This window comes from Drosophila hydei, unplaced genomic scaffold, assembly GCF_003285905.1.
Source record: "Drosophila hydei strain 15085-1641.00,03,60 unplaced genomic scaffold, DhydRS2 tig00008145-arrow-arrow-pilon, whole genome shotgun sequence".
NCBI lineage: Eukaryota > Metazoa > Arthropoda > Insecta > Diptera > Drosophilidae > Drosophila > Drosophila hydei.
Window position 1 is genome coordinate 30,497 of NW_022045850.1, and position 62,076 is coordinate 92,572.

The window sequence follows — 62,076 nt, forward strand, 5'->3', positions numbered from 1 at the left end:
GCGTCGTCTTCCAAGGCATGAATATTATGCCGCGATAGCGCATCAGCAACGTAGTTTTCCTTCCCTGGCTTGTAATAGATATTTGCATTATACTCGTCTATAAAAGCTTTCCAACGCCTGATTTTTGCGTTTGGATTACGGTCAGATACTGCAAACGTCAGGGGTTGGTGGTCCGTAAAGATATTTAAATTTTTTACTCCGTACAGATAGTTTCGGAGGCTTTTCAAGGCCCAGACTATAGCAAGTAATTCTCTTTCATTTGTTGCAAAGCTAAGTTCCCTATCTTTCAATGTCCTTGATATCATGGTGATTGGTTTTCCACCTTGGGATAAGACTGCCCCTAGACCAAAGGACGAAGCATCAGTTGTTAAATCAAACGCTTTCTTGTAGTCGGGGTAGAGTAACATTACATTTTCGGATGCGAGAACCTCTTTTAGTTTCTCAAATGCCGTGAGTTGACTCTCGTCGAATTTTACTGGTATTTTCTTTGATTGTCCTGCGCTAACTTTGCCGTTTTCGCCTTTTAAGATGTCGCTTATAGGTTTTGCCAAAGATGCGAAGTCCTTGATAAAACACCTATAGTAGCTTGCCAGGCCGAGGAATGATCTGACGTTAAACAGAGTTGTTGGTAATTCGTAGTTACGAATCGCTTCAACTTTACTTGGACATGTCTTTATACCTTTACTTGAGACCACGAAACCTAGATATTCAACGCTTTCTTTGAAAAAGTGTGATTTTTCTGGCGAAACTCTCATGTTGGCCTCGTATAGCTTATCTAAGACCCAGGCGATATGTTTGACGTGGTTTTCCATGTTTTCAGAAAAAATTATTACGTCGTCGACGTAAACATAACAAGATTTTCCGATTTGCTCTCTGAGCACATCGTCAATGGCTCTTTGAAAAATACTGGGTGCATTTTTCAAGCCAAAAGGGAGCCTGCAAAACTCATACTTTCCACTTCCTATAGAAAAGGCTGTCTTTTCTCTGTCCTTTTCAGCAAGTAAGATCTGGTGAAATCCGGATTTCAGATCTAGGGTTGTAAAATACCTTGCTGTTCCTAAGTTGGATAAGATAGAGGCAATATTGGGGATTGGATATTTGTCGTCTATTGTTTTTTGGTTAAGTTTTCTGAAGTCTATGACTAAACGCTTCTTTTTCCTTCCCTGTTCATCAGTACCTTTTTTATCTACAACCCAAACGGGGTTATTGTACGGTGAACGAGATGGACGTATTATACCGTTTTTTAACAGGTCTTGAGTTTCTGCGTTTACGAATTCCGATACGCCCATTGGGTATGGGTATAGTTTGGAATATATGGGATCCTCATTTTCTGTTCTAATGGTGGCAATGATGTTGGTATTATACGGGAGTGCCTCATTTGGTTCCGCAAAGACTCCTGTTCGTTTCTTGAGCATTGTTTGAAAGTTTGTCGTTATGGCTTGAGGGGTTTCTATTTCTTTGACATCCGTAAAATTTACGGCTGGGCATTTTAGAAATTTAATAGTCTCGGAAGTGCAGTTTGTTATTAACTTCTTGTTTTTGAAATCTAATATAACGTTGTTTTGGTTTAGTAAATCAAGTCCAATTATACCGTCAAATTTCGTAAGGTTTGGTAGTAAGAAAAATGTTGTATTTGTGTTAAAAAGATGCATTGTACACTTCCTGTCAATATCGTTATAGCCATGAATTGATTTTACTCGAAAGGGTTTTTCTACTGGCTTAATATGTTTTAATTCTTTTAATGGTTTAACATAGTTTTTAGAGGCCCCTGTATCTATAAGTAATCTTATTGTCCTTCCTGCCACTGATCTTTCTATGAACGGTAGCAGGGAGCCAGGTCTAAAAAATGGACCTGGTCATATTCGTCGGATTCGTCTTCAATGTCTTCTGCCTCATTTTCTGCGATGGTCCGATATTTATTACCGTCCTGTTCATATTCTGAATCTCTTGCTTCTAAATAGTTAACTCTTTGCTGCTTCGGTCCTGTGAGTCGTGCACTACTATTATTTGGTCTCTTGTTTGCTTGTCCCTGATTATTGTAACTTTCATATTTTGTGTTTTGTTGTTGAGTCGACCACTGAGTTTGCTTTGAGGGAGCCGTGTTTTGCTGGTATTGGGTCGTCTGTCCGAAGCGAGCGGATGTATCAACGTCCATTGGTTCAACTTGTTCTCGTCGTGGTGAGAATTCTTGTTTCTTATAATATGGGCTTTTCCCTGGCTGGTTGTATTTTGGGTCTTGAGTTAGGTTCCTATCTCTGCCTTGTTGTTTTTGTACTGTTCTCTGAGCCTTTTCTTCTAAACTACGTGCAAAATTCGTGGCAAACATATACCGGTCATGATTAGACTCGACTTCTTGGGCTAATGCCAGTGCAGACGGAAGGTCAGTTGGTCTAGCTGAGAATAGGACATCACTTAAAGTTTTCCTGGTACCTGAGATGAATACTCGTAGAGCGTCTGCCCTGTATTTCTCATTTAACGAAGAGGCAACGTTGGCGTCATAGGTCATGATTGTCTTATTTATGAGTAAAGTCAGTTTCTTCTCCACTTCGTCATAGTACTGTAGTAGTGTCAGATTTCCTTGACGGAGTGTTGACAGCTCTTGTTCAATTAGGTATATCGGTCTTTTGTCTGCGTACGTGAAATCTAACCGATTTATAATGGCCCTAAAATTCAGAGGAGTGTCAAACGAAGAGAGTACCATATCGGCGGCGTTTTTAATTTTGTTTCTTAATATTCCTAAAGCTTGATAATGTTTCGAGCTACCATCATATTTTTCATATACTTTGTATGCGGTATGCGCAGCTTTCCTCCATGATACATAAGTCTCATTTTTTCCTTCAAATTCTGGAAGGGATTTCATTATGTCAAGGGTTTCATTGCAAATGACGCTTGCCCTGATCTCGGCCTCTCTAAATGTTTCTACTTCAGGAGTGCTAACTTGTACAGAACCAATACGTTGTTCTATGTCGCGTAATTTCTGATCAAAGTTTTCTTTTTGGGTTCTTAATGCGCTTGTAACTGCGCCTTCTACAATCGCTCTTAACTGTTCGTTAGATAAAGACATTTTTATTTTTTCACCTGTATCTATACTTTGAAATTTTTTTACTAAATCTTGTATCTCACTATCACTCATAACATGCAAATAAGATATGTGTAGTGTTTTTTATACAATTAAAATTTAGTTGAACAGTTGGAATTGTATTTTTACAATTTTTATTTATTATTATTCTTTTTTTTTTTTTGAACACCCTACTTACATGTTCTTATATTATTTTCGTAGAGCTGATGGTTTGATGAATCCCTCGGTGAACTTTTTTTGTTGCGTATTAGTTGTAATTTATAATGTTTTTTTTCACAAATTATTTGTTGAATATTTGTTTAACTGAGTTCGGGTTTTTTTTTTTCACAAATTTTTTTTAATAATTGTTTGATTGAGTTCGGGTTTTTTTCAAATTATTTGTTGGAAATTTTCTTAATAGAGTTCGGGTTTTTTTTTTTTCACAAATTATTTCTTGAATATTTGTTTAACTGAGTTCGGGTTTTTTTCACAAATTATTTTTTGAATATTTGTTTAATTGAGTTCGGGTTTTTTTTTCCGATTTCGTTGGGCGCCAGTTATTTATTTTAAGATTTCGAAATTATGTTAAGCGCGTACGGAGTATCGGCGTTAACACTTATTCGAAAAATGAGAAGACTTTGTGAATTCCGTGGCGATGACCGACGTTCTTTATTTCCAAAAATCAACTAACTCTATTTGACAATCGTTCTTATAATAGAAGCTAGCCCTAAGCCCTGAAAACGCTGGCATTGCATACAGTACTAGGTCGCTGGTCAGCAACATTGTTGCGCGTGGACGCTTCCGCTGTTGTGCAATGTCCGCTTGAGACAGCTGGTGTCGTAAGCATTTATGCTGAGAATGCATGGTCAGCTTCAATATTTACGTTCTGCTGATCAATTGTGTTAACTTATATATAAAATGCTTGCGCATGGCACTGCTTGACATGGAAACATAGCGTCATCTATTGAACGTTGACAACGTTGGATTAGAAAAGAATACACGCGTTGAATGAATAGGTACACCTAAATAATGTTTGCGCTTGGCACTGCTTGGCATTGAACACGTAGCGTCATCTATTGAATGTTGACATCGTTGGATTAGAAAATACACGCATTCAATGAATTTGTGCACATTTATTAAAAACGCTTGCGCTTGGCACTGCTTGACATGGAAACGTGGCGTCATCTATTGAGCGGTACATTAGAAAAGAAGATACGCATTGTGTGCACTTATATAAAAAATACTTGAACTTGACCCTGCTTGACATGGAACACGTGGCATCATTTATTGAACGTTGACAACGTTGGATTAGAAAAGAATAAATAAAATGCTTGCGCATGGCACTGCTTGACATGGAAATGTGGCGTCATCTATTGAACGGTAGATTAGAAAAGAACATTGGATTAGAAAAGAATACACGCGTTGAAGGACAAGGTGCACATAAAAAATTCGTTCGCGTGGCACTGCTTGACATGGAACACGTAGCGTCATCTATTGCACGTTAACAACATTAGTTTAGAATGCAATACACGCATTGAATGAATGTGTGCACATATATAAAAAATACTTGAACTTGGCAATGCTTGAAATGGAACACGTAGCGTCATCTATTGAACGGTAGATTAGAAAAGAATAAATGTATTGAATGAATTTGTGCACATATATAAAAAATACTTGAGCTGGGTACTGCTTGACATGGAAGACGTAGCGTCAACTATTGAACGTTTGATTAAAAAAGAATACACGCATTGAATGAATGTGTGCACATATATATAAAATGCTTGCGCATGGCACTGCTTGACATGGAAATGTGGCGTCATCTATTGAACGGTAGATTAGAAAAGAATAAACGCATTGAATGAATGTGTGCACATATATAAAAAATACTTGAACTTGGCAATGCTTGACATAGAAATGTGGCGTCATCTAATGAACGTTGACAACGTTGGATTAGAAAAGAATACACGCGTTGAATGAATTTGTGCACATATATAAAAAATACTTGAGCTGGGCACTGCTTGACATGGAACACGTAGCGTCATCTATTGCACGTTGACAACATTAGTTTAGAATACAATACACGCATTGAATGAATGTGTGCACATATATAAAAAATACTTGAGCTGGGTACTGCTTGACATGGAACACGTAGCGTCAACTATTGAACGTTTGATTAAAAAAGAATACACGCATTGAATGAATGTGTGCACATATACATAAAATGCTTGCGCATGGCACTGCTTGACAAAGAAACGTGGCGTCATCTATTGAACGGTAGATTAGAAAAGAATAAATGCATTGAATGAATGTGTGCACATATATAAAAAATACTTGAACTTGGCAATGCTTGACATGGAAACGTGGCGTCATCTAATGAACGTTGACAACGTTGGATTAGAAAAGAATACACGCGTTGAATGAATTTGTGCACATATATAAAATATACTTGAACTTGACACTGCTTGACATGGAACACGTAGCAACATCTATTGAACGTTGACAACGTTGGATCAGAAAAAAATACACGCGTTGAATGAATAAGTGCACATAAAAAATTCTTGCGCTTCGCGCTGCTTGACATGGAACACGTAGCGTCAACTATTGAACGTTGGATTAGAAAAGAATACACGCTTGAATGAACGTGTGCACATATACATAAAATGCTTGCGCATGGCACTGCTTGACATGGAACACGTAACGTCAACTATTGAACGTTGGATTAGAAAAGAATAAACGCATTGAATGAATGTGTGCACATATACATAAAATGCTTGCGCAAGGCACTGCTTGACATGGAAACGTGGCGTCATCTATTGAACGGTAGATGAGTAAAGAATAAACGCATTGAATGAATGTGTGCAAGTCAATAATTTCTTCCTGAAAATTCTTCGAAAAAGATTATATTGGGAGTTAATTCCAATCACTGGCTCAGTGATATATTAATATATTAAATAAAAGTGACGGCGGAGCCGGAGTAAAGTTTGTATTTCAATCCATATTGAAAGCTAGAGTACAAAAACGATACTGAAACCTAAAAGTACAAAATGTTCCTAAATTAACCCAGCGAGGAATGCTGCAAACATCATAGGCCATACTGACAGTCTCTTTTCGATGTTACCAATATATTGGATATTCTCAAAATGCTCCCTCTCTGAAGATACGGTATCCTCAAAATCCCATGGTGGTTAGTTATATTTATTTTCTATTAAACGTTGACAACGTTGGATTAGAAAAGAATACACTCATTGAATGAATGTGTGCACATATCGATATCGATTGTAAGTAATTGTTTGGCAACACTAAGAGTAATATGACAGTGTATATTTTAATACATTTAAAAAAGTGAAGAATGAGTTTGAATAAGAAAACTATCATCGGAATAAAATTATTTATCGTTTGTGAGTAATTGCTTGGCAACACTAAGAGTAATATGACAATGTGTATTTTAATACATTTTAAAAAAATACTGAATGAGTTTGAATAAAAATACTAGCAGTGGAATAAGTATTATTTATCGACTGTGAGTAATTGTTTGTAGCTCACACCAAAATTAAAATGATGAAGTGGTACCACTTTTTGTAATCGGGCCGCGAGTGCTTTATCGGCATTTTAAAACTATTTCTATTTTATATATCTATCGCCCAACAAACTGGACTTTTACGGCCGGAAATTTAATTTAATTTAATTAACCGGTTTTAATGCTGCTGCATAAATAAAAATGTCCGAAAACGGTATACAAAAGTATTTTTTATTATTTTCTAACTTACTGCGTGGTCACATTGTTTTATCTATTTGTACAACAAAGACAGAATATAAAATGCGTTGAGGAGTTTCTTCCCCACCTGTTGACCCGATTTCATACTCAAATTTGGTAAATACCAAAATATACATACATATTAAAAATGATTATACGGTAAATTTTTTCATATAAACGTACAAGTTAACACATAACATTTAATATAGGGTATTTCATAAGTTTATAATCAACCCTCGCTATCGCGTGTTTCGTAAGTTAAGAAACAGCCCTCGCAATTGCGACACTGCATACTTTGTATCAGCGCGCTATAACTGCAATGGTCAGCGGCGGTAACCAGATACTTTTGTTTACTGCAAGAGTTTCCGTTATTGCCTAAGATTGCTGAGTCGGCTTGCCGACCATGACATTGTGGTGTGATGCGAGTTTTGGCTTAGCTTAAGTGAAATATTCTATGTAGCTAAAAATCAGTTTTGTATTGAAGTTTGAAGAATAAACTCGCACTACTCCGGCACACCGCCGTAATCAAATTGTTATATTTCTGATCATTGCTGAGCCACAAGGCCAGTTAATAGAAAAGGGGGTGAAGTCAAACCCTCCAACATAATCATCATAAGAAGATTATAATTACCCGATCAACGCTGGACCTGCCACCGACGCCTAGCTCATCGCTGGACCAGCAACTTATTGATTAAGACTATAAATACCCGATCAACGCTGGACCTGCCACCGACGCCTAGTTCATCGCTGGACCAGCAACATATTAATTGGCGCCCAACGTAAAAAAAAAAAAAAAAAAAAAAAAATTTTTTTTTTGGAATTTAAATCATGTAAGTGGATACTCCAGCCAACATTTTTTTTCAAACACAAAATTTCTTAAATTTACTTTATAAAAAATTTGTTAGTACTAGTGAGTATTTCGTATTGCAACAGATTAGATTATAATAATCAGAACCAAGTTTCTGAAATACGTGAGAGTGGCTGCTCTGAGAATTTAGGCTGATAAAAATACTTAGTGTTACTTTCTATGTGTCTAATTCGACCCATCTTTTGACGGCCCGTTTAATTTTTCGCGGCCACTGGCCTGCGCATGCCACGGTTCAGCCAATATAGAAGCCCTCGCGAGCAATCTAGCGACTCAGATTCCGACTGTGACACTCGTATCAGAGTTCCGTCTACAAGACTTATACCGGCAGTTCCTCCACCATCAGATAGAATGGATCCAGATCAGCTTAGGGAAGTAGTAAGAACGGCCATCAGCAATGCCTTAGCCGAACAGGCCGCTGCAAACCAGCAGAGGGAGCAAGCATTGACTCAAAGAATTAATGAGTTAGCTAAACAAATAGCAGCAACAAGCTTTACCACCCCACAAGTAGTAGCATATTCTGCTATAGAAATTAGAAACGATATTCACTGTGACGAGCCGCTAGATGCCGTCAAGTGCTTACCTGAGTTCGCAGGAGCACAGGAATCTTATGTATCTTGGAGGCAGGCAGCATTAGCCGCTTACGAGATCTTCAGACCACATAATGGCAGTTCTCGTCATTATCAGGCTGTCATCATTATAAGAAGCAAGATTAGGGGCCCCGCAGACGCGGTGCTGGCCTCATTTGGTACTGTACTGAATTTTGATGCGATAATAAATCGCCTAGATTTCACATACAGTGACAAGAGACCAATTCATGTCATTGAACAGGAATTAGGTACCTTGAGGCAAGGTGGCCTGTCCCTGCTTCAATATTACGATGAGGTGGAGAAGAAACTCGCTCTTCTCACTAACAAAGTTAACATGTCATATGAGCCGGCTTTAGCAAAGGGCCTATGTGAAAAATTCCGCGACGATGCGTTGCGTGTGTTCATATCGGGTCTCAAGCGCAGTCTTACAGACGTGCTCTTTGCAGCAAAGCCCAGAGATTTGCCTTCAGCACTAGCTCTCGCACAAGAAGTCGAGTCAAACCATGAAAGGTACGCATTCGCGGCTAACTTCGCAAAAAGTCTAGAAGACAAAGAGCGCAAGCCGCATGCAAAAGCACAGGGTCACCAACAGGAGAGGCATTCGCAACAAGCCGAAACACAAGCTAGCGGTACAAAGAATCCGCACTTTAGCAAGCAAAGCAGGGCCCCAGTGCAGTCTGACCAACGAAGCAGCAGGCAGCACAATAATAATGGCGCACCGGTGCCCATGGAGGTCGATCCTTCCTTCTCAAGGGTCTTGCAGCCCACTCAGGCCCCTGCTTACGCGAATAGGAAGCACCCCGCATCTGACCGCACAAGCGGTCAGAGGAATCAGCAGAGGCTGAATCACGTCACACAAGACGTGGGACAGGGGGCAGAGGCGTATGCTGATGCCGCCTCTAGCGCAGCGGCACAAATCAATGACGATAGTTATGACTCTGAAGCCCTCAATTTTTTAGGAGCAAATCCCTGCTACCCGTCATCAGACGAAGAGTAGCAGGGACTGACATGCGATTCCTCATAGACACGGGCGCGGCCAAGAATTTCATTCGGCCACACGAGGGGTTGAAAGGCGTCCGCTCGGTAGAGTCCCCCTTTAAAATTCATTCCATTCACGGCGAGACACAAATCACACACAAATGCTTTGTTTCAATGTTTGGGTTAAAGGCAACCTTTTTTATTCTGCCGGACTTATCAACTTTTGATGGGATTGTAGGCCTTGACCTGCTAAAGCAGGCAGCTGCTTCGCTTTGTCTAGCTTCAGGACAACTTAAGTGGGGTACGGAGGTCGAACAAATCACCTTCCACACGTGCAAAAATGTAAATTTCACGAATGTAGACTGTGCAGAGGCATCCCCTTTAGCTAGAAGTTCTTTTTTGAAAATGCTAAAAGCTAGACAAAAGGCCTTTGCGGACCCAGACGAGGCGTTGCCGTATAACACATCAGTCGTGGCTACCATTAGGACCACAGATGAGCAACCGATCTATGCCAAGCTTTACCCATATCCAATGGGAGCAGCTGATTTCGTTAACAAAGAAATCAAAGATCTGCTAAAAAATGATATAATTCAAAAGTCCGTCTCTCCCTACAATAACCCAATATGGGTAGTAGACAAGAAGGGTACTGATGAAGCAGGCAATAGGAAAATGAGGTTGGTAATGGACTTTCGTAAACTTAACGAAAGAACCGTGCCTGACAAATACCCTATACCAAATATATCAATGATATTGGGGAATTTGGGAAGAGCCAAATTCTTTTCAACATTAGACCTCAAGTCTGGATATCACCAGATCATACTCGCTGAACGCGACCGTGAAAAAACCGCTTTCTCTGTGAACGGGGGGAAATACGAGTTCAAAAGACTCCCCTTTGGATTAAAGAATGCAGCAAGCATCTTCCAAAGAACCATCGACGACATACTGCGAGAGCAGATTGGCAAATTCTGCTATGTTTATGTCGATGACGTAATCATCTTTTCAGAAGATGAGGAATCCCACATTAAACACGTGGATTGGGTCCTAAAAAGCTTATTTGAAGCAAACATGAGGGTCTCCGTCGAAAAATCACGTTTTTTTAAGAAAAGCGTGAACTTTCTTGGTTTCATAGTCACCAGCACTGGCGCCACGACGGATCCCGAAAAGGTTAGGGCAATACAAGAGTATCCAGAACCTAAAACACTGTTCGAGGTCAGATCATTTCTAGGCCTCGCAAGTTATTACAGATGTTTCATTAGGGACTTCGCCGCTATAGCAAGACCCATCTCGAATATCTTGAAGGGTGAAAATGGAACAGTCAGTAAACATAGGTCCAGAAATATAAAAGTTCAATTCTCTGAAGTGCAGCAAAGGGCGTTTCAGAAATTGCGCGATATTTTGTCATCCGAGAATGTAATGCTTAGGTACCCCGATTTTAAGAAGCCATTCGATCTAACGACCGATGCTTCGGCTCACGGCATAGGTGCAGTTTTGTCACAAGAGGGTCGTCCTATAACAATGATTTCAAGAACATTGAAGGACAGCGAGGTTAACTATGCAACAAATGAGAGAGAGTTATTGGCCATCGTATGGTCACTTGCCAAGTTAAGGCACTATTTGTATGGGGTGAAAGACATTAATGTCTTCACTGACCATCAACCCTTGACCTTCGCAGTTTCGGAATCCAATCCAAATGCGAAGATCAAAAGGTGGAAAGCGCGCATTGACGAGTCTAATGCACGTATCTTCTATAAACCTGGCAAGGACAATCTGGTTGCGGATGCCTTGTCAAGACAACAGCTCAACGCTGTAAATGAACAAGAGATTGAGTCCTGCGCAGCAACGATCCACAGTGAGGTATCACTTACCAACACCATCGAGACAACAGATAAGCCCTTGAACTGTTTTCAAAACCAAATAGTTATAGAAGAGGCGCGTTTCCCCTTAAAACGAAGTTTTATTCTTTTTGGAAATAAGAAACGCCACTTGGTCAACTATACTTGCGTCGAATCGCTGCTAGACGAGCTCGAAGATGTAGTTTCACCCAAATGCGTGAATGCTCTCCACTGTAATTTACACACGCTTGCAATGATACAAGATACATTGGTTCGAAGATACCCGGCCACAAAGTTCTGGCACTGCAAAAATCGCGTAGTGGACGTATTGGCAGTTGGAGAAAGAAGGGAAATTCTCACGGCCGAACATAATAGGGCCCATAGGGCTGCACAAGAGAATATTAAGCAGGTACTCTCGGAGTACTACTTTCCAAAGATGGCAAAAATAGCCAATGAGATAGTACTAAATTGCAAAACATGTGCTAGGGCTAAATACGATAGACACCCCAAAAAACAAGAGATTGGGGAAACTCCGATACCCTCACATGTAGGAGAGATGTTACACATAGACATTTTCTCCACTGACAGGAAATACTTTCTCACTTGCATCGACAAGTTCTCTAAGTTTGCTATTGTCCAACCGGTCCCTTCAAGAACCATCGTGGATCTGAAGCCAGCGTTAATGCAGCTGATGAATTTTTATCCAAAAGCCAGATCCATCTACTGTGACAATGAACCGTCATTGAACTCAGAGACCATCGTGACTATGCTCGCAAACAACTATGGGGTCAGCATTTCAAATGCACCACCATTGCATAGCATCTCGAATGGACAGGTTGAGCGCTTTCACAGCACTCTCTTGGAGCTAGCCAGATGCCTAAAGATCGATAAGGGCATAAGTGACACGGTAGAAGTCATTTTACTGGCTACAACTGAGTACAATAAGTCGATCCATTCGGTCATCGACCAGAGACCAGTTGATGTGGTTCAGGCTCAACCAGATGAGCCACAAGAGAAAATACAAGAAAAGATCAGAAACGCTCAGATGACGCTTAGAGCTAGGGAGAACGCAAATCGGCAGAATAGGGTCTTTGACGTTGGTGACAAAGTTTTGGTCAAGTCCAACCGACGACTCGGAAACAAACTCACACCTTTATGTGATGAGAAGGCCGTGGATGCAGACCTGGGGACCGAGGTCCTCATTAGAGGGAGGGTGGTCCACAAGGACAACCTAAGATGACTCTTGTTTTTTTTTATTTTTAAGCCACTAGGCAAACTTGTATAAGTTAGATATAGTTTTTCAATTTACTTTTAGCCACTTGGCATAGTTTTTATTAAACATTTTTGGTGGTGGGCAAACCTTTTAAAAAAAAAAGAGTTGCTAAAAAGAAAGGAAACAACCTTATTTCACAGGTTGGGATCCATAGTACTCCTTTTCTTATCAGTGGCTTCGGCACATGTCACCGACTACTCGCGTGCCAAGTACATTCCCATCATCGACGGCGAAATCTTGATATGGGAAGAATACGCCTACGTTAGGCACTCGGCAAACCTCTCAGAATACGTGCGAATTGTGGAAGAAACGGTCAAATTAATTGACATGTTCCCGCTATCCCACATGAAAAAACTTCTGAGTGTGGACACGGTACATCTACAAGACCTATTGGAGGCGTTAGGCACGCATCATAGAGTCGCCAGAAGTTTAGATTTCCTAGGGTCCATACTGAAGGTTGTGGCGGGTACACCTGATGCCAGGGATTTAGAGCAGACTAGATTTACTGAAAGGCAGCTAGTAAATGCCAACAATAGACAGATAGAAATAAACACTAGAGTTCAAGACCAGCTTAACCAGTTGACATTCACTGTCAATAAGATTCTCAAGATAGCCAAAAACTCACAAGTTGACACTAGCCATTTATTCGAGACACTATTGTCTAGAAATAGAATGCTGGTAATGGAGTTGCAAAATTTAATGCTTGCTATTACTCTTGCAAAGGCTAACATTGTTAGCCCAAACATTTTGGACCACTCAGATTTGAAATCAATTTGGCTAGAGGAACCCACCAACACTCCCATAGGAGATCTTATGTCCGTTGCGTCCGTAAAAGTCCTTCAATCCATTAACACTATACATTTTATAATTAAATTCCCAAAGATTAAACAAGCTTGCAGAAAAATTACGATTTATCCTGTCATTCACAAGAATTTCATATTGCGATTGCCTGACAACGTCATAGCCGAATGCGATGGAAAAACCCACACACTGCAGAGTTGCACCGCTTCACCTGGAGCCACCTTTTGTCGTCTGGCATTAGAGAGTTCATGTGCCAAAGAGCTCCATGCAGGTGGCACGGCACACTGTGAAATCCAGCCGAGCAACCTGGAAATAATCACCCACGTAGATGATGGAATCATCATTCTTAACGACGGGTTCGCAAGGATCCAGGTGGATAACGGCACTGAAATCCAAGTACACGGCACGCATCTCATTACGTTCGGGGACCGAGTCGCGATCAACGGGACTCTGTTTTACAACCACAACAACGTACGCAATAGAGTCCCGGGCATTGCCAACTCTCCCTTGCTGAACATCACTGCCAGCCAAGATGTCCTCAGCCTCCCTTATCTTCATCGTTTAAATGAACGTAATTTGGAGGAGATACAGCAATTCAAGAAAGACGCCGGAACTGATCAAGCTTATCGTGTGGCATTCATCATTGGAGCTATATGCTGTGCTTTAATCTACATTGGCCTCACCCTTTGGCGGTTCATCGACGCAAGGAAGTCTGCGAAGCAATTACGAGAAGTCGTCGCCGGAATTGGGTCGGCCGAGGGCGGCCTTACACTTGAAGGGGGAGTAGTTAACACATAACATTTAATATAGGGTATTTCATAAGTTTATAATCAACCCTCGCTATCGCGTGTTTCGTAAGTTAAGAAACAGCCCTCGCAATTGCGACACTGCATACTTTGTATCAGCGCGCTATAACTGCAATGGTCAGCGGCGGTAACCAGATACTTTTGTTTACTGCAAGAGTTTCCGTTATTGCCTAAGATTGCTGAGTCGGCTTGCCGACCATGACATTGTGGTGTGATGCGAGTTTTGGCTTAGCTTAAGTGAAATATTCTATGTAGCTAAAAATCAGTTTTGTATTGAAGTTTGAAGAATAAACTCGCACTACTCCGGCACACCGCCGTAATCAAATTGTTATATTTCTGATCATTGCTGAGCCACAAGGCCAGTTAATAGAAAAGGGGGTGAAGTCAAACCCTCCAACATAATCATCATAAGAAGATTATAATTACCCGATCAACGCTGGACCTGCCACCGACGCCTAGCTCATCGCTGGACCAGCAACTTATTGATTAAGACTATAAATACCCGATCAACGCTGGACCTGCCACCGACGCCTAGTTCATCGCTGGACCAGCAACATATTAATTTACATATAGCGTGCATGCGTTTGTATGAAACTTTAACAATCTCACTGCCATAGTAAGTAGGTCCTATAATCAAGTTTAAATTGTTATTGTTGTTGGTAAGGTATGGGCTTAGTTTGATATTCATTGTAGGTCGGATTCATTTTTAAATTCAATTTTATTGTTGAGACTGGAGTGCTAGATCTGCCAGAAGTTTTTGCCAAAGCAGGATGGCGCCAAAGTTTAATTGTGATAATACTATAGCTATAGCACAGTTATATTTGTTATCAAAAATATGGCTGGCGCAAATGCGATAAAGTACTAGAAAAGTGTTCAGGTCTTACGGTACGGGCGCAATTCAAATGAATACAAGAATGAATTATTTTCGAATACAGAAAGCGCAACGGTTCCCCTGACAGTTTAACATGTGGAATTTTATTATCAATTAACGCAAAAGTTTGAATTAGGTGAAATGGCCACAATGTTTTGAATGATTGCGGCCGTACATTATTTTACCTATGCTTTATAATATACTTGCATAGAGACTTGAGCATATATTCTGCAGCGGTGGCTAAAAACTTGTGTGGCGTATTGTGGTAAGCATTTGTAAAACATTTAAATAATCTGTACTGCATGGCAGACTATAAGCAACACACTTGTAAATTGTGGTGTGGTGGGTTATTCCTTCGCTATTAAAAGAAAAAGCATATGACGCAATACTGCTGAGAAGCACAACTCGGGTAATCAAAATCGGTTGTCAAATTTATCTATATTAGGCTATTATCATAAGCTATAATAAGCAAGATGAATATTTAACACCATGAATGTATTCTTTTACGGCGAACACGATCATTCAAACATAAATAATAAAGTTCAATGCGTGTGCTTGGTGATTTTAAGAGTAATGAGAACCATGAGTGCTGGAAGCAACATAATTTATAACGACTAATCATGTACAGGATAATCTTGATTGGATTTACAATCAGTTTTGGATCACTCGTTATATTTAGCATTCTGAGCACAAAGTATTTGCATGTGCTAACTAGCGTTTTACGATGGTTGGGTAAGATGTAAATAAAACACATCATCTTTTATAATTTAATATTATTTATTTTTTTTCATATTGCATTCTCTTCAACGATATGCATTGCCTTCAAGATGCATTGTACTTATGGGGCAAGAGGACACCCAGTTGCCGTAAACTTTTACGGCATTCCATCATTGTTTGGCGCATGTGCATACTCGCTCATGTGTCACCATTCGTTGCCCAGTTTAGTGGCTCCAATTAAAACCAAGTCAATGATTGCCAAAATTCTTTCATACGATTACATTTTAATTTGCACGCTTTACATAGTGCTCGCGATTTCAGGTGTTTTGCGTTTGAGCACAGTGAAGATCTTTACACATGGAATTGTATGCCTTAGATGTTACAACTGATTTTTTATCGTCATTTTTCATTGGTATCAATTATTTTCTTTCCTTTTTCCTGTATTTACGTTATCTACTAGTTATCCACTTATTGCTAATACCCTTAAAAAGGATCTTTAAACTTTGAGTCGAGGCAGACCCCACAAAGTATATATATTCTTGATCAGGACAACAAGCCGAGTCGATTGAGCCCTGTCCGTCTGTCTGAATTTGCATTTCTACCAAGCCAATAGAATATGTAGATCATTTGCTGAAAATTTCATTAAATAACCATATTATCCATAAATAAATGACCATATAAATGTAAATAACCATATAACCATTAAATTTCATTCGTTGATAGCCAACAATTATGAAGTCAGTCATTGATGTACTTGCATTTTGCACTTTGACTTAGAATAACTAGAACAGCTGACGTGATAAGACGGTTAAAGTTTCAGATTGCAATCTCCCAAGTTTAGTTGCCTTCTATTATTAATTTATGATCACTAAATAAATATTTTAATAAATAAATATTTAATATATAATATATAACGAGCGACTGTGAGCCTGAATTTAAACACATGATGGGAATTATCTTTCCTGAATCTGTCAGGTCATTTGTGTTACATCTAAGCTATAGCAAGCAATGATAACTGCCTCCTGTATTTTTGCACTCCTTGTGCATATTCCTCCTGCAAGAATTGGTCACATTGTGATCACACTCAGAAAAAACAATCAGGTAAGAGTATTCTAGTCGATACTACCCGAATAGGAGACATCATTGTGTCTGCCTAGACAGGTTATTTGAAATAATCTTGATGCATTTTCATAAAACATTCCCATTTCCAATGTGTTTAGGGTATGCAAAAGTAAGTTTTGATGACCCATTCCTTGAAAGGTAACACATAAATTATTTAGGAACGCAAATTTTCGTCAGAGCAGGGACCGATTGCGAATACGACAGTGTAAAAGGTTATCTAAGTACGCGAATCGAATACGAGTAACCACGATAGAACAAAACGTTTCTAAGTGCGTGTAATCATTAATCGACACGATAAGGCAAAACGAATCTTACGTGGTCAATTCGAGCTTGTAGTGAATCAGACTCCCGCTATCGTCACTCGTAGTCAAAACCAAATCGCAGCTACAGTTGGCGCAACGCTTTGTATGATCCGTTCGCAGAACACATCTTAAAATAACGTATGAATCGCTGAACCGCGTTTTGGGGATACCAAAAGTGATTAATTCGGCATCAAAATGAGTAATTAAGTAAAAATAAATTGAAAACAAGTAAGAAAACTCTGATCCCAGTCCTCTGAGTTTTTTAATGTTTTCCGTAGTTTGTATCGAGTATTCAAAAAAAAAGAAAACAAATAGAAAACGACATTATTTGCACAACGTGCACCAACTCTACCAAAACCGCCACTTCATAATTAAAAAAAAAATAAAACAATAAAAAATCTTTCATCTCCACCGGTATCGAACCCAGGACCTAGCTGCATACTATCGCTGCCTCTACCAACGCGTCCATTGTACTGCTTGCGCAAAAAGTTGCAAATTTGATTATAAGTAGCAGCTAATAATTCAGAACAATTCAATCGCAATTTCAATTCTGGGAATAGAAAAGAATACACGCATTTGAATGTATGTGTGCACACGCATAGGAAAAAGGCGTGCGCGTGGCGTTGCGATATGTGCTTTTGCAAATTGGCCAAACGTTTTTGTTTAATAACTTCTGTTTTACCTAATGGATTTTGATGAAATGTTCAGCATATGATCTACATATTCTTTTGGTTTGGTAGAGATGCAAACTTCTTCACATAATGCCCCTATTTCCAACTAAACTTAAATATTAACAATTTGGGGAAATTTGTAGCTGGTACCCAAAATCCAACAAACATCAAAATTGCATAAAACATACATCAAACTAAATACAAAATTTGGAATCTCTAGCTCTTAAGACGTCCGAGACTTAATTTATTAACTGAATTTCAATCATGTTTTTATTCGGTAACAATTAAACGTGAATAGTTATCGAATATCTTATAGATGCTGAGATCGACGCGTTCACACAAACGACTCGGCTTGTCGTCCTGATCAAGAATAGGGGATCAGGGTATAATAATGATTGTAAGACATATGATATATATGGGCTTATAATCTATGAAAGAACACCTTGAGAAGCTTGGCAGTAATTTGAATACGATATTGAAGTCAAATTGTAATCTTTATTACAAGAAGCCCCTTCCAATGCAGCCAGGCGACCTACGCCAAATGTTGAGGAGCACAATCCAAGCCAAAGATTTGATATATTTGCCACAGCCGACTCCATTTTATCGCAGTCTGAAATTTGTTCTCCAAAATGACATAAAACGAAATTGCAGTGAATTAATATCCATTTAATATCATGTATTCTCGACTCTTGCTTTCTCTTAAACTCTTTTCTCGTCTATTATAATTTTTAAAAATGTTTTTCTTTTGTATTGAGTTCTGGTTACCTTTTTAAAAAAATTTTTAATGGGTCCTTCAGTTCTTCTCTCTTAAAATATAGTGTGGCAGATTTTCAGTCGGTGCCCGACTAGGAGATACCCTGATCCCAGTCCTATCTGCGTTCTTTAATTTTTACCGTAGTTTTTATCGAGTATTCAAAAAAAACCAAGTATGAAAGCTCTAGTCAGGGCTCCCGACTAGGAGATATCCTGATCCCAGTCATATCTGCATTTTTTAATATTTTCCTTAGTTTGTATCGAGTACTAAAAAATAAAAAAAAAAAATAAAATAAAAATCGACATTACGACACCTAGATTCGAACCCACAATTTTTACGCAACACGCACCAAACACCACCAACACCGCCACTTCATAATTAGGAAATAAAACAATAAAAAATTCCCCATCAACACCAGGCTACGAACAAGGGATTAACCTCTTACGAGCGCCGTCTCTACCAACGCAGCCACTGCACTGCTCGTTAAAGCAGTTTCAAATTTGAACTTAAGCACAATTCAAATACAATTTCATTTCTTCGAATAAAGAAGAAGGAATACCTTTTATTGTTTATTATATTTTAATTATAAAGTGGCGGTTTTGGTAGCGTTGGCGTACGTCGCGTAAACAATTTGGATTCGAACTACTGTATTGACTATTCAATACAAACTACAGATAATATTAAGAAACGCGGATATGACTGGGATAAGTGTTTCTCTTAGTCGGGCACCCCGACTAGAGCTTTCTTACTTGTTTGTTTTTTTAAATATTCGATACAAACTATGGAAAACCTATTAAAACTCGCAGATAGGACTGGGATCAGGGTATCTCCTAGTCGGTCACCCCGACTAGAGTTTCCTTACTTGTCTTCTTATCTTTATCATTATTATTTAAATTTATTTATTTTTGTCTTCAGTACACATTCATTTCTAGCGTTATCTACTCCATCTTCCGTTTTCATTTATTTTGTTTTCTCTTCTGTTGTCTCCGGAATGTTTCTTCTCCTCGTCTTTTTACTTATTTTACTTTTCTGCATTGGTATAAGCCTGTTGGTAAATGATATAAACACACAAGTTGAGATTGAAATCCGCATTTCTTACATTTAATCTTATACTAATTTAATATTAAATGTCTATATCATAATATATTACATTTACATGAAAAAGGCTGAATGTAAATTCATTTTCTCACTATATTTAAATGAAAAGATTAATTCGTAATAATTTTATTTTCGAATTGGTTGCAAAATAATCTACTGAACCGGAAATATATGATTATTTATCTATGTAGTTAATTCTTTTTGATTTTGTAATTTTTTCATAAGAACAATATGGAAGCTCGTATATATTCAAGGGTTAAAAAGCAACACCTTCTGCACCAGTCATGTGGGGTATCGTGATTTTATTAGTACATTTAGTTTGTACGTTAGCCACCTACCTAATGAGACATACGGTATATATACTGTACATATAGTTATGCTGCGGTAGCTCACAGGCAAAGAATATTTTTATATAAAATGGAAAATCAGGGTATAATGGTTTTGTGCAAATGTATGCAACAGACAGAAGGAGACGTGGCAGACCCCATAAAGTATATATATTCTTGATCAGGACGACAAGCCGAGTCGATTGAGCCTTGTCCATCTGTCTGTCCGTATGTGTGAACGCGTCGATCTCAGCATCCATAAGAGCTAGAGACTTTTTAGGTCCGTATATAGCAGGAGGAGGCGTGACGTATTCAGTTTTTATTTTATGCAATTTTGATTTTTGTTGGATTTTGGATACCGACTCCAAATTTACCCAAATTCTTTAAATTTAAGCTCAGTTGGAAATAGGGCCATTATGTGAAGGCGTTTGCATCTCAACCAAGCCAATAGAATATGTAGATAATATGCTGAAAATTTAATTAAAATCCATTAAGTAAACAGAGGTTATTAAACAAAACGATTGGCCAATTTGCAAAAGCAAATGTCAGCAGCGCCACGCGCACGAATTCATTAGAATTATTATTCATTGAAATGCTTGTATTCTTTTCTATTCGAAGAATCGAAATTGCGATTAAATACTGCTTGAATTATCAGCTGTTACTTAAGTTCAAATTTACCATTTTTTGCAAGCATTGCAGTGGCTGTGTTGGTAGAGGCGACGATCGTAAGTAATAATATATGGGTTCGAGCTCGGCGGGGAGAATACGCTTTTTATTGTTTCTTCATTTTTATACCCTGATCCCATTAAAAATGGGAAATCAGGGTATAATGGTTTTGTGCAAATGTATGTAACAGGCAGAAGGAGGCGTGGCAGACCCCATAAAGTGTATATATTCTTGATCAGGATGACAAGCCGAGTCGATTGAGCCCTGTCCGTCTGTCTGTCCGTCCGTCTGTCCGTCCGTCCGTCTGTCCGTCTGTCCGTCTGTCCGTATGTGTGAACGCGTGGATCTCAGCATCTATAAGAGCTAGAGACTTGAAATTTTTTTTGTAGGTCCGTGTATAGCACGCGCAGGTCAAGTTTGTTTCAAATATTCGATAAATATTCGCATTTAATTGTTATCGAATAAAAACATTATTGAAATGCAGTAAATAAATTATATTTCGAAAGTCTTAAGAGCTAGAGCCTCCTAATTTTGTATTTAGTCTTATGTATATTTTATGCAATTTTGATTTTTGTTAGATTTTGGATGCCGGCTCCAAATTCCCCCAAATTCTTAGAATTTAAGTTTAGTTGGAACTAGGGCCATTATGTGAAATCGTTTGCATCTCGACCAAGCCAATAGGGTATGTAGATCATTTCATTAAAATCTATTAAGTAAAACAGAAGTTATTAAACAAAACGTTTGGGCAATTTGCAAAAGCACATGTCAGCAGCGCCACGCGCATGCATTTTTCCTATGCGTGTGCACACATACATTCAAATGCGTGCATTCTTTTCTATTCCAAGAATTGAAATTGCGATTGAATTGTGCTGAATATTAGCTGCTACTTATGTTTAAATTTGCAACAGCGTGCTTAACAAGGGCAGTGGCTGCGTTGGTAGAGGCGCAGCTCGTATGTAGATTGGTCCCGGTTCGAGATCAGTGGGGATGAAAAATTTTTTATTGTTTTATTTTTTTTTTAATTATGAAGTGACGGTGTTGGTAGAGTTTGTGCACGTTGCGCAAATAATCCGGGTTCGAAACCTGGTCTCGCAATGTCGATTTTTGTTTTCTTTTTTTTTTAATACTCGATACAAACTACGGAAAATATTAAAAAACTCAAAGGACTGGGATCAGGGTATCTCCTAGTCGGGCACCCCGACTAGAGCTTTCTTACTTGTTTAATTATGAGGTGGCGGTGTTGGTAGAGTTTGTGCACGTTGCGTAAACAATTTGGGTTCGAGTATTGGTGTCGTAATGTAAGTTTTTATTTTTTTTCACTAAATTTACTTGTTTTAAATGCACTTATCAAGTATCACCCTCTTGAAGACTTGAAAGCTTGTTTCAAATATTCGATAAATGTTACCGTTTGAATGTAATGGATTAATAACGTTATTGAACTTCTGTTATTAAATTCAGTTAGAGATAGACTGTCCAAATTGAACGTTTAATTTTACTTATATTTTACAGAATTTTAATTATATTTATATTTTGGATACCAATACTTAGTTGCTACATATTGAATATATAGATCAAGTGCTGAAAACTTCTATTAAAGTGACTCAGAAAATAAATTGGTTGATTAATTGGCAAGGGCTCGAGCCAATGTTGGGCGGTGCTTACATATTACCTGCATCCTTGTTTGAAATAGAATCGCAATCACTATTGAATTGTATTTGAGTCAGAGCTTATACCTGTATGATACATACATATACGGCATGCTTCAGAGTATCGCCTAATTGGGCACACTCGACTAGAATTTTCTTATTTGTTTTTCAGTAAATTAAACAGAAAATAGAAAAAAAAGTATATTGGTTTTGTACAATGTCCGTCTTGCTGTATAAACTGAAAGGATTTCGCCCTATTTAAGCTCGTGTATAAAAATTCGCTTAACAATATACAGCAAACTCGAAAAAAACTATATCTTCTACAGTTTTACAATTAGAAACTTAAAAATAATTTATATACTATGTACCTCCATTATATATATTATATACCCACCGGGGCTTTCGTAAACTAGCTAAACTAACCAAATTGTAGGGGGATCACTTCCCATATTGATAGACTTATAAGAATTATGTTTCGCCCATTACGGCGGTGCCAATCCGAATTTTCTGAGCTGTGACCGTGGCTTATGTATCTCAATAGTTTCTAATGCTTGGACTCATATAAAATTCATCATCTGTCTCTTCAATTTCATCAGTTTCCGCAGTAAATTGAACTATATCTCTTAAGGTTTGTTATTTAATTTTTTTGTTATATATTGTTTATGTTATAAATTAATAACATTGGCCCTCTTCTATTGAAATAATAGTGAAACTTTCTTTTCTGGTCGATTCGAACCTTGGATTACATATTATTGACGCAATAATGCCATCGACATCGGCTCTTAAAATACGAATATTGATATCGCTATAGTCGAAATGACTGTACAAGTAAATTGGTAAACGATTGCTTATGACCCAAACGCCTTGCCTCTGCTCATGATCAATTTTTATGACGTTAGGAAATTGAATCAACGTTTCATTTTCTAAATTCTCAAGAATATCCAAATTGGATATTTTATATGGTTTGAACGTGTCCCAACAACCAACATTATCGTGATGTATTTGGATAAAGGACAAAATGCCGTTTCGAGCGATGCCAGATGTGGAAGATTGGTCATTTAAACCTCGATCGCCAATCGAAATAAATTACTTAAGTGTATCCACAGTGCCGTTAGTCCAACGGGATTCATCCAGTAGTAGATCTGTCGACACCATGAATTCCTGATAGCTTGCCATTGGATGAAAGTAAACACTCAATCCGAACTTTTGGGTCCATTCGATAGGCGCATGTCGAATGTGCCGTCTAACCATTGAAACTTTAAGCCGTAGACATTGAAATTCAATGCCAAAGGATTGGGTGAAAAATTATAATTTGGCACACGACAGCTCATGTTCTTTACTAAACTCTATAGACAACAATGCCAAATCTCCAGACGTCTGTAACAAACACGTGGCCACGAAGGCCACAATTTTGGGTGGACAGATCTGATTTAATTTAACCATAGCATTTACAATTCCAGAATCTATAGCCCATAACCGATTCCATTGCACATCAACAGCGGTGCGATATACGGATATCAACTTAGAGCAATCCGTATAGTAGGGGCTGCTGTGTGCTTGCCATGATGGATAGGGCTTTACCGGTGGACTTACCTCATTTGTTGGATATGTGACTGTGACTAAGATAGCCGGAATACCATCCTTCCAGCACGGTGTTGTTATAAAAAACCAAATACCATACACATCCATACCTATTAGTAAATTATTCTTCGAGATAAAAACGCTAGAGTTAAAAATATATATACCTTTAAATATGTTATATGTTATAAAAATCATGTTTAGTTGTGAACGGTTCAAAAAATAAATTATTCCCGGTGCCATGCATGGTGAATTCGGATGTAGCGCGAGTTACAAGTTGGGGATGACCAAGGTGGACTCCAGTTACGAATTAGTAGACCAATATCCCGTGTAGCGCCTTGTTGGGAAGGTTTTCTTTTTTTATATATAATTGTAATGAGTAGAATATAACGTCTGCTTGTTTCTTGATCTCAAACTAGACTCACTGTCATTTTAGTCAACAGAAATATATATAACTAGCCCTAAACCAAGCTAGCTGTATCGTATGATTATGTTTCTGTGTCGCGACATCCTGCCCAAAGCTGATGTTGCAGTTTCGCGACATAGTATCGGTCAAGTTTAGCTCACACGATTTAGAGAACTGTTTATGCAGCACCAAGGCGAGGCGGCATCTCAAAGGAGACTGAGATGGTAACTCCTCCCCCCTAGTATGGAGCGACGGCCATAACGATGCTACAGTTGTAAGTCCGACTGAATGTGTTTCCATCGGGGTGAACAAAATTTTGTTGGTTCTACAGGTCCAGCAGATGCCAATTATAGCGGATAATTTATTCGTTGCCGATATCTCTAATGTCGCATGTTGTCATTTCTTCATTTAGAATGCCCTTAAGGCATTGTGGGTCGATTGTTGGAGTTGTGTTAAGATATACGTTTGATGGACTTTGGGACATTTGTTTGTTATTTGTTTGATTAGGCCTACTTGGTTATGTATTACATATTTTGGTAACATTAATATTTTTGTCTTATTAATAGGTAGAGGAATAATGTGCAATAACACATAATTGTTTTTATCAAATATTGGTATGTTAATTTTAAAGGTTACAGTTTTTATACCCTGATCCCATTAAAAATGGGAAATCAGAGTATAATGGTTTTGTGCAAATGTATGCAACAGGCAGAAGGAGACGTGGCAGACCCCATAAAGTATATATATTCTTGATTAGGACGACAAGTCGATTGAGCCTTGTCCGTCTGTCCGTCTGTCCTTATGTGTGAACGCGTGGATCTCAGCATCTATAAAAGCTAGAGACTTGACATTTTTTTTTGTAAGTCCGTGTATAGTACGCGCAGGTCCAGTTCGTTTCAATTATTCGATAACTATTCGCATTTAATTGTTATCGAATAAAAACATTATTGAAATGCAGTAAATAAATTATATCTCGAACGTCTTAAGAGGTAGAGCCTCCAAATTTTGTATTTAGTATATTTATGTATATTTTATGCAATTTTGATTTTTGTTGGATTTTGGATACTGGCTCAAAATTTCCCCAAATTCTTAAAATTTAAGTTTAGTTGGAACTAGGGCCATTATGTGAAGGCGTTTGCATTTCAACCAAGCCAATAGGATATGTAGAGCATATGCTGAAAATTTCATGAAAATCCACACAAAACGTTTGGCCAATTTGCAAAAGCACACGTCAGCAGCGCCACGCACACGCATTTTTGCTATGCGTGTGCACACATACATTCAAATGCGTGTATTCTTTTCTATTCCAAGAATTGAAATTGCGATTGAATTGTGCTGAATTATTAGGTGCTACTTATGTTCAAATTTGCGATTTTTTAGAAGGGCAGTGGCTGCGTTGGTAGAAGCGTCGCTTGTATGCAGCTTGATCCGGGGTTCGAGACCAGTAGAGATGAAACATTTTTTATCGTTTTATTTTTTTTTTAAATTATGAAGTGGCGGTGTTGGTGTTGGTGTGCACGTTGCGCAAATAAGCCGGGTTCGAAACCTGGTCTCGCAATGTCGATTTTTATTTGTTTTCTTTTTTTTTGAATACTCGATACAAACTACGGAAAATTTTAAAAAACTCAGAGGACTGGGATCAGGGTATCTCCTAGCCGGGCACCCCGACTAGACGTTTCTTACTTGTTTTATATTTTACTTGTGTTAATTTTGTCTTGACTGAATTAATAATTTCGCCTGCAAATTTTTAAGATCATTTAACGCTATTTCGAATTTGTTTACATTATCAATTTAATCTTGTAGGTTAATTTATTTTTAATTAATTAAATATTTATGTGAAATTAAAATTTTTGCGTTTCCAAGATTTTTTTGTGCCACCTTAACATTATCCGTTAAATGTTGAATATTTATGCGGTAGTCTGTAAGATGTTGTATAGTTAATGTATTTTTTCTTAGTTTTTTCTTTACTTTAGATCTTTTGGTTCTTCCTGGTTTCTCTGCTAAATAAATGGGTTTTGCCTTGGAACACCTCATATGTAGTATATTTAGTCCCTGAGTGTATAGCGTTGTTGTATGTAATAAAAGATTCAGTCAGGGTCTCGTCATGATCGCAAGTTATTTGTTCTTCTTTCTTTTTATTTACGATGATTCGGTACATTTCAGTCAGTGTTGAATGTAGCCCCTCTACTGTGGAATTGCTCGAGGATTGTTGAAAAGAGGTTGTATAGTTGAATATTGTATTGGTCACAGAAATCTTTGAAAATTTTTCCGGCAAACTCCTGGCCTTGGTCGCAAACTACTTTTTGTGGGATTCCAAAAAGTCCCATAAAATTTTTCATGGATCTGACTATATTGAGACTATCCCGAGCTGGGATTGTAAAGCCTGAGGCAAATTTGGAAAATTTGTCGACAATAGTCAAAATGGACTTAGTGTTTATGGTATAGTGGTCTATATGGAGAATTTGCATGGGAATTCTGAAGGAATTTCTGTTTCTTGGTATATGAGCTTTTGCGGCTGTCTGTCGTATTTCAAAGTTTAGCATATATCGCAGTCATTGATAACTTTAGAAATTAATGTTTTCAATTGTGGTGAGTAGATTTTTATTTTTAGGTGAGCTAAAATTTCATCGATCCCTCTGTGGTTACTATCTTTGTGATATTTTTGAATTTCTACTTCAAGTTTAGTTATTTCCGTTATATCTTCTAATAGGTTTGTACATCTTATTATTTTGTGGCATCCGCCACAACGTTTTCAGATCCTTTTTTATAAGAAATCTCATAACCGTACTCTAGTAGTTGGAGTTTCCAACGAACTAATCTTGAGTTTGGTTCCTTAAAACTTATCATGATCTGTAACGATTTTGAACTTTTGACCGAATAAATAGGGTCGGAAGTGTTTCGTTGCCCAAATAATCGCTAACATCTCTTTCTCAACAGTGGAGTAGTTTAACTCTATATCAGTAAGGGTTCGACTAGCGAACGCAATCGGTCTTTCGTTGTTATATTAACCTTGTGATAACACGGGACTAATTGTCACATTACTCGCATCGGTTGTAAGGGTGAATGGTTTGTCAAAGTTGGGGTATTGTAGTAGCGGGTCATTACAGTGTCTTATTTTTATTTTTACTGCACTGCACACTGCACACTTTATTTTTACTGCACTCTTTCCTTTTAGCTGTTGGGTTAAAGGCTTTGTAATATTTGCAAAGTCCCTTATGAATTTACGATAATACCCTAAAAGTCCTAGGAAATATTTAATTTGCTTTCTGGTGTTTGGAATTGGAAATGATTTTATGGTTTCAATCTTTTTGGGGTTTGGTTATAATATGCCCCAAATATTCAATTTCTTTTCTTAGGAAATCTTATTTATTAGGTTGGAGCTTTGCGTTAAGTCTAGTGAACACTGTATGTAAATGTAACATGTGTTCTTGAAGTGAAGAATGAGAAAACGCTTATATCATCTAGATATATTAGGCAACATTTGCCATTTAAATCTGTTAAAATGTTGTCCATAACTCTTTGGAATGTAGGAGGAGCGTTAGTAAGGCCAAAAGGCATTCTAACGAACTCGAAATGACCGTCGACGGTGGAGAAAGCTGTTTTATCTATATCTTTTGGGTGCAATTCTAATTGGTGATATCCGCTGGCTAGATCCAGAGCTGTAAAGTATTTTGCTCTACCGATCCTATCTAGAATGTCATTGATGTAACGTCTTCGGTTCTTGCTACTGTACGGTTTTCCGTTAGGCTACTGCTAATTCTAGCTCTACTTCTAGTGTTTGGGATAAGTTTTTTAACTTTACCGCTTGTATGAATACCGTTATAGCGCTCTTTCGTCTTTAGTAATGTTTCGTAATGTTTAGACATGTCTGTGCAACGAGTCGTATGTCGTCCCAATAAGTCGCACTGAAAAATTGGGTCGACCGACAAGCTTGAATACAACAAGTCTGTCCCAACATTCATGTCATGTTGGCCACGAACGACACAGTCTCTTTTATATACGCATTCACAACTAGAATGGACTCCAGTAGAGAATTAGTAGACCAATAACCAATGACCAATGTTTCTTGATCTCAAACTAGACTCACTGTCATTTTATTCAACAGAAGTATATATATCTAGCCCTAAACCAAGCTAACTGTATCGTATGATTATGTTTCTGTGTCGCGACATCCTGCCCAAAGCTGATGTTGCAGATTCGCAACATAGTATTGGTCAGCAAGTGTCGCCAACACGATTTAGAGAACTGCTTATGCAACACCAAGGACTGAGATGGTAACTCGCGCATTTAACATGCTTTTGATTTTTATCGATTGCCCAGAATATAACTACTGCTATAAACTACACTATACTCTTAGACTATACACTTCACACTTTGTAATTCAAGTAAAACGTTTTCGCTAATTATAAGCATTTGCCATATATGTTCGCCAATATATATGTTCGTATGTAGATACCTATATTGAAAAGTAAGCATGAAGAAGAAAGCAAGATTTATATGTCCAGAAGTTGGATAGAATATTCTTCGATCTGCTAAGCTTCACATACGTAATGCAACCATCACATTGACTACATGGCGCGGGCCATTGTAGTGCAGATTATCGTTCTTATAACCCCCGCTGCAATAATAGGACAAAGGATACTCAGTGATACTGATTACTTACAAGCCTAGTTCCATTATAGTAAATATGGAAAATTGATCTTACTAATATTTTTTGAAGATTTATCTTTCAATAAACCATATCTCTTACACATTGAATACGCAATCGTAAATGGTTTCATTAATTATTGAAGTGTAGACAAAACCAATTTAATGTTCATATAAATATATTAAAGAGGACTTACTTGTTTCAATTCAACAGTTTCTGTTACTAGAATCTTGTTCTGTCGTTAATATTTTTATGTATTAATATAGTATTATATTAATGTTGTCATAATAAAATTATATTATATATACATTTTTTTATTTCAGTTACCTATTCAATCTATGGAGTAATTAAATATAAAAAAATTTTATTTTCTGCTGCCACTTAATTTTAATTCTTAAGAAGGGTACAAAAAATACCACAGTTTACGTTATTTAAGTGGCATTGAAGATCATATTTCATAGAAAAAGATCTATGTACAGAGAGTGTGCGAACACTGCCGTCACCAAGCGCATATGTATACATTCCAAATGGCTCGACTCAAAAAAATATTACTACTGTATGTTTTCAGAGTACCCACAAATATATTTAAGTCAAACTAATATACTTTAACATTAGCATTACTTAACAATATTTAAGTTCTTTTTATTTATTTATTTGGTTCCGATATTTTTTGGTTCCGATTCGCATTCCACGTCCTCCTTCAGCTTGAATTCGACTCGCCACTACTAAAATAAATATGAATGTACGAACATGTGTATAACTATATGAGTTGTAGTAAGTTGCACTATTCAGAAGAAGTTTTCTTTAAAAGTATGAGCTGACTAAGTGATCTGTGAATAACCGATTCTGTTGTCCTATTATGTCCATAAAAGGTTTTCCGTATATAACAATGAAACACAACAAATTAAATTGAACTGTAATGACGTCACAAACGTTGACACGCGCATGTACATTGTGAGCAACATCGCAACGTGAATGACAATGTGAATGGCAAGCGATGCAAGTAAATTATAATATACATCTAAACATATATATACATATATGCTTGTAAATTTTCATATGCCTTAATGAAAATACATATGTATTGGAAAGATTTTCCTCATTATTTGGTGAAAACATTTTACAATTTAACAAAAATAATAGGTATATGAAAAAATCTAAAAAATACCGAAAATGCAACGAGAACAAGCATAAAATAAATGTCATCAATACAGTCCTGTGAACGCAATCCACAATTATGAGTTGCGCCAAAAAGTATGCACTAAGTTCTTTGGTGGAAAATCGATAAGATAAAAGTTCTTAACTGTAACGGTAAATGTGAATATATTTTATATATATATATATATATATATATATAAATATATATATATATATTAACGAAAGCATCGAGTGCCAAAAACTGTTTAAAGCAAGAAAAATATATGATAAGCTTTAATTTTTCAATGTTTAACGAATGTGTATACACTACTAGAATTTCCTTTATAATATACACATAAATATATATATATATATATATATATATATATATATATATATATATATATATATATATATATATATATATATATATATATATATATATATATATATATATATATATATATATATAAATAGATATAGATATATATATTTTTTTTGCAAACACTAACACTAATAATATCAGTTAGTTTGCCAAATTCGTTGATTGCAAATGCTAAGCAAAAATAAAAATTTGGAAAAGATTATATAATCATTTATTATATATATATAATTATATGTATATGTATATTTGTATGTCTATACTCTTGTCATCAGTAATAAAAGATAATATAAATATAATAATGAAATATAGGTATATAATATGTAATTAATAATAAGCCCGTATACACTCAATAATTTTTCAGATAAAGTTCTTAAAAGTAACAGTTCTTAAAGTAACACAGTCATATCATTAAAAATGCACCACAATCAGCGACGCAATGATTTCACTGGATTGGGGGCGGCTAGCGGAGCAGTTCCCGGAACTGGAATGGGAACCATGACCGTTGGTAATAATTGTGCCGCTGTAGGACGTAGAAAATCGGTGAACTATCAGGCACAGCTAACGCTCAAATCGAATGGAGATGAGTCAATAATAGCAACAGCCGGTCGATTCAGTCCGCATCCGAATGAGATATGCTTGGCACAGTCTAGTAAACTTACTATACCATTGACCAAATTTGATGATACGCTAATCAATGGCAGTTTGCCGCCACCATCACCGGCTCCGCATAGCGATTGCATGCCGACAAGTCACAGTCAAAGTCAATCGAGTTTCCATAGCAAAATCGGTCATTGCAACAGCAATGCAGCCAATCCAATGCAACAGCTAAATCTAAATCATTTCCAACACCACTCCCATCACGCCTCGCAATGCTATCCGCTTTCATTATCGAACTCCACTTCATCACTTTGTACAAATAATTCCATAATAAGCATGCAGCCAGACAATTCAGCGAATATACATCATAAGCAGGTCGACAAATATGGCATTCAGCAGCATTCAACTACTCCACGTGCCATGTCCCCCAATTCAAAATATCGCTTTCGAGATTCATCACAAAAATTGAAATTAATGGAAACAATAAATTTATCAACGGTTGCAACTGCAGCGTCTTCAACTCCAATTCAAACTCCGGCTCCACCTCCAGCTTCGGTTTCCACTTCGACTTCTGCCTCGGCTACGGCTTCATCATGTGGGCGCTATTTTATAACACCAAAGCAAGTAATGCAATGCGATGCATATGGTGGCTATTTAGGATCAACTGTACATACGCCAGTGAAACGTTATGTACCAACTCCACCTCCAGCTAGTGATGTATACTCAGACTTGGCAGCAACGCCACCCTTGCCATCGTTGCCATCACAGTATGTGAACTTACCATATAGTTATCGAGCCAAGTGCTGTCACAGTGAATACCATCAAAATGAAACTAGTCAGACCCAAGCCAGTTACTCGAAAAGCGCTCAGATCTACAATATGGCGTTGGGATCATCATTATCGGCGACGAGCTGTCCATGCCCGTCTTCATCGCCAGTCTCATCCACATCGTTTCCAATACCGGCAGCTACAGCGAACACCTGCTCACCGATTGTTGGCTCTAATACAAAGAGTGTTGGAACATGCAGCAAATTTCGATCCACAGCAACCGATTCACGTTCTACGATCCGCAGCAATTCGGATGAGAGCGAAGGCGTTTTAGCCTTACAGTCGGTCATAGCTCAGAACGATTCCCAGCGCCAAGGCTTAAGTCAGAGTCAGGAACAAGATACTGCCGGCACCTGTTTACATTGCAATACAGCGCGCCGCACAACGGGTGTGCATCAGACAACCCAAACAACTGGCCCAATTAGCCCCGTACCGGTGGGACTTCCCGTGCCATTGGATCTGGGTAAGCTAAAACAGCATGAACACGAAATGTTATTGGCCACGCAGGGCAATGCCATTGCGTTAGAGGCAAATTCTTCCGATATATATGCCACGCCGCATTCCCAGCAACAGTTGAAGATCAGCGAAAACTTTCAGCGTCAAATGCAGCAGCCGCAGGAAACTTACCCGGCTTCTCAAATTGCTACTGCTCATCATTTGCAGCAGTTGCAGCATTCACAGCAGCAATCGGTCCCCATACAACAACAACAGCAACAACAACAGCTACAGCAGTTAATTCATCGGCATTCGTGCAAGAAACGTATAATAATTTATTTAAGACGAGAAATTTCGCGTTTCTTTGGTGTGGAAGCCAGTACCGAAGCAGCTGACTTTGCGCTCTGGTATGGACGCCATCGACGTCTAGCAATTAGACGCTTTGGGCCATTGAACAGCAATACCGAGCTCGAATATAATATGGACAATGGACCTGATGGACCCACAATTGAAGCAAATGTCAATAGCAATAGTACTAACAGCTACTGTGCAAGCGATCGTCCCGACATATTGCCAGTTCAAGATTCGCAGCATGTGGATTTATCGGTTGGTCCATGCAGATGGCGAAAATGTTATGCAAGCAAGGATTTTAATTCCAATGAATTTGTGGAGCGTAAAGCTTCAGTGGCACACATGTTGATGACGGGTGTTAGTTATCTAATAAACGTATTCCACTTACCATCTAAAAATGTTGGACATGACATCAACATTAACCTGCGACGTCACCGTCAATGGTCACGCAGTTTTGCTCCAATCCATGTGCATGACAGAGAACTGGACATGGATACGGTCGGAGATTGCAACATTGGCATTGCCGATAGCTTAGCTGCATTGCTCGAGGAAGAGGTATTCTTCGATAATCCGTGTGAGAATGCAAAGTCTCCAGTTAACGAGGAGAACACTGATCTAATACAAGTCAACAAACAGGGTGGGGTCGGCGTTGGAGTTGGTGTCGAGGGCAGTGTTGGTGTTTATATGGCAGAGCGACATCATAACGGTTGGCGCACCTCGGCTCTGAATGGTAATGGAAATGTAAATGATCTTCATTTAATACCCGATCCACAGGGGAACCACATGTCTCTCGGCGCCAGGAACATCAGCAGCAATCATGTTCCATCTGTGTTGCGTGCCAATTTAACATCACCATCAGCAACAAATCGTGGGAATCGAATCACTGCCCAACTACTTGATGGAGTTTTAGAGAACTCGCGGCGCCCGCAGAGGCAACACATCAAATACTTTTCGATCAATGATTTAGATGATCGTTGCGATCATCGACCCTTCTTTACATACTGGATAAATACGGTGCATATTGTTGTGCTCTTTCTATCGATTGTTTGTTATGGCATCGCACCGATCGGCTTTGGCACCGAACAAAAAACCGGACAGGTACTCGTCACTAGCTTAAGCCTACAGACCGTGCAGCACATCGAACAGCGAAATCTTTGGATAGGTCCTCGTAACAATGATCTCGTCCACATGGGCGCCAAATTTGCGGCCTGTATGCGGCGAGATGTCAAGGTCATGGAGGTGGTAACAAAGACCCGGAGGCAGGAGCGTGAAACGGCTTGTTGTATACGGAATGATGATTCCGGCTGCGTGCAGAGCTCACAGGCGGACTGCTCTATACGGGGTCTTTATCCAACAGTAAGCTTGACATCATTAACCATTTTTGTATATTTATTTATTACATTTTGCTTTCGTACAACTAGAAATCTATATCGACATGGAAAAAATGGTCACCTGGCGAATCAGGCCCAGGAGGAAGGATATCGGGTTCGGTGTGTGGCCTTGATCCAAAATTCTGCGATGCACCCGCGTCGATTGCTCCATATGAATGGCCCGATGACATAACCAAATGGCCAATCTGCCGGAAAACTAATTCATTTTCTCAGCGCTATCGCTATAAGGATCACACGGCGGAGCACATGATCTGTGAAGTGATCGGACATCCCTGCTGTACCGGAGTCTATGGTGAATGTAGGATAACTACACGAGAATATTGTGATTTTGTTAACGGATATTTTCATGAAGAAGCTTCTCTCTGTTCACAAGTAACTATGAAAACAATGATATGATAACTCTTATACCAAGCATATAATACAATTATAATTTATAATATATACACTTTTCGACATTAGGTTAGCGCCTCCTTTTTACCATTTGCTTTTCCCAATTTTTATTTTCCTTTTGCACAAAAATTCAATTTTTTTTTTGGTTTTGGTATCCTAATATGTGAACTCTCTACAAAAAAATTAAGCCCGATAAAAACTGCATATTTTGCATCATTACGATAGCGCACCGCAAATTCAATTATGAATATTTCGCTCAATTTGGTAGACTAAAAAATTGATCTGCTTTCTAAGGGAAATATCAATGATTAAAGTTTACTTCAATTCTGGACTATCTCTTATATCTCTTATAATGGCATCTGTAAATTGCAGTTGTTACCTTTGAGGACCTGTAATGACGTATTAAAAACTGTAATTTCCAGCACAACAATGCCCCGATCACTACTGCTAGATTGATGAAATGATTCGTGAAATGGATTAAGACACAAAACGTCGAGATCCTTCAATAGCCCTCATACTGCCCCCACGTAAATTTCTTCGGAAATATCTTGAAATGGTCAGAAAACAATATAATACAAAAATAAAGTTAATTAAAGGCATCCAGTAAGCTTAGTTCACGATTTAATTACATTGCTGATTTATACAATTAGATTCCCAATCCAATAGTGCTGACCTTATGCTGAGGAGTGTATATCTCACAAACTCCGACATATCTCTAAAGTGCTTTGTAAATTGTTTTCAGATATCGTGCCTAAATAACGTTTGTGGCATGTTTCCATTTATCGCCGTGGAAATACCAGATCAAATATATAGACTTCTGACATCGCTTTGCATGCATGCTGGTATTTTGCACTTAGCAATTACGCTTATATTTCAGTATTTATTTCTTGCTGACTTGGAGAGATTGATTGGGACTTTGCGGACAGCTGTTGTTTACATAATGTCTGGCTTGGCTGGAAATCTAACCAGCGCAGTTCTAGTACCGCATAGACCTGAGGTATGTTCCAATATATACTTATGAATATTTTAACAAAACTATAGACTAATTGATTACATCCAAGGATCGGACAGACAGACATAGTAGATCGACTTAGCTAGTCGTCTTAATCAAGAATACATAACCAAATATCATCAACAACCACTGTTAAACTGTAGATAAAAAGAAAGAAATAGAAAAAAACATATACAAATACAAAGAGAGAGAGAGAGAGATCGAAACAGGGGGAGAATAACTGTCTATTTGCAGCTATACTTCTAAACTGGTTTTGATACAAAAAAGAACAAGTAAGAACGTTGAAGGCAGGTATATATATATAAATAATTTGTAGTTGATTAAGAGAGAAAGTCATTAATAACTAATAATAAAGAAAATCATTAAAAGGACTATAAAAATGCTACTATCAAATTTTTCAATATGTCACGCCCCAAAGGGGCGCAAAAAGATAACGTCAATAGTAAACTAATAATAGAATTTTAAAAATTCAACTCCAAAACTTTGGAGGATTGTAACTAACCTCAATAGTATACAAAATGTAACATCATTTGTATAAAACACTATATATAAATTCCTCAAAACCAAGGTACTCCTTCACATAACAGATAAGTGATTACTTTGATTCTAGATAGATAGAAATAATTACTTTGATTTACGACTCATCATTAAACGCTAAATTATAAGATCCAAATTTATGCATATACTAAAGTCAACTTTCACTTTTTAAGTACTTTTTAACGAATAAACGACTAAAAATTTGGAATAGTTTAAGAGCTCGAATCTTCAGAGCTTGATAATAGAGTTACTGTTGATCTCTTCCAGAATTAGACATCGTTAATATAGAATCCCTCTTGAAACTTTCGAAAAAAAAAATCATCGGTTTTCGGACCATGTAACGATTGTAACATTCCTTATATTTATACCCTGAAAATGGGAAATCAGAGTATAATGGTTCTTGATCAGGATCAGGACGACAAGCCGAGTCGATTAAGCCCTGTCCATCTGTCTTTCCGTCCGTCTGTCCGTATTTGTGAACGCGTTGATCTCAGCATCTATAAGAGCTAGAGACTTGAAAATTTTTTATTCTTGTGGGTGCTTGCAACTATTCGCATTTAATTGTTATCGAATAAAAACCTGATTGAAATGCAGTTAATAAATTATATCTAATACGTCTTAAGAGCTAGAGCCTCCAAATTTTGTATTTCGTTTTATGTATATTTTATGCAATTTTGATTTTTGTTGGATTTTTATACCGGCTCCAAATTTACGCTAATTCTAAAAATTTAAGTTCAGTATTTAAAGGCCATTATGTGAAGGCGTTTGCATCTCTACCAAGCCAATAGAATATGTATGAGTAAGCAGTGCAGGGGCGGTGTTGGTAGAGGCGACGCTCGTAAGCAATAACCTCTGGGTTCGAGATTTGCGACGAGGAGAGTTTTTAATGTTTTTTAATTTTTATACCCTGATCCCATTAAAAATGGGAAATCAGGGTATAATGGTTTTGTGCAAATGTATGTAACAGGCAGAAGGAGGCGTGGCAGACCCCATAAAGTATATATATTCTTGATCAGGACGACAAGCCGAGTCTATTGAGCCATGTCCGTCTGTCCGTATGTGTGAACGCGTGGATCTCAGCATCTATAAGAGCTAGAGACTTGAAATTTTTTTTGTAGGTCCGTGTATAGCACGCGCAGGTCAAGTTTATTTCAAATATTCGATAACTATTCACATGTAATTGTTATCGAATAAAAACATTATTGAAATGCAGTAAATAAATTATATCTCGAACGTCTTAAGAGCTAGAGCCTCCAAATTTTGTATTTAGTCTTATGTATATTTTATGCAATTTTGATTATTGTTGGATTTTGGATACTGGCTCAAAATTTCCCCAAATTCTTAAAATTTAAGTTTAGTTGGAACTAGGGCCATTATGTGAAGGCGTTTGCATTTCAACCAAGCCAATAGGATATGTAGAGCATATGCTGAAAATTTCATGAAAATCCACACAAAACGTTTGGCCAATTTGCAAAAGCACACGTCAGCAGCGCCACGCGCACGCATTTTTGCTATGCGTGTGCACACATACATTCAAATGCGTGTATTCTTTTCTATTCCAAGAATTGAAATTGCGATTGAATTGTGCTGAATTATTAGCTGCTATTTATGTGCAAATTTGCAATTTGTAAGAAGGGCGGCGGCTGCGTTGGTAGAGGCGTCGCTCGTATGCAGCTTGATCCGGGGTTCGAGACCAGTAGAGATGAATCGTTTTTTATGGTTTTTTTTTTTTTTTTTGGTTATGAAGTGGCGGTGTTGGTAGAGTTTGTGCACGTTGCGCAAATAATCCGGGTTCGAAACCTGGTCTCGCAATGTCGATTTTTATTTGTTTTCTTTTTTTTTTTGAATACTCGATACAAACTACGGAAAATTTAAAAAAAACTCAGAGGACTGGGATCAGGGTATCTCCTAGTCGGGCACCCCGACTAGAGCTTTCCTACTTGTTTAATTATGAGGTGGCGGTATTGGTAGAGTTGATGCATGTTGCGCAAACAATTTGGGTTCGAATCTTAGTGTCGTAATGTTAGTTTTTATTTGTTTTCTTTTTTTTGAATACTCGATATAAACTACGGGGTATCTCCTAGTCGAGCAACCCGACTAGATCTTTCTTACTTGTTTATTTATTCATTGGGTTTTTTAATTTTGGCAACAATGAGGGCAAGCATCTAAAATTCAAAATATTCATAATCTGCTTACTGATTAGATAAATTAACTATTGTGAATTTTCCAAAACCTCCTTTCACTGTTAATTACTATAACGGATTCAGGGTACAGGGTACGCCTACAAAACGCATGATATACATATATATAATCGTCAACTTGGTTCCAATTCAATATATTGGCAGGTAGGACCCGCAGCGTCTCTCTGTGGGGTACTATCCTCGCTGGTTGCATTACTAATATGGATGCACTGGAAGCATTTGCACAAGCCATACATAGCTTTATTTAAGATATTGCTATTGACTACAGTTCTTTTCGGAATTGGTACACTACCTTACCAACTGAACTTTGCTGGTCTGCTTGCCGGGGTTGCATGTGGTACATTTCTAACAATTTCGTTGGTACCATTTACTTCCTTCACCAAGTATGGACGCAGGAAAAAGGTAAATACTGCTTATTATTTGATTACGATTTATAATTTAATTAATACAATAATGATTTTCTTATTTATTCCATATTGGCAGATAAATCTTATTTGGACATGCATTCTGTTTCACTTGTTTGTGTATGCGACATTGATAACCACTTTTTACATTTACCCCAGCGAATTTAACACGTTTAGCTTTGTGGATGATATATTCGGGAGTAATAATGGCAATAAATACATTAGTCCCACAAACAGTAATATTGGCCTGCACTATGGCGAGGTAAGCAGCACCACCCGCAGATACTCCCAGACACAAAAGTCACAATATTATTATCACCATCACTCGGAAGACATAATAAGGAATAGCATGGCATTTACAGAAGGAAATACGAAATCGGTAAATATATATATATATATATATATATATATATATATATATATATATATATATATATATATATATATATATATATATATATATATATGCTGCAATACAATAATAATCATTTCTTCTGTAGCACATCTCTACTGAAACGGAAACACAACGGCAAAAAAATGTTGATCTCTGGCAGGATGGACTTTACACCCGTTCATTTCGTTACGATTCAAACTATAGCGATCGTATATATAACAATATAGAATCGAATCTATTGTCAGACACCAATCTATTTAGTCACAAGACACCAAATTCGATTCCCACATCTTCGGGTAGAAACAAAAACAGTTCTCGAATTATGGAGGAGGCGTCGCAACCCAATACCAATACTAAAAATATCGAAAATACGAATGATACAAATTTTAAGGGCCTATAAATTTTCCATACTAATTAAAATACCCCATTTATTTCAAGCAAACACAATAAATATGTGCACAAAATATTATACAATGTACATAAATATATATACAGAATACATATATATACCAACAACAAATATAATGCATGTATCATGGTCAGTATTTACAAATAAATATTAAAACAATTTACGATTTATCAAGTCATTAAACTTTTACCGTTTTTTATTAAATTTTGTTATACATTTTATTTCGTATTACCAACGCCCACGTCCTCCCCCACCGCGTCCTCCTCCTCCACCACCACGTCCTCTACTAAATCCTCCTCCTCCACGATTTGAGCCACCTCTAAATCCTCCACCGACACGTCCTCCACGATTACCTTTATTATAATAATATTGGATTGTTATAGAGAAACGTATATCTGGTTTATACATACCACCGCGTCCACCGCCTACTCCTCCACTGGGACCACCTTTTTTTTTTTGACCCTTTGCCTGTGGCGGCTTTGGCAAAAATCTCGAAATTGGCAGCAGCTTACCAGGGTCAATGAACAATGTTTGATTTGGCTTAAAACTATTTGCGTATATATTATCAGATAATTTAATGGAGACAGAGTAGTCACGAACGGTCCCAAAAATTTCATCAATTTTTCCGATCTGCTCCTTATTTTCAAGGAATATTGGAGCATTGAAATATGGTACATCGTCTATATTTACTTTACAAACTAGATCATTCTGGCATGTATAATTGAAATTTCCCAATGCAACAACACGTTCGGGTGGTCCCTGATCAAAGGCACCTCGGCCACCGCGAGATCCCCCTCTACCGAATACTCCACCTCCAGATCTGTTGAATCCACCACCGCGTCCTCCACCGCCGCCTCCAGCACCTCCTCTACCACGAAAACCTATTAACAAGCATTTATAAAAAACAATTTTTAAAAAAAATTAAACCATATGTTCCTACCTCTACCACCACCACCACCACCACGTGGACGTCCAAAAGACATTTTTATATTGAGTGGAAATTAAAAAAATAATATAAACACGTGCAATTGCCGAGAGTGTTGTATTCACTGGTTTTAATGGAATATGTTCAATTGAGCGATTCAATAAGTATGAACTAAATCCAAAACCTTTGCTCATCTAGTTCATTTGTCGAACCCGAATTAATAGACTAAATTAATTTTTTAAGAAAAAAATATATAATAGAATAAATTATTAATACTTCAGCTATTATTACTATTATAAAATAAATTATCAAATTATTTTTTATTTACAATAAAATCATAAAAAAATTAGTAACATAAGGCCATATAATTTAACACACATAGCAACTGAATCAAAAAGAGTGACCGTTTTATATTTAAATGTTTTCCTGCGCACTTATCGATTTGAAAATTAATCGGCTGAAAAATAATTCTACGATTAATAAATAAATATCGAGCTTAGTCAGACCGATAGAATATAATTCGTATTAGCATTGCAATTCACTCGCTCAAAATTAAGGTAGGTGCAGAAATGACGTCATACGCAATATAAAAATTTAGTTATTACTTTGCATGAACAAATTAGTGTTAAATTCACATCTGTAAGTTAATGAAATATGTGAATATTCATTTTTGTATGTTTTCAAACATACTTTCATATACACACCTTGCATGCAAATAGACGATACATTTGTCATACACGCTTCTATGTATTAATGTGTTCGTGTGTATGTAAATGTATGTTTGAAAATGGAAAAATTTTATAATTTCTATAGTCCCATATTCATTTTTATATATCTTCGACTAATTAGTCAATAGCTTGCTTTTAGGAATCAATTTAAAAACAATGACACTAGGCGAGCCGCAAAACGATATACAAACGAATACCCAGGGTCACGAAACAGCAATAAAGCGAACACAGGTACAAGCAAATCAGAGCGGCCACCCAATAAAAAATGGGAACTTTGATAAAAACAATATTACGACAAAACATCAAAAACAGGTATTTTGTAGTTAAATAAAAATTTCTAAGGGTTACAAATCGTCGCCATTTACCCTCAAACTGTCGAACACGAATTTAATTAACCATTGAATGTTGAGCTGCTCTAATAGTTGAAGTGCCATTGAGAGATGAGATCACTCAAACAGACACGCGCGCTTGGACATATCATGCTACCAAACACCCCATTCCTCAGACACTTTCCAATTGATCGCAGTATTGTGCGAATAATAATTTTGAATTCAAACACACTCATGAATGTGTGGCATTTTAAAATGTAAATTATATTATGCTCAGCTAGTCGGTTGAATTAATATTTATTTTGTATGTGGACAAAACGTTTGACTAAGTCAAACAGTAAAGCAATTTAGAAACTAATGTTTTTCTCATTTAGAGTTTTATGAAATCAGTAAATACCAATTTGGCATTCTAATTTTATATATATTCTTTTCACGTTTTATATCGAAAAATATTGATGCTAAAAGGTAGGCTGAAATACCAGGGAAATCCCCGATAAAATTTTCTATTAGAAATGAGAATATTTTTACCTTTATCCTTATCTTTACAAAAATAATATGTTTTACTTAATTGATTTTTTCCCTACATGAAGAGCGATGCAACAATATCATTTCTGCGGGCTGCACGTAGTGGAGATCTGGGTAAGGTACTGGAATTCATTGATGGTGGCCTTATCACGAACATAAACACTTGCAATGCGGTAAGGCTTACGAATATTCATATTGTATTTTAAAAGGCTAACAAAGTTTGGTGAACAACGACAGTAGATCCAAAATTAGAGTGTTTAATGTTGGTTAATACCTAATGTCATTATTCAAAATGTTCTATTGCATGCATGGAAGAGAACAACGTATGTTTGAAAAAATTCGGCGATTCCAGATAAATTTAACATATTTTTTTATTTTATAACATATCAAATAGTCAACTAATATCCAGCTAGATTAATTAATAATTTTAATGAATTGCAATAAAAATATTACAATCACAAATCATAAAAAGATAAATAAATGTAACTGCCCGTATGAGAGCCGCAGGAGGGTTTAAAGAGTGATTCATAAATGCTTGAAACTAACTAAAAATTGCAAATGTAATGTAAATTTTCTTGTCTTGCATGTAGAACGGGTTGAATGCGCTGCATCTTGCAGCCAAGGATGGATTTGTGGATATATGCAACGAGCTACTGAAGCGCGGGATTATGGTGGACAGTGCAACAAAAAAAGGAAATACCGCCCTGCATATAGCTTCGTTGGCTGGCCAGCAGCAAGTAATTAAACAACTAATTCAATACAATGCAAATGTTAATGTGCAGTCGCTAAACGGTTTTACACCTTTGTATATGGCTGCACAAGAGAATCATGACAGCTGTTGCCGTCTACTGCTAAGTAAAGGTGCAAGTCCATCTCTCGCTACTGAAGATGGTTTCACGCCCTTGGCCGTCGCCATGCAACAGGGTCACGACAAAGTGGTCGCCGCTCTTCTTGAAAGCGATGTTCGTGGTAAAGTGCGTTTGCCGGCCTTGCATATTGCAGCGAAAAAGAATGACGTTAATGCGGCCACGCTGCTATTGCAGCATGATAATAACGCCGATATTGTATCCAAGTCAGGTTTCACACCACTTCACATTGCTGCCCATTATGGCAATGTGGACATTGCTAGCTTATTGCTCGAATGCGGCGCCGAAGTCAATTATACGGCAAAACATAACATAACGCCGTTGCATGTTGCCTGTAAATGGGGCAAGGCGTCGGTATGTAAACTTTTACTTGCGCACCAAGCCCGAATCGATGCCACAACTCGAGATGGACTTACACCACTGCATTGTGCGTCACGCTCCGGACATGTTGAGGTGATACAGCTTTTACTCTCCCAGCATGCTCCAATACTGTCAAAGACTAAGAATGGACTATCTGCCCTTCATATGTCAGCGCAAGGGGAACATGACGAGGCAGCCCATTTGCTACTCGATTACAAGGCGCCCGTTGATGAAGTGACCGTTGACTATTTAACAGCCCTCCATGTGGCCGCCCACTGTGGCCATGTTCGAGTGGCCAAATTATTGCTGGACTATGGAGCGAATCCAAATTCGCGAGCGCTCAACGGCTTTACGCCCTTGCATATTGCCTGCAAGAAAAATCGCATGAAGGTTGCCGAATTGCTGCTTAAGCATGGCGCCAACATTCGTGCCACCACTGAGTCCGGTTTAACGCCGTTGCATGTAGCCAGTTTTATGGGTAATTAAACATACACATATCTTTGTATTCTATTCGTGTATGCAAAATGAAATTTATTTTCTTAGGCTGCATGAATATAGTTATTTACTTGTTACAACACGATGCAAGCCCCGATATGCCAACGGTACGCGGCGAAAGTCCGCTTCATTTGGCTGCACGTGCAAATCAGGTTTGACAACGTAACATATTCGCATATATACTTGTGATATTTAATCTTTATTTTATTAGACTGACATTATTCGAATATTGCTTCGCAATGGAGCACAAGTGGATGCAATTGCTCGTGAGGGTCAAACGCCGCTGCATGTCGCAGCTCGTCTGGGTAACATTGATATTATAATGCTGATGTTGCAGCATGGTGCTCTGGTGAATGCCTATACTAAAGATATGTATACTGCTTTGCATATTGCTGTGAAGGAGGGTCAGGAGGAAGTGTGCCAGCTTCTAATTGAAAATGGGGCACAGCTGGAGTATGAGACCAAAAAAGGTTTCAGACCATTGCATCTGGCCAGCAAGTATGGTAAGGCAAAGGTGGCCAATTTGTTGATTCAAAAAGGTGCCGTCATTGATTGTCAAGGTAAAAACGATGTGACACCTTTGCACGTGGCCACGCACTATGGTAACCAGCCTGTGGTGTTACTGCTCCTAGAGAAGGGCGCCTCTGCGCAAATAAGCGCACGCAATGGACACAGTGCCCTTCATATCGCTGCTAAAAAGAATAACCTAGAGATTGCGCAGGAGCTATTGCAGCACGGAGCTGATGTGGATGCAACAAGTAAGTCAGGTTTTTCATCTGTTCATTTGGCTGCGCAGGAGGGACACGTTGATATGGTTCAATTGCTGCTGGACCATGGTGCCAATGCCAACATTTCAGCCAAAAACGGGTTGACCCCATTGCACTTGGCTGCTCAGGAGGGACACGTGCAAGTCTCACAGACTTTACTTAATCACGGAGCTAACATTTCAGAGCGCACTAAAGCTGGCTATACAGCTCTTCATATTGCTGCTCACTACAACCAAATAAATGAAATTAAATTTCTTCTCGAAAATGATGCGAATATTGAAATGACAACAAATGTTGGCTACACGCCCCTTCATCAGGCCGCACAGCAGGGTCATACAATGGTAATCAATCTACTTCTTCGACATAAAGCCAACCCCGATGCGTTAACAAATGTAAGTTCTATTTCATCTATATACCACCCAATATTCAATAAATTAAGATTAAGATATTCAGTTCTTACCTATTTATAAACTTATTTACGTAGTAAAAAAACAATTTTTGTATTGATAAGTCTGTCTACTTTTCCGTCCGTTGTGTCCACCAAGGCATGTCAAATAATTGAGCTAGTATTTAACTCCTCCATTGATTTAAAAAAAAAAATTGAATCTTCCGCAGTTCTACAGTCGAAATTTGACAGTTAAGTGAATTTACACCTACTGTTAGGAATCACTAAAAATTTCATATTCACGACAGCTGGCTTGCGCGACAGAGATAGATTTATAAATTAGTGTGTGTTTTGAAAACCGAAATCATTGAATTTTGAATAGTTTACTGTTGATTATTGAAGTGTTGATTATAAAAGTTTTTTTAACGTTGACCCCATATTACGGAGCAAATACATTTACAAATATGTATGTGTGTTTAAATACATGTGTAATTATTGATGTATGTATAGTTACAAATTGTGCATTATGATTAAAACGCAGTTACCTGTAGTTCATGGCTATCTCTTAGCTGCATACTCACAACTAGGGTCTTCCCATTTGCTTTTGTATGTTGAACCCAGTTTTGTATTGTGAACCCATCTTTTAAACTCACCTCTAAACTGGCAACCTTAGCATATGTAGCTCATATTTCGAAAATGTTTTTGAAATTTGTTAAATAACACTAAAGTTATTAAACGAACCGTTTGGCCGATTTGCTTTTTTCTTATACTTGTGAACACATACATAGATGTGCGTGTTTTCAGTTGGAAGTATCACAATCATGATTGAATTGTGTGGCAGCAGCGACGTTAGCTTTGATTTGGCTAGTTTTTTAAATCAAGAAATATAAATTAATATATATGTGTAGAATATTAATATAACAGTAGGTATATGTCGATTACGTTTTAATCAATAGTATTGAATAGGGAATATTTATCAAATATTTGAAACAACTTGGTTTGCGTGTGCTATATACAGAGGATATATTCTAAATCTAAAGTATTTATTGTTAAAAATATAACAGGATTTGGAATTTGGACACTGTTTAGTCAGATCCGATTTACAAAGCCTCTCGTGGGGGTAAATATATGTACTGTATATTTTTGGGCGAGGGTTGTAAGCTCAAGTATATATTCAAAATTTCAACTATATCATTCCGACTTGGCAAGCCCCTACTGAGTGTAGTCTTTAGCTTCAATAGTGTCAAAATGGTTAGCGTTCATAACGACCACAAGGCGAACATTGCACAAAACCAAGATACAAATTTCACTTAGTGAATAAATATAATAATTATCAATAACTATTGATAACATATAGAACTTGATGATTTCTCTTTTTCTTTGCTCTGTCTTTTAAGCATTTTAAGTAAACATTTATATCTATTTTTAAACAGACTAATTTTATTTACTTTATACACATCTGTCTTTTTATATATGTATAAATATAAATAAGTAAAAGTCTAAATATGCCACACACACAATATGGAATTGCTGAGTCTCAAGAGAAAATCTAAAATTGATTAAATAAACATTTTGATACGTAGCTTACTCTTTTACTATAAATCCGATACTCTCTGTGTCTGTATGATGAGAGATCTCTTATTCGTGCTCTTTATCTATAAATATAGATGCATTACTTTTTCTCTCTCAATCTCTACCTTGCTCTATAGGTATGACGTGCGCAAGATAATAGTATTGAATATTGAAATTAGTCATGCTCTCTCATATCTCAATTTGGGCGTTGTTCGGAAAATACCAAACAGTTTAATATAAGTTCTAAAGTGGTTAACTTCTCTATATAGTTGTAAAAAAAAAGAGTTTTTACAAAAACCAAAAAAATGTATTCTTGGTGTTTTTTCATACTATATTAATAGCTTATCTTATCCGATCGTTTAATTTCCAGAATGGTCAAACAGCTTTAAATATCGCTCATAACTTGGGCTACGTAACTGCTGTAGAGACTCTTAAAACTGTAACAGAAACATCCGTAATTAAAACGGTAACCGGAGTGCTTGAGGAAAAATACAAAGTTGTTGCACCTGAATTTATGCATGAGACGCTACTTTCCGATTCTGAAGACGAAGGAGGTGACGAACTTTTGGATCACAATCAATACAAATATATGGCGACCGATGATTTAAAGGCCACCAATGATCATGATAACCAAAAGTTTGACACGACTGACCCGGAGCAAGATCAATTGGATGGTCTAGGTGGCCGAGCTATTGAAAGAGGTGTTTACAGAAATATGATTTCATTTGTTCATTAAATATACATCCTTAATGAATAAAATATGCTTATAGAAATAACGAGAACCAGTGAGGCAATTTTCAATGCATCGCCAATGAAACGGCAGATTGATAATGTGGCTATCTTACGACCGCCTATTCATCTGGGGTATGTACACTCGTAAATATATATATATATATATATATATATATATATATATATATATATATATATATATATATATATATATATATATATATATATATATATATATATTATTATTACTATTATTATTATTATTATTAATATTACTAGAATCTTTTTCCCGATTTAATTTTTTTGGCTAACAATATCCGTACAATTCTCATATTGTTACTTAAAAAATCAATTAATACTTATTTTCTTGTCGTTTAAGACGGTATTTAAGACAGACTCAAGCTCACAATTTAGCAAATTTTATGTCAAATTTTATGTAATATGTGGCAATTTTTCGAAGGTTTTTCACAGCATTTATTTAAGCATCACGGCTTCGTTTATGTATTATAGATTTCTAGTGTCCTTCCTTGTTGACGCACGAGGCGGTTCGATGCGCGGTTGCCGACACAGTGGAGTTCGAATAATTGTGCCACCCAAGGCGTGTTCAGAACCAACCCGCATAACTTGCCGCTATGTCAAGCCACAGCGAGTAGTTAATCCGCCGCCTTTGATGGAGGGTGAAGCGTTGGTTAGTCGCATATTGGAAATGTCCCCAGTCGAGGGAAAATTTCTAAGGTACGTCGTTTATTACCTTTAAGTTGATATTTAAGTGACACAGTTTCATTTTGTTTTTTTTTTTATCAAATTTAATTTAAAATATTATATTTTGAAGCCCTATTGTATTGGAAGTGCCGCACTTTGGATCACTACGCGACAAAGAACGTGAGGTAATCATTTTAAGGTCGGACAATGGCGAAAGTTGGCGAGAGCATAGTGTATATGAGGACGAATGTAACTTACTGTACACCTTGAAGGAAACGATGGAAGCTGATGTTAATCCACTGGAAGATCTACACACAAGTCGTATCATACGAATTGTTACACAAAATGTCCCACATTTCTTTGCGGTGGTATCGCGCGTTCGCCAGGAAGTGCACGCAATTGGGCCAGATGGTGGCACTGTATCATCTATTGCTGTGCCCCAAGTACAATCCATATTTCCTCCTCATGCATTAACAAAGAAGATTCGTGTCGGTCTTCAAGCACAGCCAGTGGACTTAATTGGTTGTTCCAAGCTACTAGGGCAGGGCGTTGCAGTATCTCCGGTCGTTACCGTCGAGCCACGACGACGCAAATTTCATAAGGCCATCACATTAAGTATTCCGGCGCCGAAGTCTTGCAATCAAGGCATGGTGAATACACCATATAACGGCACAAATGGAAATGTAAATGCGCCGACTTTACGACTTTTATGCTCTATCACAGGTGGGCAAAATCGTGCTGTTTGGGAGGATGTAACTGGTTCGACGCCTTTGGCATTTGTAAAGGATAGTGTAAGCTTTACAACAACGGTATCGGCACGTTTTTGGCTAATGGATTGCCGCAATGTTGCGGACGCTGGTCGTATGGCAACTGAACTTTATACGTTTATGGCACAGGTGCCGTTTATGGTAAAGTTTGTAGTATTTGCAAAGCAAATATCCGCAACCGAAGCAAAATTATCTGTCTTCTGCATGACCGACGATAAAGAGGATAAGACGCTCGAACAGCAAGAGTATTTCAGCGAAGTGGCGAAGAGTCGAGATGTTGAGGTACTACAAAATCAAAATATTTATCTTGAATTTGCGGGAAATCTCGTGCCGGTGCTGAAATCGGGCGAACAACTGAATACAAAGTTTCAAGCATTTCGCGAAAATCGTTTATCTTTCATAGTATATATCAAGGATCAAGAGCAGCCACACGCACGCCTTTCCTTTATGAGCGAGCCGAAAGTGGCGTCGGGTGAGGCGCCATTGCAGCCAATTTGTTCGCTGAATGTGTCACTTGAACCGCAAGAGTTAAGTCAAGAGCAACTGTATAAGAATGGTATGAATAGTAATGGAAATATGAATACTGATCATGGCCTCAACTACAAAGATTTAATCAATGCCGAAATAAAAGCCAATAGAAAGTCGATAGAGAATACAGTTATAAATCCAATAAGTCTTTCCTTAGAAGAGGAAATACAGCGCGCCGACATACGCTTATCAGATATCTCGAATCTGCTGGGCGATGACTGGCCACAGCTGGCTAAAGAATTGAGTGTACCAGAAACCGACATCGATCTAGTTAAAGCTGAATACGCCAATGAACCTGTTGCACAACAAGGATTAGTCATGCTTCGTCTATGGCTGAAGCAAGGGGGCAATCGCGCAACTGGTAATGCAATGTCTCAGGCTTTAAACAAAATAAGACGTGACGACATTGTAGAACAGTGCATGTTTAATTTGGAGCTGGTCACCGATCAACTGGAGCGTGGCTTGGCCACAGCTAGAATGCAACATGAACATAGCTTGGTGCCCAATCTATCGGATGGCCTAAATGAAACATTAAACATTGATCAGCTTAGCAATGAACATGATTTGTGTCAAAACAAAGTTCGATCTAATAATGGTAACAACAAAAAATATTCAATTGAATATGAATATATATATTAATATGTTATTTCAGATAAATCTTACTCAACACCTCCTTCTACCCCAATTGAAATCAACAGCGAGTCGCAGGATTATCAGTATAATATTAACATGTCGATTCCTAAAAATTTGCAAGAAATAATTGAAGAACCAAAAGGTAAAGGATGCAAATCAATACCATTTCTAACTTTCCACATTTATTGTATGTATTTCTGTTTATTTGAATTTAGTAATTGAAGCAGAAGTAAATTTAATTAAGGCGTTGAACATGACGGATATTGCAAATAATCCCCAATCATCAGAGGATAATCTATTGCAGACACTGGTGGATAAATGCCAGGGACCAGCAACGTGGACCGGCGATTTGAATGTTTTGCAAGAAGCAAATAATAGCAAAACTAAAATTATACACCTAGATTCAGAGATGAAGAACAGTTTGTTAAAGAAAATATCAGAAGATTGAAGTACTTGTAACTAGTTTTCAAGTTATTGGTTTATTTATTTATTTATGTATGTGTGTTTTCTCCTTTTATTTGGCAACAACAACAAACAAAGTTCGTGTATTATTTGCGATACATAATACAAATGTTTCCAATCTGATCCCTTTTTATTTTTATTAGTCTTCATAGTTACAAAGGTTTACATTGGTTTTATTGTTTCTTTCAATTACTTGCGATATTTGAAGAACAAATATGATTTAATTTAAGGAACACTCTTATAACCTAGGCTTGCTAATATAACGATAACTCCAATATCTAGCAATATTTATTCACAAAGTATAATTAATTTGTCATTCTTGTGTTTTACATAATAAACATATTTAATACTTTTAACTCGGAAATAAATTCAAACTTGAGTTTATTAATTCGTAATATTGTGTATCCTAAATAAAATTGTTGAACTATAATTGCAGTTAAAATTGTTTTATTAATGAAGAGTTTGGTGAGGTCGACCATCAATAACTCAAGTATATAGTAAAATACGCAATTGAGCAGCTCGTGCGTACGCCAAACACATTTTTCACGTAGGATTTCTATATTTAACCGGCTGTTCTAATGTTAATGAACAATCTGGTTCAACATTTTAATAAAGGAGGAAACGGTAGACATATTACATACATTTATAAATTTACACATATGTATAATTTTATATCAAATTTACCAATCAGCGCTGTCAAGTATAGATGAGATGTTTTGTTTAAATTTCCATTTTAAATTTATTCACTAATCGAATATATTTCTTAAAAGTTAAATTACCGATATAAATTTTTCCCTATGAGAAAATACTAATACTAAAATATATTTGGTATATTTTCGCAGCCCGATAGCATGGCGTAATAACTAATCGGATCATTTCGATAGGAACTGTCTATCTTTTCGCATTATTACAAATACATGCATCATTCTTAAACCATCTACACGCGTATTTAGATATACGAACATATGTGCTCATACATATATGAAGATATACACATATACAATTGCTTGCAACCGCAGAAAAACGCGTGGAAGTGTAAAAGGTTCTTAAAACATAAATTAAAAAAAAAAAACAATATTTAATTATAATAAATACTAAACGTATTATGATCTGGTACGTGTGCGTACGATTTATACATATGTGTTTGAAGTTTTGTTCCGTGCTGTTTTATAAAATAGTTTTTATTTTTTTTTATTAGACACATACATGTGTTAATATCAGCATGCAAGTGTGTGCAAATTTTAGTTATGTCACTTTAACAAGTATCGCATGACTCACAATATTCACATTGTATCTGCATATTTGTTTAATTTGCATGTGTAAGGTTTAGATTGATTTCTTGTGTTTCAAATTTCTATATCACAACGTTGAAAAGAATCAGGTGGTACTTTATAATTTCAGCAAATATGTATTATTTGTGTAAGAAGATACACACATTTATACATATGCCTGTGCTATAATGTGTGCATGTCACCTATTCGGTGGGTCTCCACCACAATCTGGTGTGCAACGGCACATTGTTATCGATTATTCGAAAATCGAACTATACGGAATAATAACATAATTTCTAATATTCATTTTTCTTATTAATTGTATAACGCTTATTCATTTCAGACTACCTACAGTGTAAAGCGCGCATACAAGGGTGTATGAAAAAACACATGTTGACTTGAGTATTAAATAACAAAAGTGAGCGCCGCCTAATGCATTATCGCGATGAGTATGTCATTCATTGCTACTCATCAAGGAATGAGCATAAGGAAGAATTATTTTCCAATTATAAAACAACTTGAACACAATACAACGATCTTTAAGCATCAAAATAATAAATCAACATTGCTGTTAGAACCATATCACGCGGAAAATTACATAAACTTTAAACAATTTTAATTTTCAAAGAGATATTTGATCAATTTAACGCTAACTCTTACCGACAGAAAGAAAACAATTCAATGTGTTTAAAATATTTGTGAAATTAAAATAATTGGAATTACACTATATACTTTATAGTATAATCATAAGTGTATATATTTTGTTAGATGCACACATATATTGTGAAATTGAGACGACGCGGACTTAATATTTATATACATACATATATAAAACTTTGGCACTCCATTGGGTTGTCAGAGCAACAAGTATTGCCTTCTAGTCAAAACGTAATGAATTCAGTTCAAAGTGCAACCGAGCAGCAGCAGCACATCGGGTCATTTAAGAGAAGGTTGCGCAAACGTCGAGACGGTGCTGACGGCGACGGAGACGACGCACAGCAGCGAAGATTTGTGACGAAAGTATTTGTATCGGCAGACTTCCTGATTGATTTGGCTTTACTTCAAAAGGAGTACGTCAAACAATTCTATTTTGAAAAGCGTGTAGGCAGTGGAGGAGAACAACAGAAGCAACAGCTGGCCGCAGCGTGGCATCTACTATTGGTCAATGCCAGCGCAAACTTTGGATGATTACAGTTATTTTTTTGGCCCTGTGAACTTTGCAAGTACGATTTTAATTGGACTGCCAATTTGCGGTACGGATTTCACTCTTTGCGCCTACGTAAGAGAAAACGTTTAAAACTGATTTGTATTGGAAATTGTGTTTATCTATCATGCTACACCATTCCTTTGAGTTTCAACGTATCTGAATCGGTTACAAAGATGAAAAGACGCCTGATTAAACCGCTTTTTAAATATGATGCTCGATTATATTTTTCACTAAACAGTCAGTTGTGCAGCTGACATAACAGCTGGCCTTTGGTATCAGGTATCACATGATTATATATATATATATATATATATATATATATATATATATATATATATATATAAAATATGTGTGTATATAAAAATAAAGCAAATCAAAAAACCATAAACAAAAAATCAGATAAACCGTTAATAGTTTAATTAAATAAAAATCTGTATCGGATTTGCCTATCGAGAATGTCTGGGAGCCAAAGCAAAAATGGCGGATGCCTTATTGAAGAAATTGTGCCTCCCGAGCTTTTGGTCCTGCAGCCCCTATCGGAAGGCAACGTTCAGCTCGCGGAGCAAGAGAAATTGCTTCACTTGCCACGAATTGCCACCAAGAACAATCTATTAAAGCTTAATTGGTGGCATTCACCAACACAGCAACTGGACGACGAAGCCTCATTTCTTGCTTCTACGCGACTCAATATCGACGCAAGTCTGGCCAACACCAAGCCCACCAAAATCGCCAACAACAATAACACGGCCGATCAAAGTAGCCGTAATACGCCTGCGAAATCAATTTCAACGCCTACGCATCCCCGCGTAAATTCTAAGCATCCGAATGATACGGAGAGCCTTAATTTCGAAGCCGATGAAGATTTACACCTACAAGATTCACAATTATTAATGAAGGGTATGTACAAAATATATTAAATATATTATATATCATATAAATGTATATAACTTATTATTATACATCTACATGTCTATTATATTTCAAACAAAATATTCAGATATGAAAAATTATTTTATATATAATTGTGAAACCCATCTCAATTAAATTTAAACTCACTTTATCTCTATATCAGTTGATATCGTCGTAACACATAATTGTTTTATTCATATATATTTCATTCAAATTCTTAAAAAAAAAATGAAAAAATGTTGAAAATAAAAATATCATGAATATTGCCAGACAATAATATAAAATGAATCCAATATATGACATGAATATTGCCATCTGATCTGTCAGCAATAATTGGACTCAAATCTAATTACTAGGGTATTCGCTAGTCTGGGACGTCTTGACTTATTTCATATGTCATCGACAAATAAATAAAATGCCATGAATATTGCTTTATTTCAAAACATAATTTTAAGAGCAACATTAATTCGGCCTTTAATATGATTACTGGCTAGCAAATACAAATATGATTGTATATTAAATAGTTTAAATTAAAAATTGCAATTACATGCCACTTATATTAATTTTTGATACTATCAAAACTATTGTTCAAGTACAATTACAATAATTTCAATTAGGCAGTTGAACAATTAGCAGATTTAGCTAATTCAATTTGGTAATACATGAGGGAAAATGTTTAATTGAAGCATTGTACTCTAACGTTAAAAATCTACTATGGAGTACGGCTTACATTTAAATAAATGTTTGTATGCATTTGTGTGCTGCTACCAAATTTGACAGTAAAATATTCTGCATGGAAGAGAATTGGAAAACCATACAAAAAAGTATACTAAATCGTGTCTTAATCACATCTGCGATATGTGAAAGAACGATAAAGCTATTATTATTATTACATGTTTTGAGTTCTGATAAGGCCAATAATACATTGTATGATTTAGTAACACACTGTAAAAAGTATTTTTTTAAGTGAATACCTCGAAATACTGATAGTAAAAGTTGTTTTTAATTTCATAAAATAAAAGCAAACTTTAAAGCCGTTAGAAGTAACTCATTGTAAGTTTTTTTAAATATATATATATTTTTTGATTTTGTTGAGTTCGTGCAAAGTAAAATAAAAAAGCGTTCGTAATCGTTATTGCTACCGCGTCGCTGTCAATCTTCGATCTCCGTGTGATTCAGTTCATTTTCTGTTCAGTTCAGTTCAGTTCATTTCAGTTTCTGAGACAGATGTATTTAGTTAACAAAGCGCTTTCGCGATTGTAATCGGCATTTGGCTCTATGTAGGTTCGTTAGATTCGGTTTCCATTCAGAATAGCGACAGCAATCTTATAGCCGCATATATTGATATGTTCGCAACAAAATGAAGTGATATATACCAATGTATATATGTACTTAGCAACGTGTATATAACTATATATTTTCGCACGTATTCATGTGCATATATTTTTTTGATTTTGAACCTATCATACATCATACAACCAAAAAGCACATAGTGCACTCATTGCATTTTTTATGCTGGGATTTTAACAGCAACAGATGCTTGTCCGTCAATATATATATATATAATTTTATATATTTGATGTCATGCACGAGGTCAGCCATTGAATGTATGTTTCGAACAAGGGCGAGTGAATTTATAAAACAATTATACATATATATATTTCTATATACATTTATATATATGTACATATATGAAAATGTGCCACGAGTGAAATGCTATTTCAATATGTTATCTGTTTTAGAATTTTTTTTTTAATTGGACAATTCGTGTTCATTTCATTAGTTCAATTTAAGTGCTTAATTTTTATCGATTCATGCATTTGTACAATTTGAGCATTGGAAACTGCGAACCAGTCTTCTTGGTATTCAGAAGTTCTTTTTATTTGCTTTTAACTTTTATCGATAAATATATATGTATGTATTTACATAATGATTGTCATAATAAACAAAAAGTGTTAATTGATTGAAACTAGTGTGTGAATGTTTGTCGATCATCATAGAAATAATGACTGTTAAGTAGTTCGTGAGTGTTTTGTGTGGATAGAACTTGTAATGGAACTTCTCAATATTGCTAAACAATTTAAAAACTGAACTAGGGCTTACTAAGTTCAAGGACCGAAAACTTGCTAAGGTTGTTATGTATTTTTTATATACACACGTATATAACGTTGTATGAGGAACGATCTTGTAGAAGCAAATGCACGCCATTTCTTATCAATTGTGTTTTATCTTTGTAAAAAAGTAAATGTATTAGTGTACTAACATGTATATGCTTATGTATGTGTTTGTGTTTGTAGAATCGCTAATGTCGCAACGCTGTTTGGTCTGATAAATCGTCGACTCCATTTGCCTCGACCACATGTCAATTAAAGTGCTCTTCCAGACAGATACAGTAAAACAATATATTGTATGTGTTTTTAAAGACAAAACTTTTTCTACGTCTGTGTGAGTGTGTGTATATGTGTGGGCGTGAGAGAGAGAGAGCGCGTATAGTTGAACTAAATGAAAGGTAGCATGAGTATATCCTATGCTAAATAATATATCATCTGGATCGTAAGATTTCAATTAAATGTTATGCCACATTGCAGACATTTTCTGATTACAAGCTGTCAATTTGTTTAAGCTAAACTGATGATGAACTGCGAAGCAATGCGAGGTATGATAGTCAAAAAAAAAAGAACTTTAAAATTTTCTGGTGAATGGTGTGGATATGTGTATAAAATTAAGCTAACAGTTTTTCATTTCTTCTATTATATAAGCTTACATATATATTACAAAATTTAATTTTTCAGATCCGAAACCATGCGTTGCTGTTTTGAACCCCGATCAGCCAGACCAAATGAAAATAAGTGGATATCGGCGATCGCACATTCGTACAGTCTTATGCTGGATATGCATCATTCTAACTGGTGGAATACTACGACTAGTGTTACATTGGTGGCGTCATTGGTATTTGCTAGCAACTTGCCAACCGTGTCCCTTGGAGGAGGCACAGCAAGTACTTATCGAAGAGGACTATCAGGGAAATCATAAGCTTTATCACGTTAAGCCCGTTCGCACATTGGACGTAGAGCAATTCAAGTAGTTATTTTTTATAAGTATTTCCTTTGTAATATTTTTGTGATAAAAGATTTAATTTTAACTTGTAGAAAATTATTGCATCAAATTGGGGAGGAATTTGATGAAAATAAACTTCAGCTACCAGTTCACATCTCTTCAGCGCATTTTAAAGGTATGTACGTGAAATACGAATACATGTGTGCAGTATATAAATAGGCATATATCGTATTGATCTCTTGTATGTTGCATATTGAAAACATATTAATGATACATATAATTCCATACATGAGCTTACGTGGGCTTTATATAATTTAATTAAATAACTATAGTTAGGATTTTTATATATATATTTTCTTTTCTTAGGTTGCAGATCCCTAAGGACTATCCGTTGCAAGCAACTGGTGTATGCGTGGGAAAGCAGCGTCAACAACTTTCAAAAGATCAATGGATTGGACGTGAATGTATCTTGTTCCTATTACCATCAGCAACGTGGCTTAACTGTGCAAGAGCAGCTCGCACGTCGTATTGTATTTGGTGAAAATGAGATAACCGTGCCGCTGAGAGATGTGAAGACTTTACTCTTTCTAGAAGTTCTTAATCCGTTTTATGTGTTTCAAATATTTTCGGTTGTTCTTTGGTTTACATATGACTATTATTACTATGCTTGTGTAATCTTATTAATGTCTATATTTGGCATATCAATGTCTATTATACAAACAAAGAAGGTAAGATCAATAATTTTAAATGTGTTATTATCGTTTTATCAACTATAATATTTTGTTTCAGAACCAAGATGTTTTGCAAAAAACAGTTCTGAATACGGGAAATGCCTGGATGGTCAACGCGAAGGGGGTATCGATTGAAGTAAATACGAAAATGCTGGTGCCTGGTGATATTATTGAAATACCATCATCCGGTTGCACAATGCAATGTGACGCGGTATTATTATCCGGCAACTGCATTTTAGACGAATCGATGCTAACAGGAGAGAGTGTACCAGTTACTAAAACATCACTGCCGATGAAGCGAGATGTAATATTTGATAAAAAGGAACATGCACGCCACACTCTTTTCTGTGGCACTAAAGTTATACAGACAAGATATATTGGATCTAAGAAGGTGTTAGCATTTGTTATAAATACAGGAAATATAACGGCTAAAGGTGGATTAATCCGTTCTATACTCTATCCACCGCCTGTTGACTATAAATTTGAACAGGATTCGTACAAGTTCATTCAGTTCCTAGCGATAATTGCATGCATTGGTTTTACATACACGCTTGTCACAAAGGTAATTATTTTTTATTTGGTTTTTTTTTTACATTCCATTAGTATTATCTCTTGATACTCGTTAAAGATATTGCGCGGTACAGAGCCTGTTAAGATTGTGGTCGAATCATTGGACCTAATTACAATTGTGGTCCCACCAGCACTGCCGGCGGCAATGACCGTTGGTCGCTTTTATGCTCAAAAACGGTTAAAAGCTAACAACATATTTTGTATATCTCAACGATCCATCAATGTGGCAGGCAGCATAGATTGTTGTTGCTTTGATAAGGTTTGTCAAAAACAACTGTTGAAAAATTAAAATTAATTTAAAAATTATTTTTCGGTGTATGTGTAGACTGGAACCTTGACGGAGGATGGTTTGGATATGTGGGGTGTTGTACCAAAGTCTTCAACAAATCAGTTTCAAATACCCCTAAAAGATGTTAAGCGATTGCCATACGATCATTTTCTGTTTGGCATGGTCACATGCCACTCAATTACTTTTATGAATGGTACAATGATGGGTGATCCGTTAGATCTTAAGATGTTTGAATCGACTGGCTGGATACTTGAAGATGCGAATAATATACCAGAAAACGAGAAGTATGGACTGATCTATCCGACTATACTACGGCAGCCGACTCGAGAAGAAATTCAATCATGCTCAATGCAGGCAATGCCACAACGCACGTCTGTATTGCGACAGAGTTCGGTAGATGATCTATTGGCCAACGTCGGATTGTTAAAAACTGAGACAAGTTTTGATCATGGGATTGTAAGAGAATTCCCATTTACATCCACTCTACAGCGTATGTCGGTAATAACGCGTTGTCTCAGCGTTCAAGGCTTCAATGCTTACTGCAAAGGATCCCCTGAAATGTTACAACAATTGTGTCTACCACACAGTATACCGAACGACTACACTCAACAGCTATCAATTTTTGCAAAGAAAGGTTTTCGCATTATTGCCGTGGCGTACAAAAGCTTTAACCCAAAAACGAACTATACAAAAATACAAAGGCTTTCGCGTGAGGAGGTCGAGCACAATTTGGAATTTCTCGGCTTTGTGATTCTTGAAAATCGTCTGAAGCCCGACACATCGGCGGTTATAAAGTCGCTAAATCTCGCAAACATTCGATCAATTATGGTTACGGGTGACAATATATTAACTGCAATGAGTGTTGCTCGAGACTGTGGCATTGTGAGTTCTGCACAGGCTGTTATTACGGTGCATGCCGTGCCCATACCAAAATCCTTCGAGAAATTGAATACCGAACAAAATGTTGGTCAATATGAACTTCAGTATACTCTTGAGTTGGGTAGTAAAACGTGTTCACCGCCACTTAATGGTAAAAGAACATTTTCTGCCGGTGAAATCGTACTGAATATAGATCATCTCTCAAAGTCAACTAATTCATTGGTAAATGGTGGCCTAAGTTGTGCCTCAAGTGTATTACCCAATAGCAATAGTTTGGCAAGTGTAAAGACCATTGATACGTGGACACATAACGATGTTGATGTCGATGATGTGGAACTAGGAGCAGGTGCTATCATACATAACGATGATAATTGGCGTCGTCAATATATATTTGCCATGGATGGCAAAACATGGCAAATTGTACAGAATCAATTTCCGCAGCAAATGGAAATAATTCTGACACGTGGAGCAATTTATGCGCGTATGTCACCAGAACAGAAGCAATCGCTAGTTATGGAGCTACAGAATTTAGATTATTATGTTGCGATGTGTGGAGATGGGGCTAACGACTGTGGTGCCTTAAAGGTAGCGCACACGGGCATATCATTGAGTGACAGTGAATCATCAATAGCATCGCCATTCACATCTCGCAATCCCACTATTGCGGCCGTACCAAATGTAATAAAAGAAGGTCGTGCCGCTTTGGTCACATCATTTGGTATTTTCAAATATATGGCCGCATATTCGTTAGTACAGTTTGTATCCGTAATGATACTTTATTCAATCGATTCGAATTTAACAGATAAACAATATCTCTATGTCGATCTTGGCTTAATATCGATATTTGCATTCTTCTTTGGCAAAACCGAGGCATATGATGGCCAGCTAAACAAACAAGTGCCACTTAATTCTCTCATATCGCCAACACCGTTAACATCTCTTTTGCTTCATCTAGCCGTTGTGGTTATCTTTCAAGTCACTGGTGAGCTTCAATTAAATCTATAAGATATACATATATGTAATTATTTACCTTTTTCAGGCTGGTTCCACTTGCATCAGCAGTCCTGGTTCACACCTTTCCAGCCAGCTGGAGAAGAGCATTTGGGTTGTTATGAGAATTACACGATGTTTGCCATATCCAGCTTTCAGTATATTATACTTGCATTTGTATTTTCAAAAGGAGCTCCATACCGAAAGCCGATATGGTCCAACTGGCCTTTATGCTTAGCTTTAGTTATAAATGTTTGTATTGTGATTTATTTGATTGTTTATCCAAGTGAATGGATAGCTTCATTTTTTCAAATTATCGTGCCCCCAGATATGTCATTTCGTTACATCATGCTCCTATATGGTGTGGCAGCATTTATTTCTCATGTATTTATAGAGTCTTTTGTAGTCGAAAATTTGATATTTAAGCGACTCCAAGTGCGACGTGAGCAAAATATAAGAACATCAACGCGTAAATATATGCAATTGGAGTATAATATCAAGTCATTTGATAACTGGCCTCCTATAACTGAGGTATGTGATTTACACGATCCAACTGATCTAGTTGACGAGCTTCAGCCGACATATGTTAATTTAAGCGCCGAACAAAATCTAGATGCCCAGCATAATGTTTTTCCTGGCTTTTTTGAGACATCTGAAAATAGTGTAGATCACCGTAATCGCTTGTCGATCCTAAAATCTGATATATCTGGTTTTGGTACCCAGCATAGCTGAAGTTGAACTATAGATGCAGAGACTAATCATAGTAAAATCAACAATAATACAAAAAAAATAATACTTAAAATAATAATAATGATATATATTAGCAATAATAATATAATTGATAGATAATCTTACGTATTTTTGTGGATCCATTCAAAAAAATGTACATACAATTTGTATTATATCATAGTTATGCATAGATTACATATTAAGTCTAAGCATAATAATAGGTATTTAGGCACTGTTACTTTTTCTAGCTTGTACTGTTGATCGCATGTAAGATACTGGGTATTCTAAATGAAATGGTACCGAGCAAGTACTTATTAGGTTAATTCTATGTTTTGTAAATTATGTCGCCGACCATGAAGAATAAAACGCGTGTTAATAAAATTGATAACGGCTTACAGAAACATGTAGATGTCATAAATAAACACCCTCTATATATAGTATTTTTTTAATAAGTTGCTATTGTGGGTAGCTTAAGATACTTATAACTATTTATTGTGTAATGTATCTGTATATTATAGGTAATCAAATTGCTTAGAAATAATTATTCAATAAAGATGTTTTGTAAATCTGTGCCAAGTTTTTTTAACTTTCTAAAAGTAAAACATACGTTTTACAAGGTGTTTATGTTGTTAATTCATTATATCTTGCATTTTTTAGACTTAGTATTATATCACTTAAATTGGCTTGCTGTCCATGTCTCCGTATGAACACAACCCATTGTGACGCTATTAACGTCATTTGAGAGTAAAACAGTATCTCCCACAGTTTTAGAGGCAGAACCCCAAATTTAAAAAATTCAGCTACTGTTAAGTATTTTTGTAGATCGATAAAAAAGAATTTTATGTTATTTGTACAAGTTCTGTTAAATTTGGAACACTTGGTGCTAAAAAATTAGATTGAAATATATATAATTGGGTAGACAACCAGCGTATAAAAATATATAGGTTTTATATAGTTACATTCACAAGAGGCTTGGTAAATTGAGTATATTGCAAGCCTTACCATTTGACAGTTACGCCCAAAAATAATATATAGAAAGTTATATGTGCTTTTTGTGTGCACAATCTCATAAAGTTTGAACTCCAAAATCTGACAGTTATTGCAGACTTCCTCTTGATATTTACCAAACATGAATTAATAGTCTATGGCGCCCGACGAAAATATTCTTACTTGTTTTTTTAAATTGTGATGTTAAAACACTTTAAAGTTAATAAAAAGTACAAAAAATATTTACCAGGCTGTTTACAAGTATACTTATATGGTTATGTGCATACATAATATGTTTACATGCGTATGCGTGTGTGATCCATGAGAAAATATGCATTTGTAATGCGATTTCGTGTATACCTTAGGTCCATGGTAAGCTTAAGGTGAGGGTATACTGCTGACATTTGCAGTTCTGTTTAGTATATCCACATAAATTCATTCAGGTATG

At 36.8% G+C, this 62,076-nt stretch overlaps 4 protein-coding genes and 2 pseudogenes across 18 annotated transcripts; 4 read left to right on the top strand and 2 right to left on the bottom strand.

Annotated features, from left to right (window-relative positions):
- The first annotated feature begins 15,223 nt into the window (after positions 1–15,223).
- LOC111597409 lies at positions 15,224–18,881 on the top strand (annotated as a pseudogene).
- A 3,921-nt stretch (positions 18,882–22,802) lies between these two features.
- On the bottom strand, positions 22,803–23,495 carry LOC111597410 (annotated as a pseudogene).
- Positions 23,496–29,102: 5,607 nt separating this feature from the next.
- Positions 29,103–39,329, top strand: LOC111597405 (inactive rhomboid protein 1). 8 transcript variants are annotated; one of them, XM_023312090.1, is made up of 8 exons: positions 29,913–30,073; positions 30,646–33,851; positions 33,917–34,258; positions 35,019–35,273; positions 38,171–38,428; positions 38,510–38,692; positions 38,763–38,809; positions 38,931–38,961. In XM_023312090.1, exons 2-7 carry the CDS (start codon positions 30,699–30,701, stop codon positions 38,766–38,768), a joined length of 4,197 nt encoding a protein of 1,398 aa, XP_023167858.1. In that variant the 5' UTR covers positions 29,913–30,073; positions 30,646–30,698; the 3' UTR covers positions 38,769–38,809; positions 38,931–38,961. The 8 variants fall into 8 exon arrangements, with proteins under 8 accessions (XP_023167855.1, XP_023167856.1, XP_023167858.1 ...); XM_023312087.2 differs by lacking the exon at positions 29,913–30,073 and adding an exon at positions 29,103–29,318 and having other exon boundaries at positions 38,510–38,809; positions 38,931–39,329; XM_023312088.2 differs by lacking the exon at positions 29,913–30,073 and adding an exon at positions 29,405–29,536 and having other exon boundaries at positions 38,510–38,809; positions 38,931–39,329.
- A 74-nt stretch (positions 39,330–39,403) lies between these two features.
- Positions 39,404–40,310, bottom strand: LOC111597406 (probable H/ACA ribonucleoprotein complex subunit 1). 2 transcript variants are annotated; one of them, XM_023312093.2, is made up of 3 exons: positions 40,174–40,307; positions 39,644–40,114; positions 39,406–39,586 (listed from the first exon to the last, which is right to left on the bottom strand). In XM_023312093.2, the coding sequence occupies exons 1-3, from the start codon at positions 40,214–40,216 to the stop codon at positions 39,462–39,464; spliced, it is 639 nt and encodes a 212-aa protein (XP_023167861.1). In that variant the 5' UTR covers positions 40,217–40,307; the 3' UTR covers positions 39,406–39,461. The 2 variants fall into 2 exon arrangements, with proteins under 2 accessions (XP_023167860.1, XP_023167861.1); XM_023312092.2 differs by having other exon boundaries at positions 39,404–40,114; positions 40,174–40,310.
- A 311-nt stretch (positions 40,311–40,621) lies between these two features.
- LOC111597407 (ankyrin-3) lies at positions 40,622–50,132 on the top strand. Of its 4 annotated transcripts, XM_023312097.2 has the most exons (13): positions 40,655–40,715; positions 40,782–40,797; positions 41,015–41,198; positions 41,806–41,913; positions 42,331–43,444; positions 43,510–43,613; positions 43,673–44,620; positions 46,556–46,886; positions 46,956–47,049; positions 47,428–47,652; positions 47,750–49,509; positions 49,567–49,689; positions 49,763–50,132. In XM_023312097.2, the coding sequence occupies exons 3-13, from the start codon at positions 41,043–41,045 to the stop codon at positions 49,993–49,995; spliced, it is 5,196 nt and encodes a 1,731-aa protein (XP_023167865.2). In that variant the 5' UTR covers positions 40,655–40,715; positions 40,782–40,797; positions 41,015–41,042; the 3' UTR covers positions 49,996–50,132. The 4 variants fall into 4 exon arrangements, with proteins under 4 accessions (XP_023167862.2, XP_023167866.2, XP_023167864.2 ...); XM_023312094.2 differs by lacking the exon at positions 40,782–40,797 and having other exon boundaries at positions 40,622–40,715; XM_023312098.2 differs by lacking the exon at positions 40,782–40,797 and having other exon boundaries at positions 40,622–40,715; positions 41,015–41,117.
- Positions 50,133–52,867: 2,735 nt separating this feature from the next.
- On the top strand, positions 52,868–60,712 carry LOC111597408 (probable cation-transporting ATPase 13A3). Of its 4 annotated transcripts, none has more exons than XM_023312099.2 (8): positions 52,868–53,384; positions 56,189–56,477; positions 56,546–56,628; positions 56,820–57,181; positions 57,243–57,746; positions 57,813–58,013; positions 58,080–59,904; positions 59,962–60,711. In XM_023312099.2, the coding sequence occupies exons 1-8, from the start codon at positions 52,943–52,945 to the stop codon at positions 60,642–60,644; spliced, it is 4,389 nt and encodes a 1,462-aa protein (XP_023167867.2). In that variant the 5' UTR covers positions 52,868–52,942; the 3' UTR covers positions 60,645–60,711. The 4 variants fall into 4 exon arrangements, with proteins under 4 accessions (XP_023167867.2, XP_023167870.2, XP_023167869.2 ...); XM_023312102.2 differs by lacking the exon at positions 59,962–60,711 and having other exon boundaries at positions 58,080–59,668; positions 59,725–59,792; XM_023312101.2 differs by lacking the exon at positions 52,868–53,384 and adding an exon at positions 55,334–55,527 and having other exon boundaries at positions 59,962–60,712.
- The last annotated feature ends 1,364 nt before the right edge of the window (positions 60,713–62,076 follow it).

Excerpts from the sequence above, each read along its gene's own strand:
- LOC111597405 (XM_023312087.2), top strand. The coding sequence starts at position 30,699 with ATGCACCACAATCAGCGACGCAATGATTTCACTGGATTGGGGGCGGCT. Across the intron at positions 33,852-33,916 it reads TACGGGGTCTTTATCCAACA|AAATCTATATCGACATGGAA; the intron begins GTAAGCTTGACA and ends TCGTACAACTAG. Across the intron at positions 34,259-35,018 it reads AAGCTTCTCTCTGTTCACAA|ATATCGTGCCTAAATAACGT; the intron begins GTAACTATGAAA and ends AATTGTTTTCAG.
- LOC111597408 (XM_023312099.2), top strand. The coding sequence starts at position 52,943 with ATGTCTGGGAGCCAAAGCAAAAATGGCGGATGCCTTATTGAAGAAATT. Across the intron at positions 56,629-56,819 it reads CTCTTCAGCGCATTTTAAAG|GTTGCAGATCCCTAAGGACT; the intron begins GTATGTACGTGA and ends TTCTTTTCTTAG. Across the intron at positions 57,747-57,812 it reads CATACACGCTTGTCACAAAG|ATATTGCGCGGTACAGAGCC; the intron begins GTAATTATTTTT and ends TACTCGTTAAAG.
- LOC111597407 (XM_023312094.2), top strand. The coding sequence starts at position 41,043 with ATGACACTAGGCGAGCCGCAAAACGATATACAAACGAATACCCAGGGT. Across the intron at positions 43,614-43,672 it reads TGGCTGCACGTGCAAATCAG|ACTGACATTATTCGAATATT; the intron begins GTTTGACAACGT and ends TTATTTTATTAG. Across the intron at positions 47,050-47,427 it reads CGACCGCCTATTCATCTGGG|ATTTCTAGTGTCCTTCCTTG; the intron begins GTATGTACACTC and ends TATGTATTATAG.
- LOC111597406 (XM_023312092.2), bottom strand. The coding sequence starts at position 40,216 with ATGTCTTTTGGACGTCCACGTGGTGGTGGTGGTGGTGGTAGAG. Across the intron at positions 40,115-40,173 it reads TGGTGGTGGTGGTGGTAGAG|GTTTTCGTGGTAGAGGAGGT; the intron begins GTAGGAACATAT and ends GCTTGTTAATAG.